The 72,089-nt window shown below is 40.9% G+C and overlaps 1 protein-coding gene across 1 annotated transcript; it reads right to left on the bottom strand.

Annotated features, from left to right (window-relative positions):
* Nucleotides 1-26,691: 26,691 nt before the first annotated feature.
* Nucleotides 26,692-42,512, bottom strand: LOC138610540 (protein NLRC3-like). The gene is made up of 6 exons (XM_069683303.1): nt 42,449-42,512; nt 41,858-42,018; nt 41,469-41,588; nt 31,951-32,186; nt 28,700-30,578; nt 26,692-26,869 (listed from the first exon to the last, which is right to left on the bottom strand). Exons 2-6 carry the CDS (start codon nt 41,986-41,988, stop codon nt 26,692-26,694), a joined length of 2,544 nt encoding a protein of 847 aa, XP_069539404.1. The 5' UTR covers nt 41,989-42,018; nt 42,449-42,512.
* Between the last annotated feature and the right edge of the window lie 29,577 nt (nt 42,513-72,089).

The raw sequence follows: 72,089 nt of genomic DNA on the forward strand, positions 1-72,089 counted from the left end.
TCCTCTTCTCTGTAATTTAACCCCCTCTGACCGGCCCCCTCCCTCTGTCCTCCATCCTGACCGCTGAGAGCAGGTGTGTGTGTGCATGTGTGTGTGTGTGTGTGTGAGCATGCTCAGTGCTCACACAGCAGCATCATCCTGGATGAAGCTCCTAAAGCTCAGTCTGAGGAAGAATCAATGAAGCCATATTAACATGTGACTTTTAGTGTTTCTGTTTTATTATTATGAATGTAAACGTCATCATGTTTCAGTCGTCTGAGCTTCTTATTCTGAGTTACTTTATTAAACCAAACTGGACTCTTCTCTCAGACAGCTCTGCTGTAGTTCTTCAGTGTGAAGTCATCGTAGCTTCTCACACACTGCACATCAATATGAAACTTCAGATTTCACTTAAATGCTCAAAACTTGTCCATCTTGTTTTGGAGACAGAAAGTTTGTGGCGTTTCAGTCCTGCAGGGTTTTATTACGAGTTTGTTGTTGATAAAGTCAAGGAGTGGATGTCACATTACATGTAAAATATGCAAATGACCAAGAAAGCCATCATGGTCCAAGTGTCCTTGGGCAAGACACTGAACCCCAAATTGTATAACTGTGATGACTGATTGACAGTTGGGCACTTTACGTAGCAGCCTCTGCCATCAGTGTGTGAATGTGTGTGTGAATGGGTGAATGTGACATGTAGTGTAAAAGCAGCTTTGAGTGGTCGCAAAGACTAGAAAAGCGCTTTATAAGTTCAGTCCATTTACCATTTACGGGGAGAACATGCCAACTTTGTCCAAACCAGGGTTTGAACCAGTGACCTTCTAGCTGTGAGGCAGCCTAACCACTGCACCACCGTGCAGCCCATATTTTATTCAAACACAAAATAAAGAAGTTAATGACGACTTCACAGACATCTCGACATGTTATCTTGGTGACCCACACGGGCAGATTCACACACAAATGTAAAAGTATATGTGAACATGGAGAGCAGTTGGCAGTAATGACACTTACATGGACACAGGCATGGCAGTAAAGTGCTCTGAGGTTCAGAGAAAGTGAACTCCAGCAGACTTGTGCTTCAAAGCTAAAATGTCTCACCTTACTCAGAGGCACGATCTGCTGGTCTGTTTGTAACTGCAGCTTTATCAACAGAGTTACTATAACAAAGCAACCAAATGTGTCAGCTGCAGGATGAGCGAGGTGTATGAACGCTTCTAAAAACTGTTTGACAAAGTTTCACAGTGTCAAATGAAAGTTTCCTAGAAGCTGCTTTAAGCAGCAAAGTCAGAGCATGAAGAAATCCTGCGTCACTGTGAGGAAAGTCTTGTTCCTCTTCAAAGTAGAGAAGCTCCTCTCAGGTAGCTGTTGTGATGGGTGTGGTGATGAGCATCTGGAGAAGACTCACAGGAAGGGAAATGAGAAATGTGCAATGAGTGAAAACAAATAACTAGCAAAAGAAAATATGATCAAAAATCTAATCTAAATAAAGCAAACGCCTAGAATAATCAAACTATACTACTTATTATTAGTAAACTAAATACACAACTAAATACTGAGAACAAATAAAGAGCTCCTACACTCCAGCCCCTGATTGTGCATAATATCACAATTATAATTATCTGCAATAAAAAAGGAGCTACTCCTGCAACATGAACTACCAATGAGGAATATTCTGTGTGTTACGCATTAACCTTAAATGAATCATCTTCTTGATGAACCTGCAACAAAACAAGTTAGACAGAGAGAAAGAGAGAGAGAAAAATAGAGGTCGAGAAAGAGAGAGTTAGTTCATGATGATAGACTGCTGCTTCCAGTAGCAGACAGAGCTTCATCACAGGCCTCTCCAGAATGCTGGTCCTCGTTTGAAGGCACACAGAGCGTACCCGTCCCTTTGCATCTGGTCTGACATCCAAAACTTTCCTCATCACCCAAGATCCTCTTGGAGCTGTGGCGTCTGCAACAAGTGTCTCCAGGAGTGAGGCTTCTTCTTGGCCTTGTCCATTTTCGTCTCTCTTGCATCATAGGCAGATACTCAGAAATCCATCTCTTCCAAAAGAGCCATGTATTGTATTTGCTTCCACCTTATCCTGACGTACAGATCCTTTTGGTCAAACAGTCCTGGTGGCATGATTGACTTGCCCTTTAACATTAAAATGTGGTTTGCTGTGAGGGCTTCAAGGTCATCCGGATCATCTCAGACTTCAGTGACGTGTCTGTCATTTAATATTGCCTCAACCTCACAGAAAATAGTCTGGAGCCCTTTGTCATCCAGAGTTTCCTGCTTAAGAACTGAGCTGAGAACACTTCTGACTGAACGAATCAGGCTCCCAGAAACCACCCTGATGGGAAGCTGCTGGTGGGTTGAAGTTCCATGTTATGCCATCCTGCAGGGGCGGGTTTAGTGATTTTAGGGCCCCATGCAAAGACCGATGTGAGGCCCTTCTCCATCCTGCTGAACTGAATCATAGCCAGTGAGCAACTATTTGGAGGCGCTCTTTTCAGTTAACAGAGCCACATAACTAAAGGACAGACCCAAATGTGAATTGTAACTGCTCTAACAGAAGAACTTCAAGTAACAGTCAGTTGGAAGAAAACAACAGAGCAAGAAAAAGATTATAAGAATATAAAATGTCACTTTTAAGACAAAAGTATAGTACATGTTTTGTGATAAAGTATTTGACATTCCATTATTTTCTAGCTGAAGTTTGTGTGTGTGTGTGTGTGAGAGAGTGCGCGCGTCTGTGTGTGTGCGCACACCACGTGCCTGTGTGCACGAGTGTGTGTTTACAATATGAACTGTTGGTGTGTATGAGAATTCACGATTGACTCATTTAAACTTTAACAAACTGAATTAGCAGCAGCTTATGGCTGTCAAAGGCCAATTTAGAAGGTGTTAGTGTAAACCAGGGTCTAAAAACTACATACAACTATTAACCTTTGGGACCTTGATCTCTCCTTTTTGGGGCCTTTGTTTACGATTTCAACCCTCTCCTTATCTGTAATTTTATCTGGCCACAAAGCGGTTTTCACTAATGATCGTACTCGCAGTCTCACTCACAGATTTGACGCTCTTGCTGCTCAGGTCGCGCTGTGTCATGGACTGTACTTGTATAGCGCTGTTCTAGTCTTTGTGACCACTCAAAGCTGCTTTTGCACTACATATCACATTCACCCATTCACCAGGAGCAATTTGAGGTTCAGTGTCTTACCCAAGGACACTTTGACATGTAGCCTGAGGGAGCTGGGGATCGAACCTCCGACCATCCGATTGAAAGACGACCTACTCTACCACTGAGCCTCAGCCGCCCTGTTGTGGCTGTTGTGTGTTGGTGGCGGTGGAATTGCGTCTGCTGAATGCTGAGCTGGAGCGGAGCTAGATGGCATTATCACTCTTGCTGGATCAGAACAACAACCTGTAGCCACTTTGCTCCGTTTGGTAACAAACTCCTGATGTGGGCTGAAAGTTTCTATAAGGGTTTTTATTGCTGTAAACCCACTTCTTCCTGTTTCGGTTGCCAACCATTTGTGTGCTTTGAAGCTAAGGTTAGCTAAGGTCAGCTAACGGTAGCATCCACAGGTAAAAACACTGTTTCGAGTCATAGTTGATCTATTTCACCCTCTGCGATAACATACACGTCAGACACCCGTTACATACACATGGCAATCAATAAAAAGACAACTGAGGGTGTTTTTAGACTCAGAGCGGTTAAAACAGGGAGGAAAACAGCGCTGAGACATTTTGTAAATTGGAGAAGTGAGAGCAGCTTCGACCCGGAAACAGTTTAATTGACTGTATCCCTTTAGCCAATTATATTCAGGAGCACTACAGTGACTGTGCCCGCCCACTCACTGCCAAAGGGAAAAACTAAAACAGTTTACAGGCAGGTGACGGACTCAGCGTCAGTTCACTCTGTGCTCTGATGAAGAGCTGCACTAATGTGATATCAGACTTTTTCTGTGGATTACTCATGGAAAACGAGAACCTGTCGAGTTCTCCTTTTGCACCGAGCAACAATAAAGCAGCGGCTTGATGTGTTCCACTTCATTTGCCTCACAATCACACGTCCTGCGATGTGACTATTGCACATGTGCACTTAAGAATTGAAATATTTTCCGTTCATTATGAAACTGTGGAAAAATTAGACTATGGCGGGCCGCCTCAGTCTAAGTGAAGAAACACTGTAGTCCTCATATTTCACTGATGAACACAGAGCTGCAGAGGAGCATCAGGCTTCATGATCACCTGCTCCCTCCCTCCCTCCCTCCCTCTGCTCGTGCACAGCAGCTCCCCCCCTCTCTGTGCTGTGAGTCTGCATCATGTTTTTTCTTATATGATGTTTTTTTAAAGTCTAATGAAGGTGAACGAAGCTCCGAGTCCATTCGCATACAGAGCGGGAAAGTGAGATCCGATCATAAGTGTTCACTGAAGACGCATTTGAGGGGCTCGTTAACTCCAGGTGTGAACAGCTGTGCTTAGAGATGACCACTTGTGATCGGATCACAGGGCCTGAGGATCAGCTGGAATAATAACAACACTGTCTTTAACATTTTGTGTTCAGCACAGAGGAAAAAAACATTTGGCTTACATGTTGATGCAGGCGGGGGCTCTGACATTGTAGAGGCTCCATGATCTTATTGGAGCCCTTCTCATTTATTTGAACGTGTGGCATTAAGAGAAAGTGATGTAAAGTTTCTCTCCATTCTAACACCTTCATTAGTGTTGTGGTGTCAGCTCACTGGTTTCTGTAAATAATGCCGTCTGTTACAGAATATAACGGTTTATTCATATGAAACAAGAATGTGAACATACAGAAGAGAAAAGGATACAGAGTCATAATGTCACTCTTATGCATGATGTGATCAGTCTGTTAGATATAGTATAATGTTCTCCACCATTCAACAGTGTGCAGGTATGACACAGAGAAAAACACAGATAACAAAAGGCTTCACACCAGATCACAGGGATTTAACCTGTGTGCACTTTAAATGAGTGATGAATGTGTCCTAAAAAGAAGTAACCTGCAGAGTCACTTTGGTTCAGAAATAAAGACTAAATAAAGTCCAGGTCCAGGTGGAGGGTGGAGGAGGTGGTGGAGTGTGGAGCAGCAGAGTGGAGGAGTCTCAGTGTGTCTGCAGAGACTGTGCAGAAGGACAGAGCAGCAGCAGAGCAGTCCACATACTGTGATGATACTCTGTCACACCCAGAGGAACACACGGGGATGATGGTGGACTCTGTGTCTGACAGTGGAGCTGATCTCAGAGCAGTTTAGACTCCAGCACCGAGAGTCACCTCCACTGGTGTGATTCCTCTGTCAGTCACTGCTGGATGAAGCTCTCCTCTCCACTCTACCTCCCAGTAACATGGCCCAGTCAGAGCCTCCTGCTGACACAAGCTGATGCTGCTGCTTCACCCTCTGGATCATCAGGACAAAGCTGATCCTCTGACAACACGACCTCCTTCCTGATCGCCCACACTCTGACAGAGATCATTACTCCAACCTGATGAGAGAAGAAGACAGATAACAGAAGTCATACATCAGTGTTTACAGAGAGTCCCTTCATCAGCTGTCAGTCAGCGATGCAGCACATCCAGTTTAAAGACCAGCAGAGACTTCAGTCTGTTCATACCACAAGTCTTTACAGGCCTTGAGTACACAGTGGAACTTAACTGCTGAGAGACCCTGAACGCATCATGACTGCAGAAACAGAGACACATTCACTGCTCGCTGTAAAGATGGATTCTCTTCTATCAGGATTCAAATCAGTTTCTCACTGACATTTTCTTTTGTAAGAGATAACGCCCGACGAGGTGTCCATTATCAGAAATCTGTGGACGCATGGAGGCCAGAACCGGTAACACCTGAGGGTTTGACTAATACCTGGAACAATCATTACAACCTAATAAGGTTCTTCTACAATAAAAACATAAATAGAACAGGGCTCAGATTTGACTGTGAAACAGGAGATATTTTTAAGTCCTCTCTGAGCGAGGAAGCTAACGGTATGCTAGCAAGATTAAAAGTCAATAACATTGATTAACAGTTGACTTTAAGTTAACTTATTTAGACATTAACAACAAGACTATGTAGCTAACCAGCCGAGTCATTGTCCTGAAATCAACATCAGGATTTGTACGAACAAATGATCTGCAGTGTTTACTGTCGGCCGCAAAATGAAGCAGAGAGTTGAATAGTGAACGGGATGTTAGATGATGCTGATGTGATCCACAGTGTCAGTAAGTTCAGAGGGGCTGTGTACTTCCTGCAGCTCGTGTTTTACAGGCGCCATCCTGTGGTGTTCAGAGGTACTGAAGGACTACACTCAGTGTTGTAAATAAAAGTTTCTCTTTTCTTTCCTCTTTCTCTTTCTTCAGCTGCATCCCAGTCAGCACAGTTCTCATATCCTCCCAATAAGGTCAAAGAGCTGTTGAAGTCCCTCACTGTTGTAGTTAGATGTTAGCTCGTCAACAAGGTGCAGAAAGTGTAAACAGAGCCTTTGACTTTGTACCTGTTGCCATGGTCAGTCATTGTACATACAGGATGAAGACGTAGCCAGCGTATACGTATCCACAACAAGTTAAAATGTGTCCATTGTCAGGAAGTGTTTGACACCCTGCAGCCAATCAGAATAGAGTATTCCCCCAGAACACGGTAGAACTACTTCAGTGTAACTGCTTAAAATGTGAAATCTCACATGAAGTGTGTAAAAATGGTGTCTGTCACAGAAACATTTGGACAAGCTGCTGTCACATGGACAGATATATAAACTATACATGATGTTAAAAGTCCTTCATGTTCATGCAAAGACTGAAGAGCAGAAACATCAGCTGTGATTTCTGGACTTCAGCAGAGGTTGTGTTCTGTACACAGACCATGGTTACTAAATGTAACTGTGGTTCTGTGTAATAACAGACAGTGATTTACAGGCTTCAGGCAGACTGATCTCAGAGCTGTGACAAAGATGAACTGATCAGTTGTTTAGTGCTGAAATGAGAGAACGAACACTTTGAGATCAGATTTGATGGTACGACAGTTTGATGAACGACGACCACTGTCTCTAAACATCTTGTGATGCTGTCAGCTGTGATCCAGCTTCATGTCCTGTACACATGAACACAACAACAACTGTTGTCTTCACATCAAATCAAACACGTGATCACAACAAGCTTTGTGCTGATCTGATTGGCTGTCTGTTCTCTCTCTGTGTTTCTGTCCAATCCTGAAGCCTGTCTCTGTTCTCCTCTCACAGCTTCACTGAGGACAGCAGCCACTGGGAGGGTTGGAGGTTTAGCAGACAATATGGATCTTTGCTGTGATAATAACTGTGTTTAGTACAATACTACTGAAACCAACATGGACTCACCTCAGAGTCTCCAGTCTGCAGTGTGGACTCTCCACAAGATCAGAGAGCAGCTTCACTCCTGAATCCTGCAGCTTGTTGTTACTCAGCTCCAGCTCTCTCAGATGGGAGGGGTTGGACTTCAGAGCTGAGGCCAGAGAAGCACAGCTCCTCTCTGACAGACTGCAGCCCCTCAATCTGAATAAAGAATAAATGATGAGACTTTAGAAGACAATGTTCCTGCATGAAATCCTTTAATGTTTAATAATGTGTTCAGAGCTGAAGAAGGTGAAGAAGGTCAAAGGTTAGAAAATAGAAACTCCAAACACCTGAACACAACAGGATGCAGGTTCAAATGTGTGAAATACACAAAGTGAAAAAGAGCTCTCATTAATATTAATGACAACATGCTGCTACTTCAATAAAGACGCAGTGACTTCACCTCTTAAACTCTGCAAGTGTGACAAGTTCAAATATAACACACTCACAGTCTGATACAAGTTAAAGTTTAGTGCTTCTTGGTCTGTTATGATGTTCAAATCTGTGATCAGGTTCAAAAGATCAAACATTTCTGAGGACTGATTCAAATAGAAAAGATATTTAAAAACTGTTACACTATTAAAATGGTTGTAAACAGGGCTATACATTAGACAGGTACCTTGACAGGTAGAATTGGGCAGTGGCGGGTGACTCACTCACTCTCACTAGCCACTCTGGCGGGTGACATTCTATTTTTCTTCAGTAAGGAGACTGCTTTAAAGTTTTTAATACGGGACAATCCTGATCTGACGAGAGGGAGAGACAGCGCGGTGAGAGAGAGATGATCCAGAGTGTGATCTATGAACAGTTTATCACAGTTTATAATCATGTGATCCAGCAGTGAGCGGTTTACAATCATGCAGCGCAGTGATGACACCGATCTGTGTGTGGTTCTCTACCCCTGACTAAATAGGGTCGAGATCTGTCCCTGTATTTCCACGAACAATCATATTTATAAGCATTTAACCACATCCACAGGCTGTGAATGAACTGAACCGGAGGTGATCCACACGTAGTTTATCATTTATCATGCGGCGCAGGGAGGAGACACACGTTAGGAGAGGAGCAGATATGACACAGATCTGTCTTTCTACCTGGCTCAATAACATCGTGATCTGTCCGTATTTCCGCGCACAGGTAGGCTACTATAAAATATAAACTCCCCACAAGCTGGCATATGTCCATATGCTGTGTACTTCATATATTTCTCTGATAAACACAGAGAGGAGCGTCAGGCTTCATGATCAAACTAAGTTTCATGTCATCACTTCAGTCCGCACTCACCCGCTCCCTCCCTCCCTCCCTCTGTGCACCTGCGCAGCAGCTCTCCCCTCTCTGTGCTGCCAGTCTGCATCACAGTTTTTTATATTATGTTTTTTCAAGTCTTATTAAGGTGAGTGAGGCTCCGTGTTCATTTGATTACAGAGCGGACATGAGCACTACCTGCACACTGTACTGCCTTGCATTTGCTCGCCAGTGACCACACATGAAGCCCCTGTGAAGAATCATAATGTGGCTGCACAGAAGTGTAACAAAGCCCGGAGTAGAGACAACAAAGAAAAGAAAACTTGGTGAAACAGAAAATGAAAAAGAGACAAAGAAAAAGAAAAGACCAAAAGGTCAGGTCGCTGAAAATGATCCAACAAAGAAAATAATGTAGCTGCACTGACTGTAGGACGTACGGCTGTGACAAGGTGAAGAAACAAAATGTGGCTAGTGAGCAAAAAAGTTAATGTCAAGCCCTGGTTGTAAAGTGAATTAGGTGATATTTTAAAACATTTGATTGATTCTTTGTTGTTGAATTTAAACTGCGATAGAGGTCTTCTGTGATGGTGAAAGTGGTCTTTTAATCCCTCACCAGGAGAAATCACAGCACTTTGCTCATTTAACTTCAGATGTCTCTGAGGAAACATCACCCGATCACTGTGTGTTTATTTCTCCTCATTTTTCAGGGCGGAACACAAGAAGCACCAGTGGCTCCATCTATACAAACTCCTGCTGTGCAGCCAAACACAACAAACAAGAAATACAATAAAAACCAGCAGAAAATAACTGAAGAGTCGACTCAGAATAATAAAGTTTCCAACATGCCAAATATGTCAGGATGAATTTTGGGGAATGTGAACAAAGACATGGACAGTATTTCTGTTAGAAATAGTGGAGCCAGAAACTCAAAGCATCTTCACTTGAAACTTTTCAGTCGTTACAAGAAACAAAGATTTCAATCAGAATGTTGGAAAAACTAAATACTGAATATATTTGTTATTTTCTGCTCGTACAAACTGAATAATTAATAAATGTATCTATGACTGATTTATTTAAAAACATGATGTGGAATAAAAGATGAAATCAGGTGTTTCAGAGGTTCACAGTGAATTATACAGTGTAGGATTTTTCTTCTTCTATGAAGGTTTTAAATGTGGAACTCAACATTGCTCTGCTACAGTCAATGGACTAAAGCAGTGAAGAAGAAAACAGACTTTAGCATTAAGATACTCAGTGTGGATCAGTATAATATCAGCCTTATGTCTGCAGTTTAGTGTCAACACAACTTTCACATCATATTAATCTCAGCACAGAAGTAAAACATGGTTTCTGACCTCAGAGTCTCCAGTCTACAGTGTGGACTCTCCAGAAAACCACACAGCAGCTTCACTCCTGAATCCTGCAGCTCATTTCTGCTCAGCTCCAGCTCTCTCAGATGGGAGGGGTTGGACTTCAGAGCTGAGGCCAGAGAAGCACAGCTCCTCTCTGACAGACTGCAGCTCCACAATCTGAATAAAGAATAAATGATGAGACTTTAGAAGACAATGTTCCTGCATGAAATCCTTTAATGTTTAATAATGTGTTCAGAGCTGAAGAAGGTGAAGAAGGTCAAAGGTTAGAAAATAGAAACTCCAAACACCTGAACACAACAGAGATGCCACGGTGGGGAAATGTTCCCACCGGTCAATAAACTCGTGACACCACCGGTGTCACTGATTACACTGGACATAAAGAACTAAACCAAAAGTCACTTGTCATTTATGACGCTCAATACCTGTAGAGCACTTGCTGTGATCTTCCCTCATCATTTGTGAATAACTTTTATGTATATATCTTTTTTTGCATCGTGACTCTCATTCTGTATTTAACTTTAGTTAACTTTAGTTTAGCATTTAACTTTATTCTGACATTTATATTTATATCACCATTGACCCACTTCTCAGCATTTAATCTTCATCTCTTTGTTGTTGTTTATCTGTTATTTTATTGTATATTATGCACATATTTGACATTTTTTCTGTCTTCTATTTTATGCCATATATTTCTCTACGCCTGAATTTCCCCCGGGCATTAATGAAGTATTTCTGATTCTGATTAATGTTTGAACAAAACAAATGCTTAGAAGGTCGGTTCATTATTATTTTTTAAATAGGCTAGAACTGTTATGAACAAAACGAACAAGGATGACGGCTTGGCGGCGGCGCATGGCGCACATACACGTACTGTGATATAAAATACGAAAACAAATTAGATCTATAAAGTTTTTAGTAATATAGGCCAACATAGTAAAAACGTGACATTGGCAAACACTCTGGAACCAAATAAATAATGGCAAACGAATTCAAACCAACAGGAGCCAAATGAAAAAACAGAAGAAAAAAGAAAACAAAGCCCAAACTGCAGGTTGTATGCGACGTAGATGAACAACAAAAATCCACAGGCTGAAAGCCTTAAAACAATAATAATAATAATAATAATAATAATGATGATGATAATATACATGATAAAAAAAAGTGAATTTAGCAAACACTATAAATAAACGGTGTCCTCGCTGTGACATCTGACACCTGCTGCTACTCTCTGTGCTGCTGCTGTGATGGAGCGGACACTGCAGTTTGTATCAAGAACATACACCAAAGTATTTAAAAAAATAATAATATTGTTTTTATTTGATGAACTACGAGCTGCGCTGATACGTGAAAATGAAATCTATGGGTTTTATTTCTATACGCCCAAAAAAGGCAAAACGATGGTGGGGGAGTTATGCAATCGGTGGGAGCCTGAACACCGAGTAACACCAGTAACAACAAGATGCCAAATATGTCAGGATGAATCTTAGGGAATGTGAACAAAGACATATTTCTGTTAGAAATAGTGGAGCCAGAAACTCAAAGTATCTTCACTTGAAACTTTTTTAAACGTATACATTCCTTTATTTACATGTTGCACTTGTGTGTCAATAAAGATAAAAGTGTATATATTTACATGTCGTAAAGCAAGACCACTGTACATTTTCATATGCACTTTCACTATCGAGCGCCACCTGCCTTTGGAAGACGAGTGGCATATCACTGAGGGGAAAGGCATGCCAGTCTAAAGATCGGCACATGCCGCTGGCCCTCTAGTGGCATGCCATCGGCAACGGCATGTGCCACTGTCTGTGCCGATAGTGCAGTGGCACGAGCCGTTGCCATCTGCCACTTTTCGATCTCGCTGTCGCTCTTAATATCTTGTCTTTGTGCTGGTTTGAATTGAATATAGGTTGAAAAGGATTTGCAAATCACTGTTTTCTGTTTTTATTCACATTTTACACAACGTGCCAACTTTTTTGGAATTGGGGTTTGTATGACTGATTTATGTAAAAACATGATGTGGAATAAAAGATGAAATCAGGTGTTTCAGAGGTTCACAGTGAATTATACAGTGTAGGATTTTTCTTCTTCTATGAAGGTTTTAAATGTGGAACTCAACATTGCTCTGCTACAGTCAATGGACTAAAGCAGTGAAGAAGAAAACAGACTTTAGCATTAAGATACTCAGTGTGGATCAGTATAATATCAGCCTTATGTCTGCAGTTTAGTGTCAACACAACTTTCACATCATATTAATCTCAGCACAGAAGTAAAACATGGTTTCTGACCTCAGAGTCTCCAGTCTACAGTGTGGACTCTCCAGAAAACCACACAGCAGCTTCACTCCTGAATCCTGCAGCTTGTTGTGGCTCAGCTCCAGCTCTCTCAGATGGGAGGGGTTGGACTTCAGAGCTGAGGCCAGAGAAGCACAGCTCCTCACTGACAGACTGCAGCTCCACAATCTGAATAAAGAATAAATGATGAGACTTTAGAAGACAATGTTCCTGCATGAAATCCTTTAATGTTTGATAATGTGTTCAGAGCTGAAGAAGGTGAAGAAGGTCAAAGTTTAGAAAATAGAAACTCCAAACACCTGAACACAACAGAGATGCCACGGTGGGGAAATGTTCCCACCGGTCAATAAACTCGTGACACCACCGGTGTCACTGATTACACTGGACATAAAAAACTAAACCAAAAGTCACTTGTCATTTATGACGCTCAATACCTGTAGAGCACTTGCTGTGATCTTCCCTCATCATTTGTGAATAACTTTTATGTATATATCTTTTTTTGCATCGTGACTCTCATTCTGTATTTAACTTTAGTTAACTTTAGTTTAGCATTTAACTTTATTCTGACATTTATATTTATATCACCATTGACCCACTTCTCAGCATTTAATCTTCATCTCTTTGTTGTTGTTTATCTGTTATTTTATTGTATATTATGCACATATTTGACATTTTTTCTGTCTTCTATTTTATGCCATATATTTCTCTACGCCTGAATTTCCCCCGGGCATTAATGAAGTATTTCTGATTCTGATTAATGTTTGAACAAAACAAATGCTTAGAAGGTCGGTTCATTATTATTTTTTAAATAGGCTAGAACTGTTATGAACAAAACGAACAAGGATGACGGCTTGGCGGCGGCGCATGGCGCACATACACGTACTGTGATATAAAATACGAAAACAAATTAGATCTATAAAGTTTTTAGTAATATAGGCCAACATAGTAAAAACGTGACATTGGCAAACACTCTGGAACCAAATAAATAATGGCAAACGAATTCAAACCAACAGGAGCCAAATGAAAAAACAGAAGAAAAAAGAAAACAAAGCCCAAACTGCAGGTTGTACGCGACGTAGATGAACAACAAAAATCCACAGGCTGAAAGCCTTAAAACAATAATAATAATAATAATAATAATAATAATAATGATGATAATATACATAGTAAAGAAAAGAGAATTTAGCAAACACTATAAATAAACGGTGTCCTCGCTGTGACATCTGACACCTGCTGCTACTCTCTGTGCTGCTGCTGTGATGGAGCGGACACTGCAGTTTGTATCAAGAACATACACCAAAGTATTTAAAAAAATAATAATATTGTTTTTATTTGATGAACTACGAGCTGCGCTGATACGTGAAAATGAAATCTATGGGTTTTATTTCTATACGCCCAAAAAAGGCAAAACGATGGTGGGGGAGTTATGCAATCGGTGGGAGCCTGAACACCGTGTAACACCAGTAACAACAAGATGCCAAATATGTCAGGATGAATCTTAGGGAATGTGAACAAAGACATATTTCTGTTAGAAATAGTGGAGCCAGAAACTCAAAGTATCTTCACTTGAAACTTTTTTAAACGTATACATTCCTTTATTTACATGTTGCACTTGTGTGTCAATAAAGATAAAAGTGTATATATTTACATGTCGTAAAGCAAGACCACTGTACATTTTCATATGCACTTTCACTATCGAGCGCCACCTGCCTTTGGAAGACGAGTGGCATATCACTGAGGGCAAAGGCATGCCAGTCTAACGATCGGCACATGCCGCTGGCCCTCTAGTGGCATGCCATCGGCAACGGCATGTGCCACTGTCTGTGCCGATAGTGCAGTGGCATGAGCCGTTGCCATGTGCCACTTTTCGATCTCGCTGTCACTCTTAATATCTTGTCTTTGTGCTGGTTTGAATTGAATATAGGTTGAAAAGGATTTGCAAATCACTGTTTTCTGTTTTTATTCACATTTTACACAACGTGCCAACTTTTTTGGAATTGGGGTTTGTATGACTGATTTATGTAAAAACATGATGTGGAATAAAAGATGAAATCAGGTGTTTCAGAGGTTCACAGTGAATTATACAGTGTAGGATTTTTCTTCTTCTATGAAGGTTTTAAATGTGGAACTCAACATTGCTCTGCTATAGTCAATGGACTAAAGCAGTGAAGAAGAAAACAGACTTTAGCATTAAGATACTCAGTGTGGATCAGTATAATATCAGCCTTATGTCTGCACTTTAGTGTCAACACAACTTTCACATCATATTAATCTCAGCACAGAAGTAAAACATGGTTTCTGACCTCAGAGTCTCCAGTCTACAGTGTGGACTCTCCAGAAAACCACACAGCAGCTTCACTCCTGAATCCTGCAGCTTGTTGTCACTCAGCTCCAGCTTTCTCAGATGGGAGGGGTTGGACTTCAGAGCTGAGGCCAGAGAAGCACAGCTCATCTCTGACAGACTGCAGCTCCACAATCTGAATAAAGAATAAATGATGAGACTTTAGAAGACAATGTTCCTGCATGAAATCCTTTAATGTTTAATAATGTGTTCAGAGCTGAAGAAGGTGAAGAAGGTCAAAGTTTAGAAAATAGAAACTCCAAACACCTGAACACAACAGAGATGCCACGGTGGGGAAATGTTCCCACCGGTCAATAAACTCGTGACACCACCGGTGTCACTGATTACACTGGACATAAAGAACTAAACCAAAAGTCACTTGTCATTTATGACGCTCAATACCTGTAGAGCACTTGCTGTGATCTTCCCTCATCATTTGTGAATAACTTTTATGTATATATCTTTTTTTGCATCGTGACTCTTATTCTGTATTTAACTTTAGTTAACTTTAGTTTAGCATTTAACTTTATTCTGACATTTATATTTATATCACCATAGACCCACTTCTCAGCATTTAATCTTCATCTCTTTGTTGTTGTTTATCTGTTATTTTGTTGTATATTATGCACATATTTGACATTTTTTCTGTCTTCTATTTTATGCCATATATTTCTCTACGCCTGAATTTCCCCCGGGCATTAATGAAGTATTTCTGATTCTGATTAATGTTTGAACAAAACAAATGCTTAGAAGGTCGGTTCATTATTATTTTTTAAATAGGCTAGAACTGTTATGAACAAAACGAACAAGGATGACGGCTTGGCGGCGGCGCATGGCGCACATACACGTACAGTGATATAAAATACGAAAACAAATTAGATCTATAAAGTTTTTAGTAATATAGGCCAACATAGTAAAAACGTGACATTGGCAAACACTCTGGAACCAAATAAATAATGGCAAACGAATTCAAACCAACAGGAGCCAAATGAAAAAACAGAAGAAAAAAGAAAACAAAGCCCAAACTGCAGGTTGTACGCGACGTAGATGAACAACAAAAATCCACAGGCTTAAAGCCTTATAACAATAATAATAATAATAATAATAATAAAAACAACAATAATAATAATGATGATTATGTACATCGTAAAAAATGAACTACGAGCTGCGCTGATACGTGAAAATGAAATCTATGGGTTTTATTTCTATACGCCCAAAAAAGGCAAAACGATGGTGGGGGAGTTATGCAATCGGTGGGAGCCTGAACACCGTGTAACACCAGTAACAACAAGATGCCAAATATGTCAGGATGAATCTTAGGGAATGTGAACAAAGACATATTTCTGTTAGAAATAGTGGAGCCAGAAACTCAAAGCATCTTCACTTGAAACTTTTCAGTCGTAACAAGAAACAAAGATTTTAATAATAATGTTGGAAAAACTAAACACTGAATATATTTGTTATTTTCTGCTCGCACAAACTGAATAATTAATAAATGTATCTACAAACCTCAATTCCAGTAAAGTTGGGACGTTGTGTAAAATGTGAATAAAAACAGAATACAGTGATCTGCAAATCCTTTTCAACCTATATTCAATTGAATCCAGCACAAAGATATTTAATGTTCAAACTGATTAACTTTATTGTTTTTTTGTAAATATACACACATTCTGAATTTGATGCCTGCAACACGTTCCAAAAAAGTTGGGACAGGAGCATGTTCACCTCTGTGTGACATCACTCTTTCTCCTAACAACACTCTGTAAGCGTCTGGAGACTGAAGACACTAATTGTTGAAGTATTTATAGGGAAATTTTTCCTATTCTTGCTTGATGTTCATCTCAAGTTGCTCAACAGTGTGAGGTTTCCATTGTTGTATTTTGCGCTTCATAATGAGCCACATATGTTCAATGGGAGACTACGGTGGCCGACAAGGGCAAACGTGCTGCAACAGCCCAAACGATTTCGATTAGAAGAAACGAGCTGCAAATTCAGAAATGATATAAATTCAAAAACACAAGCGAAAGTCCAAAACATATTCAACGACGGTAACGTGATGCAAATAAAAAAAACTGCTGCAAAAAGCCAAAACAAATACATTAACATCAAACGCGCTGCAAATACAGAAACGATGCAAAGTCAAAAACACACAAACCCAGTAAACACATGCAAAAGGCCTGTAGGGGGCGTTCGGAGTGACAGGTTTATTATTAACGGGAGAGAGAGGGAGACGAGACAGTGAATTTATTACTTCTCAGACTTTCTAATGTTAGATGCTGCTGGAGCAGAGTGTCTCTGTTGGTCATGTACTACTGACAACTTTAAAACATGAGCAAAGAATTCACAACTTTTGTTGATCAACTGATAGCTTTGCTAAAGTAACCGCTGCTAATTGTGGCTTCTGTTAGCCGTGCAGCTAGCGGTTCTTTATGATTACTCTGTCCGGTATCGGGCTCCGAGTACAGTAAAGTTTTCGTGTAAACTCAACTAGCAAAAGGCAGTTCGGGTGTTTGGGGTTATCTCGTCCGCAGTGGAAGCTTCGGCCGGGCCGCTACCATACAGTCAGAGTCCAGCACCGCTCAGTTTGAGAACAGGGAAGACAGTAGTGCGGTGGTTTTCTTGCTGGGTTTGGCACCAGTGAGATTTCCCATCCGAACCCCCGCTTAGGCCCCCTGGAGATGGGCACGAACTGATGCTAATCTCCCATCCCCACCGTGTCTTAATCAACCCCGATGTCAGAGTCCAGGTGGCTGTTTTCTGTGTCACGAAGCTGCCTTCTTTAATTATGTCCTAACGACGATATCTTCCGCGGTTAATATAGATTCGCAGCTGAGGTTATGTGGATATGGAAAGTTTTTGAGCCGTAACTTTACACATGTAAAGACACAGAATAAGCCGTGCAGTAAGTAGCTCGTACTGAATGCCTTCGCATCACCGAGTCTATGCATTCAGTTAGTGATTAATATATAAATGAGCCCCCCCAGATGTTTAAATTGATAAGTCTGTAAGTATTTATCACAGATTAAATCAAATTTATTAATTCATTTTAATTGTATTTAGCCAAATAAAGTTATTTCCTCGCATTTCATTCATGAAGTTAATGTATCTGTGGATCCTGTATACAACTAAAATCTTGTGTATCATTGTTAGTGTCACGCCATTGTTGATTGTGAACGACCGAGCCTTTCAAGAGTGCTCCTTTTATACCCAATCATGGTACTATCACCTGTTACCAATTAACCTACTTACCTGTGGAATGTTCCAGGAGTGTTTTGAGCATTCCACAACTTTCCCCGTCTTTTCTTGCTCCTGTCTCAACTTTTTTGGAACGTGTTGCAGGCATCAAATTCAGAATGTGTGTATATTTCCAAAAAAACAAAGTTTATCAGTTGAACATTAAACATCCAGCAGCACCGATATCAAAGAGTGTCAGATGGCATGCCACGACATGTGCAACTGTCTGTAATGATCAGTAATCAACCGATAAATACACATGAAAGACGAATGACAGAAACGTATACATTCCTTTATTTACATGTTGCCATCGGCAACGGCATGTGCCACTGTCTGTGCCGATAGTGCAGTGGCGTGTGCCGTTGCCATGTGCCACTTTTTGACCTTGCTGTCACTCTTAATATCTTGTCTTTGTGCTGGTTTGAATTGAATATAGGTTGAAAAGGATTTGCAAATCACTGTTTTCTGTTTTTATTCACATTTTACACAACGTGCCAACTTTTTTGGAATTGGGGTTTGTATGACAGATTTATTTAAAAACATGATGTGGAATAAAAGATGAAATCAGGTGTTTCAGAGGTTCACAGTGAATTATACAGTGTAGGATTTTTCTTGTTCTATGAAGGTTTTAAATGTGGAACTCAACATTGCTCTGCTACAGTCAATGGACTAAAGCAGTGAAGAAGAAAACAGACTTTAGCATTAAGATACTCAGTGTGGATCAGTATAATATCAGCCTTATGTCTGCAGTTTAGTGTCAACACAACTTCACATCATATTAATCTCAGCACAGAAGTAAAACATGGTTTCTGACCTCAGAGTCTCCAGTCTACAGTGTGGACTCTCCAGAAAACCACACAGCAGCTTCACTCCTGAATCCTGCAGCTTGTTGTTACTCAGCTGCAGCTCTCTCAGATGGGAGGGGTTGGACTTCAGAGCTGAGGCCAGAGAAGCACAGCTCCTCTTTGACAGACTGCAGCTCCTCAATCTGAATAAAGAATAAATGATGAGACTTTAGAAGACAATGTTCCTGCATGAAATCCTTTAATGTTTAATAATGTGTTCAGAGCTGAAGAAGGTGAAGAAGGTCAAAGGTTAGAAAAGAGAAACTCCAAACACCTGAACACAACAGGATGCAGGTTCAAATGTGTGAAATACACAAAGTGAAAAAGAGCTCTCATTAATATTAATGACAACATGCTGCTACTTCAATAAAGACGCAGTGACTTCACCTCTTAAACTCTGCAAGTGTGACAAGTTCAAATATAACACACTCACAGTCTGATACAAGTTACAGTTTAGTGCTTCTTGGTCTGTTATGATGTTCAAATCTGTGATCAGGTTCAAAAGATCAAACATTTATGAGGACTGATTCAAATAGAAAAGATATTTAAAAACTGTTACACTATTAAAATGGTTGTAAACAGGGCTATACATTAACACCTGCCAACCCGCCAACCGCAGGTAGAATTGGGCAGTGGCGGGTGACTCACTCACTCTCACTAGCCACTCTGGCGGGTGGCATTCTATTTTTCTTCAGTAAGGAGACTGCTTTAAAGTTTTTAATACGGGACAATCCTGATCTGACGAGAGGGAGAGACAGCGCGGTGAGAGAGAGATGATCCAGAGTGTGATCTATGAACAGTTTATCACAGTTTATAATCATGTGATCCAGCAGTGAGCGGTTTACAATCATGCAGCGCAGTGATGACACCGATCTGTGTGTGGTTCTCTACCCCTGACTAAATAGGGTGCTCATTTAACTTCAGATGTCTCTGAGGAAACATCACCCGATCACTGTGTGATTATTTCTCCTCATTTTTCAGGGCGGAACACAAGAAGCACCAGAGGCTCCATCTATACAAACTCCAGGGGTCCGTTTCACAAAGCAGGTTTATTGAAAACTCTGAGTCTGTTAACCCTGAAATGAGGGAAACTCTGAGTTTTCCGTTTCACAAAGGGAGGTAACTCAAACCAGAGAAAGAGGGGTAACTCTAGCCTGTTTCACAGAGAGAGGTAACTTAAGCTCTCGGTCAGTTACCGTAGTAACAGACTCTTTGAACCTAACCTGGTCGGGAGCAGGTGTTCCTCAGGAAACTCAGAGTTTCGCTCCGTCTCCTCCCTCTAGAATACAAAAAACCCTCATTCGACTTCCTCATTCATTCAGCCCGTCTCACGCGTGTTTGAGCGGTTACAAATTAAAAAAAAAGAAACGTTGCGTCTCTGTGCTGCTCTGACCGCTTTGCAAAAGTCTTTTATAATTATGATAAAAAAAATCAAAAGACAAATCTGTGTCAAAGTCATAACTTTTAGATTTTCCACCACCACTGCCGAGAGCGCTCAAATAAGACACCTTAAGTTATTGGAATTTTTTTATTTATTTAAACTAACACATTCATTTAATAAACATGAATTATAATGTATGTGAAGTCAGCATCATGTTAGGGATAAAGCTGATGCACATTAACACAGCCACTGAATGATGTTTCATTAGTTTAATATTTAAAATATGACTGAAGTGAGGTTCAGCCATGAGCCTGTTCTGCCTGAGCCGCACCTTTGAGTGATGTTCTGGTATTTTATTTTTAACTGCTTCCATGTATGTTTTTTTCTCCCGCTGGATTGCTCCTAAATTAATATACATTTTAGCTTCCGGTCGTGATTAAGTATTAAATAAATAGACCAGTTCAAACTTGCAAATTTACTCGAGCAGCAGTTTCTTCCCACGCCGCTTCTCTCTCTTTTGCAGCTGCAGCCATGTTACTTTATTTTTCTAAAAACATGCTCGTATTCGCTGAACGTCCGCATGAGGATTTCGAGCTCCACTGGTGTGACGTAGGAGGACCTCTTTTTGTGTACCGTTGCCACGGTGAATCGTGGTATCGGGGCTCCATTAAGGCTGGCTTTTTATAGTCAAAGTGCACGCACTTAACTCTGGCTGAACTTACTCAGAGTTGATTGAACTAACTCTGATCAGCTGTTGGAACCAAAAACTCAGAGTTTCCTATCTCAGAGTAGATCAACTCAGAGTTCAGGGTTAGACTCACAGTTTGTTGAACCTGCTTTGTGAAACGGACCCCTGCTGTGCAGCCAAACACAACAAACAAGAAATACAATAAAAACCAGCAGAAAATAACTGAAGAGTCGACTCAGAATAATAAAGTTTCCAACATGCCAAATATGTCAGGATGAATTTTGGGGAATGTGAACAAAGACATGGACAGTATTTCTGTTAGAAATAGTGGAGCCAGAAACTCAAAGCATCTTCACTTGAAACTTTTCAGTCGTTACAAGAAACAAAGATTTCAATCAGAATGTTGGAAAAACTAAATACTGAATATATTTGTTATTTTCTGCTCGTACAAACTGAATAATTAATAAATGTATCTATGACTGATTTATTTAAAAACATGATGTGGAATAAAAGATGAAATCAGGTGTTTCAGAGGTTCACAGTGAATTATACAGTGTAGGATTTTTCTTCTTCTATGAAGGTTTTAAATGTGGAACTCAACATTGCTCTGCTACAGTCAATGGACTAAAGCAGTGAAGAAGAAAACAGACTTTAGCATTAAGATACTCAGTGTGGATCAGTATAATATCAGCCTTATGTCTGCAGTTTAGTGTCAACACAACTTTCACATCATATTAATCTCAGCACAGAAGTAAAACATGGTTTCTGACCTCAGAGTCTCCAGTCTACAGTGTGGACTCTCCAGAAAACCACACAGCAGCTTCACTCCTGAATCCTGCAGCTTGTTGTCACTCAGCTGCAGCTCTCTCAGATGGGAGGGGTTGGACTTCAGAGCTGAGGCCAGAGAAGCACAGCTCATCTCTGACAGACTGCAGCCCCTCAATCTGAATAAAGAATAAATGATGAGACTTTAGAAGACAATGTTCCTGCATGAAATCCTTTAATGTTTAATAATGTGTTCAGAGCTGAAGAAGGTGAAGAAGGTCAAAGGTTAGAAAATAGAAACTCCAAACACCTGAACACAACAGGATGCAGGTTCAAATGTGTGAAATACACAAAGTGAAAAAGAGCTCTCATTAATATTAATGACAACATGCTGCTACTTCAATAAAGACGCAGTGACTTCACCTCTTAAACTCTGCAAGTGTGACAAGTTCAAATATAACACACTCACAGTCTGATACAAGTTACAGTTTAGTGCTTCTTGGTCTGTTATGATGTTCAAATCTGTGATCAGGTTCAAAAGATCAAACATTTATGAGGACTGATTCAAATAGAAAAGATATTTAAAAACTGTTACACTATTAAAATGGTTGTAAACAGGGCTTGACATTAGACAGGTACCTTGACAGGTAGAATTGGGCAGTGGCGGGTGACTCACTCACTCTCACTAGCCACTCTGGCGGGTGGCATTCTATTTTTCTTCAGTAAGGAGACTGCTTTAAAGTTTTTAATACGGGACAATCCTGATCTGACGAGAGGGAGAGACAGCGCGGTGAGAGAGAGATGATCCAGAGTGTGATCTATGAACAGTTTATCACAGTTTATAATCATGTGATCCAGCAGTGAGCGGTTTACAATCATGCAGCGCAGTGATGACACCGATCTGTGTGTGGTTCTCTACCCCTGACTAAATAGGGTCGAGATCTGTCCCTGTATTTCCACGAACAATCATATTTATAAAGCATTTAACCACATCCACAGGCTGTGAATGAACTGAACCGGAGGTGATCCACACGTAGTTTATCATTTATCATGCGGCGCAGGGAGGAGACACACGTTAGGAGAGGAGCAGATATGACACAGATCTGTCTTTCTACCTGGCTCAATAACATCGTGATCTGTCCGTATTTCCGCGCACAGGTAGGCTACTATAAAATATAAACTCCCCACAAGCTGGCATATGTCCATATGCTGTGTACTTCATATATTTCACTGATAAACACAGAGAGGAGCGTCAGGCTTCATGATCAAACTAAGTTTCATGTCATCACTTCAGTCCATACTCACCCGCTCCCTCCCTCCCTCCCTCTGTGCACCTGCGCAGCAGCTCTCCCCTCTCTGTGCTGCCAGTCTGCATCACAGTTTTTTGTATTATGTTTTTTCAAGTCTTATTAAGGTGAGTGAGGCTCCGTGTTCATTTGATTACAGAGCGGACATGAGCACTACCTGCACACTGTACTGCCTTGCATTTGCTCGCCAGTGACCACACATGAAGCCCCTGTGAAGAATCATAATGTGGCTGCACAGAAGTGTAACAAAGCCCGGAGTAGAGACAACAAAGAAAAGAAAACTTGGTGAAACAGAAAATGAAAAAGAGAAAAAGAAAAAGAAAAGACCAAAAGGTCAGGTCGCTGAAAATGGTCCAGCAAAGAAAATAATGTAGCTGCACTGACTGTAGGACGTACGGCTGTGACAAGGTGAAGAAACAAAATGTGGCTAGTGAGCAAAAAAGTTAATGTCAAGCCCTGGTTGTAAAGTGAATTAGGTGATATTTTAAAACATTTGATTGATTCTTTGTTGTTGAATTTAAACTGCAATAGAGGTCTTCTGTGATGGTGAAAGTGGTCTTTTAATCCCTCACCAGGAGAAATCACAGCACTTTGCTCATTTAACTTCAGATGTCTCTGAGGAAACATCACCCAATCACTGTGTGTTTATTTCTCCTCATTTTTCAGGGTGGAACACAAGAAGCACCAGTGGCTCCATCTATACAAACTCCTGCTGTGCAGCCAAACACAACAAACAAGAAATACAATAAAAACCAGCAGAAAATAACTGAAGAGTCGACTCAGAATAATAAAGTTTCCAACATGCCAAATATGTCAGGATGAATTTTGGGGAATGTGAACAAAGACATGGACAGTATTTCTGTTAGAAATAGTGGAGCCAGAAACTCAAAGCATCTTCACTTGAAACTTTTCAGTCGTTACAAGAAACAAAGATTTCAATCAGAATGTTGGAAAAACTAAATACTGAATATATTTGTTATTTTCTGCTCGTACAAACTGAATAATTAATAAATGTATCTATGACTGATTTATTTAAAAACATGATGTGGAATAAAAGATGAAATCAGGTGTTTCAGAGGTTCACAGTGAATTATACAGTGTAGGATTTTTCTTCTTCTATGAAGGTTTTAAATGTGGAACTCAACATTGCTCTGCTACAGTCAATGGACTAAAGCAGTGAAGAAGAAAACAGACTTTAGCATTAAGATACTCAGTGTGGATCAGTATAATATCAGCCTTATGTCTGCAGTTTAGTGTCAACACAACTTTCACATCATATTAATCTCAGCACAGAAGTAAAACATGGTTTCTGACCTCAGAGTCTCCAGTCTACAGTGTGGACTCTCCAGAAAACCACACAGCAGCTTCACTCCTGAATCCTGCAGCTTGTTGTCACTCAGCTGCAGCTCTCTCAGATGGGAGGGGTTGGACTTCAGAGCTGAGGCCAGAGAAGCACAGCTCATCTCTGACAGACTGCAGCTCCACAATCTGAATAAAGAATAAATGATGAGACTTTAGAAGACAATGTTCCTGCATGAAATCCTTTAATGTTGAATAATGTGTTCAGAGCTGAAGAAGGTGAAGAAGGTCAAAGTTTAGAAAATAGAAACTCCAAACACCTGAACACAACAGGATGCAGGTTCAAATGTGTGAAATACACAAAGTGAAAAAGAGCTCTCATTAATATTAATGACAACATGCTGCTACTTCAATAAAGACGCAGTGACTTCACCTCTTAAACTCTGCAAGTGTGACAAGTTCAAATATAACACACTCACAGTCTGATACAAGTTAAAGTTTAGTGCTTCTTGGTCTGTTATGATGTTAAAATCTGTGATCAGGTTCAAAGATCAAACTGAGACCACTTCTAAAACATGTTTTTCTCTGGTTCTACTATTTAACGGTTTGTGTTTGAGTAAAATGAACTTTTGTTTGATTGTAAACAACATTTCTCCGACTGTCAAATCAAATATTCTCATTGAGGTCTTTTATTTGCAGAAAGTGACGACTGGGGGGTTGGACTTCAGAGCTGAGGCCAGAGAAGCACAGCTCCTCTCTGACAACCTGCAGCCCCTCAATCTGAATAAATGATGAAGATAAAATGACAGATTTCCCTTAAAATGAGTGGAGTGACTTTTCCATTGTGTTATGTGGATCATCAAGACGTCAGCCTTCTGCAGTCAGTCATACACCTTTTCATGTCCGCACAGGTTCATAACATGCTGCTGATGTCAGTCACGTGTGTCATTAGAGAACCATTAACACATCAGACATGTTGGACTAAACACTGTTCACTAATTCATTTATTCAATGGCCTTCTTCTTACTGTATTTGGGGCTTAGTAGGTCTATGTAATAAAAGGAGATGTCCACATTTGTTGAAGTCTTAAAATAACAGCCACATGCTGTCTGCACATGAAAGACTCATTAGTGGCAGTAATGATTCCTACTGTCCCCAGTGAGTGTGAAGTGGTCCCTTCCTAGCAAAACTACACAGCAGGATAAACTCCATAAGTTCATGTGAAACTAATATGAAGCTTCAGCAGTCTGAGTCAGCCAAATCAAGTCTGTGTCCACCAACGTTTCAAACTAAGAACCAAATTCACTCTTTGAGTCACTATTCCTCCACTGCAGCTCAACAAGCAGACAGCCAAACACTAAACACTTGATATGTGTCGCTCAGTCTGCTGAAGCCTCTATTAGTTTAAGCTCAACTGTAAAAGTCATTTTGTAAAGTGACAGACTGAATGTTTGTCCTCCATCTCGTAACACTGGAGTCAGGTTATGAGAGGATTTCTTCACAGACAGTATGGACAGAAGGAAAGATGACAGGCATTAAATAACTCTATAAATAGATGTGCATGTGGGAATGTGAGTGTTGTAATGAGACTGACTTGAATCAATATGAACCTCTGCATTAAGACAAACATGTTTCTGGTGCAGACTATTGATTTGTTTTAGCTGAAATCTAAAGTTGTTTCTTCAGATAAGTCCTCAATGCTGACATGAAAACAAAGCAACACTTTGATCTGTTAGAAAGAAGAACAGGAAATAATATAGAAGCTTAGATAACTCAAACTTAATGCTGTCACTCAGAATCATCTCTTCATGTGGCTTTAAGCAGGTGTAACACTTGTTCTTTTGAAGGATGCTGCACCTTTTGACCTGTTCAAATGACTTTGATGTGTCATTTAATCTTTATCCAGCTTCTAAAGTTTGACTGAACTTTGGTCAATAAAATCTGCATAAATGTACAGTCTGTTCATGTTGTAAATCACAAACACTATGACTGATATTCTTGTACTAATTACATCAGTCTTTTTTTAAACCTTCAAACAGACCTTGAATCCTGCTCTGTTGTGTTGTTGTGGCTGCTGTTAGGCTGCTGTTTATTACTCTTAGCTCTGCTTTGATGCACACCACAGCACAGCAGCTGTGTGGGCTGTCAGCTTCTGATACCATGAAGATCATCACAGTTCCTTCCTTCACCTTTACTGAGCTCTGCATTCATGTCTCTCTTTCCTGTATCGACCCTGTCTCTCTGTCTGTGACACAGAAGCTCAAACTCTCTGCAGCCTGTTTTCATCTGCTATCATCAGATCTACGACATCGTTCACATCCCTCACACACACTACAGCCTCGTCACTGCTGACATCATCTTCACGGTCTGATCGACACCAATGTGAGTCGTGTGGAAACTTTCAAACAGTTAATTTCTCCTTTTTCTTTTCTTGACTTGTTTGGAAAGACAGAACATTTTTAAATCACTCCTTCAGATCTGTGATCAGGTCCATCCTGAAGATTAATGACCCAAAACTTTAAAACCTCATAAGAAACACTACATGCTACAGTCAGTAAACTTACTGAAGAGTCTCCAGTCTACAGTTTGGACTCTCCACTCCAGCAGACAGCAGCTTCACTCCTGAATCCTGCAGATCGTTGTAGCTCAGGTCCAGCTCTGTCAGATGGGAGGGGTTGGACTTCAGAGCTGAGGCCACAACTTCCCAGTGAGTCTCTGACAGTCCACAGCCAACAAGTCTGTTATGACACATTAATTACATGATATGTTATAATGAAAGAGACACTTTGTGTTTACTTCATGAGTCTGATCACAGTTTGACACATCAGGTTAAATAAAACTCTAAGTTTGCTGTTCACCTCAGGGTTCAGCTCATCTTATCTTTCTGTGTTTGACATGAAACAATAATTCTCCTCACTCCCTCTCGTACCTGCACACTTTGAATCTTTGATTTGCTTTAATATGCAGATAAAGGAGGAGAAAACGTCTGTCTCCAAAAAGTTAGCATGAGGTCGTCTTGATTAAAAGACATTTTTACAACTTAGTTTAAAAGACGATCTGTCTTTGCTGGCTACCTGCTGCTTTCAGGTTCACGAGCATGAGTGGGAAAATTCAGTGACTGCTGTCAAGAGCGACCGAAACCAAAGGGAACTACTGACAGTATTAGACGTGGACATATTTAAATAATATAATAATCAAACATTTTGATGTGTCTGACAGCTGAGTGCATGAAGTTCTGTCGTCTACATTCTGTTGTGAGCATCTGAAGAACTTATTCAGCAAACAAACACAGTTAACAAACCGGTAAGGTTTAATTATCGTTACCATGATGTCATCAGAAAGATGTTCTCAGTGTATCAGTATTAAGAGAAATAACACTGGTGTGTATACGATCTCTTTAAAAGTCTGAATTTGACCAGAATGTTCTGAGATATTCATCAGACCTTAAATATTGGTGGAAGCTGTGCATTTCCTGCTCCTACTCTTCTCTACAGCAACAAGAGAGAGAAACACCTGTCAGCTTCTTTCTGTGAGCAACAGAATATCAGGAAACACTTCAAACACAGCCATGTAACACAACCTCCCTCTGTAAACTGTGGAACTCATGAGCAGCTAAATGCACCACTGCTCAGTTCAACACACTCAGGGGTGTTACTGTGACAGTCTGTGTCGTATGAGCAGCAGTTTACAGAAGCTAATGTTAGCTAATGTTAGCAAACTGTACATAGATATTGTTGTGTAACTGACATCACTGAACCAGTTTGCAGGTTTGATGACGATTCTCTGCTTGTGCTACCAAATCACTGTGTTACAGCTCTCAACATGATCCCATAGTTTCACCTGTGGCCACAGCGGCTGCAGCAAACATTAGATACTCAATCTGAATCATACTAATAACACTTATCCTTTATCTATAGCACTTTGTAGAAACACGTTTACAAAGTGCTTTGACAACAGAAACACTGGATATATACAGAGCATCACAAAGTAAAATAAAGTGCTTTGTAGAAATAGAAAATATAAAGCAGAGTGTGTTGCGTCCCCGACCATCCTCTGTCCTGACCAGAAACATGGCAGAAATAATCACATGAAAGCAATTCTCTCTGTCTTCAGAAATCTGCTTTAGAAAATGAAACAGATCTTTTTTTAAACTTTGAAGAATAGTGGTCATAGTTATTGGTTATATAGCACACCTTGCAGAATCTACTCATGTAGTAATCATTTTACTGATAGCTGGAAAATACTGTTATATATATATGTCGTTAAATGCTGCTGTGATAAAACATCAGCAGAAAAAAGGTCAAAGGTGACACATATTAGAAATAACTAGAAAAGCTTTTCCTTCATGAACTTGACAGCAGGAAACAAAACTGACTGAAACAACAGTTTTGCATTTCAAACATTTGAAACAGCTCAAGAGAATCTGTGACAGAATAAACTGACAGATCATTTGTGCAATAAAAGAGTGGAACAGTATTTAAGAGTAATGATAATTCTATAGTGATGATGTTTGAAGAACTGAACTACTTATTAACCTGATTTGTAATTTTAATCACATCTGGACTCACCGAGCCTTTCTGCAGTTCCTCACAGCTGGAATCAGTCTCAGTCGTCCCTGCTTTGATGTTTTGTACTTCTGCAGGTCCAACTCATCCAGAACCTCCTCTGACATCTGCAGCATGTAGGCCAGAGCAGAGCAGTGGATCTCAGAGAGTTTTTTCTCTGATCTGTTCTCTGACTTCAGGAACTCTTGGATCTCCTGGTGTACTGAGTGGTCGTTCATCTCCATCAGACAGTGGAAGATGTTGATGCTTCTGTCAGGAGAGATATCTTTACTGTTCATCTCCTTCAGGTTGTTGATGACTCTCTGGATGATTTCTGGACTGTTGTCTGTCCGGCCCAGCAGGCCTCCTAAGAGTCCCTGGTTGGACTTCAGAGAGAGGTCATGAAGGAAGCGAACAAACAGGTCCAGGTGACCACTTTTGTTTGCTTCCTTCATGGCCTCTCTCTGGTTGGACTTCAGAGAGAGGCCATGCAGGAAGCGAACAAACAGGTCCAGGTGACCATTCTTACTTTGAAGGGATCTCTCCATGACTCTCCTCAAAAAGTCATCAAGGGAGGGGTTCGTCCTATCATTCTCTTCTAGGAAAGCCTCCAGTACTTGTGTGTTCTTGTTTGTGTAACAGTGGAACATGTAGACTGCAGCCAGGAACTCTTGAACGCTCAGATGAACAAAGCAGTAGACTGTTTTCTTGAAGATCACACACTCTCTTTTAAAGATCTCAGTACAAACTCCTGAGTACACCGAGGCCTCTGTGACATCCAGATCACACTGCTCCAGGTCTTCTTGGTAGAACATGATGTTTCCTGTCTCCAGATGTTCAAACGCCAGCCTCCCCAGCTTCAGAAGAACTTCCCTGTCAGCCTCCATCAGTTCCTGAGGACTCACCTGATGTCCCTCATCATACTTCTGCTTCTTCCTCTTTGTCTGAACCAGCAGGAAGTGTGAGTACATGTCAGTCAGGGTCTTGGGCAGCTCTCCCCTCTGGTCTGTGGTCATCATGTGCTCCAGAACTGTAGCAGTGATCCAGCAGAAGACTGGGATTAGACACATGATGTGGAGGCTCCTGGATGTCTTCATGTGTGAGATGATTCTGCTGGACAGCTCTTCATCACTGAACCTCCTCCTGAAGTACTCCTCCTTCTGGGCGTCAGTGAAGCCTCGGACTTCTGTTAGCCTGTCAATGTATGTAGGAGGGATCTGATTGGCTGCTGCAGGTCGGGAAGTTATCCAGACGAGAGCCGAGGGAAGCAGATTCCCCTTGATGAGATTCATAAACAGGACAGTGACTGATGACTTCTGTGAGACGTCAGACACAACCTGAGTGTTGGTGAAATCTAATGAAAGCCTGCTTTCATCCAGGCCGTCAAAGATGAACAACAGTTTACAGACAGCGAGCGTCTCTGCTGTGAGCTTCTGTAATGTTGGATGGAAATCATGAAGCAGCTTGAGAAGACTGTACTGCTCGTCTTTGATCAGGTTCAGCTCCCTGAAGGAAAGCAGAATCAGCAGACTGACATCTTGGTTCTCCGAGCCCTCTGCCCAGTCCAGAGTGAACTTCTGCACTGAGAAGGTTTTTCCAACACCAGCGACGCCGTTCGTCAGGACCACTCTGATGGGTGTCTGTTGGTCAGCTAAGGCTTTAAAGATTTCGTGGCACTTGATTGGAGTGTCACGGAGGGTCTCCATCTTGGAAGCTGTCTCAAGCTGCCTGACCTCATGTTGGGTGTTGACCTCTTCACTCTGTCCCTCAGTGATGTAGAGCTCAGTGTAGATTCTGTTGAGGAGGGTTCCACTTCCTGTTTCATCAGTTCCTTCAGTCACACGTTCACATCTCGTCCTCAGACTGATCTTATGTTGATCTAAAACCTCCTGCTGACCTTTTACTAAAAAGAGAAAATAGTGTGACACGAAACCAAGAACATTTGACAGTCTGGTGATTATCTTATTGCCAAAAAGAAGATCAATATAAGAAAATATAAAGTGTTAAAGTGTGACAGTGCCACATTAAAAAAGTAAGTGTCAAATCAATTGTAAAAGGGAGTGCATGAGAAGGTTTTAAATCAAAGAGATAGCCTAAGTTTTTGAATGCCTGTTTTGCCTTTAATGCTGGTAAACTTAAATATTCCACAGTAAAGTAAAAGGATGTGTGCATGTGGCAGTTATGGCTGGTAATTATGACTATGCTGAAGTTGTATTAGCAGGATGTGGCGTAGACGCTGGGGGAGGATCAGTGTGCGCACTGATTGAATTATGTAGCGCCAGGCGAAAGCACTGCAGCTACCCTTTTAATAATCCATAGACTGTTCAAGTGTGAAAGTAAAATATGAGGATAACAAGAACTTTGAATGAGCTGTGGCGAAACTGAAAGAAGCTAAAAGGATTATTGCGACTCTCCGTGCGGGCATCTCCCGCGGCTGGACACGCAGGAGGGGAAACAACAACAAAGACAGGATCTATCATGTGGATTATTCTCCCTCCTGAACCTGGGTGAGACCGATGCCTTTTTGTATTTGTTTACTGGTATACCAGTTGTGATCGATCGCCTTTTTGTTGAGGCAAACGGACGGCGGATTTATTGTTTGTTTTCTGGGTGTAAAAGCACTAAAAAGAAATCAGGTGAACTTTCGTTTATTCATATTTCGTTAGCTTTGGACTCTTAGTTGGTTTTGAATGCACAATGGAATGACTTAAAGGGTTGGTTTTGTTGTATTTAAATTTTCATTTGTCGGACTGAGCTGAGTGAACTTAAGTTACTTGTGTGACGCACACTGGTTGATCCCTTAAATAGCCTGTCAGTACAAAGTGGCTCTAAAAAGGGGTGAAACTTATCTTAAGAGGAAATTAACTGTTTCTCAGTTGGAACTTTCTGTTTATAAGTGTTACAGGTTTCTTTTCTTCTAAAAGAACCCCTTGAGCGTTTTAACCCCGACAAAATAAAAAGGTTGAGTGTTACAAAAGGTTATAAAGTCCAAATCAGCCTCTGACTGTGTGTCAGGGTACGTGTTTGATTGACAGCAGAGAGAACAGATTGATCCTCAGTGATGTGCCCCCCCCCTCATCTATCTTCAAAGGAGAACACGGGACACGTGACACAGAGCAGATCTGTCTGCTGGAGCAGAACACATCAGTTCACATGTGATGGTATTTATAAAGCTCTTAATGTTGGTGCTGAATGACACAACAAATGTCTCTGTATGAAAACAACAAGCCGTGTTTCAGACGTGATGACATCAGCAGACTGATGGACGGTCTTACTTTGTAAAGTGCTGGTCTGACTGGCTGTCTGCAGTCCAGGTGTTGTTCTGGATCTTTCTCCACACTGGGGACAGGAGGAGTCTCCTGATGAACCACACTGGTCCCAGTATGAGGGGAGGCACTGTCTGCAGAACCAGTGTCCACAGCTGGTAGAGACTGGATCCTTCAGGACGTCCTGACACACAGCACAGCAGGACGGCTGCTCCTCCACAGGAACATGACTCCTCTTCTTCTCTCTGTGAAGACATTTCTTTATGACTGAAATGATTTGTTGAGTTTGGTAGAAAAATGTCACCATGTGATCAACACTGTGTAGAAGCTGTGATAGCTCACAGAGAGCACTGAAAGTGTTGGTCTGTCACAGACTCTGCTGGAGCCTCCTGCTCCTCTTAGACCCCACCCTCCTGCTGCTTCTCCTGCACACACCCCTCTGCTCATTATCCAGTCAGCACCTGCCAGCTTTTTCCATGCCACTGACTCTTCCCCTCATTTCAGCCAATCACTTGCCAGCCTGCTCCTCCTGCCACACACCTGTGGCCTGTTAGCTCATTCACCCCTCAGTATTTAAACAAGCCATCTTGCCTTTGTCATTTGCCGGATCGTAGTTTGAGCTTCTTCCTGCTTCGCATCCCGCCGTTCTGTATGTATTGCCTTTTGGATTTTGACCTGTGCTTGCTACATGTTTTTGAACTTTTGCCTGTCGCCTCTGTACCTCTGCCTGATTCTGTGGATTTGTGGTTTTGACCTCTGGAAAGGACTGTACATTGCTCAAACTAAGTAAAATAACTGTTGCTGCCTTACTCCTGCCTCTGCCCTGTGATTCTGCGTATGGGTTCTCTCTGATCTGTGACACTGTCCTTTCATTAACTGCTTTCCTATCTGACAGTCTTATTAAACATTCAGGGATCTGCCTGTAGTCTGTTAGTAATACAAACACTTCCTGCAGCTGCTTCACAGTAAAAGCCTCCATTAAAGACAGCTGATTGTGTCCTTCACCGTTTTACTCTCACTGTGGGCGGCTCAGCGTGAGTAGGTCATGTTTGAACTGAGGTCAGAAGTGGCCTAAATTAAACTGAAGTAGAGCAGCAGGCTCATTATTATTTTATGATTATTATGCCTCTGTTACGTTCCGTCCTCCGATGCCTCTGAGCCGGCATCAGAGGACGGAATGTAACGAAACGGCGGACGCAACGCTGGAACGCTATTTAAAAAGACTCTGGGGCGGCGGCGTTGTGTGGTCCAATGTAGAATGACAAGGTGGCATGAGGACGGAGCTTCGTTACGGCGCTGAGGAGGAACCGCAGTGTAAAAAAGGCTTCAGACACACAGCATGTAACAGAGGTGTCACAGGTTCAAGTCCAGACAGGTGCCTTTGTTTTCAGGCCCTTTATGTCTTCAGTCACTTTCCACTGTTCAGGGACGGACTGGGACATAAAAGCAGCTCTGGAGTTTGACACAAACAGCACGTGAACACAACGTGGTCCCTGACAGGGTTCTCACATAGCCTCATTTTATCTAACAGTGCTATACAAGCCAGTGTATCGATGTAGAACCATCACTAATGTAATACTACCACAAACACAATGATGTCAGTGTGCTGCAGTGTTTATATATCTGTGTCTCTCTCTAGTTGAACAACAATACTCACTGAGTGTCAGAGCCTGCTGTGCTCCTCATCCTGAATAAACACATTTAAACACATCAAGTCTTTTCTTTACGTTTTATAACCACATTGTGACTGCAGCAAGTTTCTGAATCTTCCTCCTGTTCCTGCTTTATTTACGTATATCCCAGCATGCAATGAAAGTAACTCTTCATAATGCAGAAAACTAAATAATAATCACTCAATTATTCAAGTCAATAGTTTAACAACATACGTTTCACCTGTTTGCTGTTTTTCACATTTAATGATCCAAATATAAAAAGATTGTAATAACTGGCAGTGACAGCGTTTAAAAGGGAACATAAGGTCTGAGCATTTAACTGTAATGAAGCTGTTTGATGGGACTTGAGATACTACTGTCACATGTATTGTCTCTGTTGTACTTGATTTCAAAGTACTACAACCAAATACTTCTAGTGTTATAAAATGTTTAGATATTATCGGTCGACTAGGAGTTAGAGTACGGCCCTCACATCTTTCCTCCAGAGGACAACTGACAGCAGCCGTTTAATGTCCTGATAACACCTGAATCCACTGGAGAATTACCAAGTGCAACTTTGAGCTTCATTTTTTCACCATGTTTTACACAAGTAGTGAGTTAAAGAGAAGATGAATCTATAGTCCACAAATGTCCCCTGGGTAATAAAGCTACACACAGCTGCAAACAACTTTAAACAACATGTAACCAACAAGGTCCGGGTAGGTCCGGGTATCATCGGATAATCTGTTCTGTGATCAGAAGTACGGAGCAGTTTTCTCGGTTTGTCACTCAGAATCAAAAATTGAAAAAACGACAAAAACAATTTAAACTAAACGGTCCAATCAGGTTTATTGTCCATTTATTATTTTGGATTTTATCACAGTGAATAAAGATATAAATGTGGCCGTCACGTGACACGGAAGTAACAGTTGTCAAAATAAAAGCCCCTAAACAGCGCTAGCTGGTAGGCAGGTAGGTAGGTGGGTAGGTAATTGTTTGATTATGTGGCACAAGAGCTGCCCCAAGAGGCCTCCAACACGCAGAAAGGAAAACAATATTTGCAAAGCAAGCCAGTGACATCTCTCACACCCCACTGCATATTTAGATCCTCTGGTAAATTGTAAAGAGAAATATGTTCTGTAGATTTATAATGTGCATTTGTCCACTGAAACAAGGAAGATGACACTTTAAGTGTTATTTTCTCATTTCTATATGGTTGTGTGGTAACAAAGTATATTTGATTGCTGGAAATGATCATGTCTATAAATTTAGATCTAGTTATTTTTGGGCATAGACAAACCACAATCATTCTTTGGCAGCTGAAAATTACATGTTACTGTTTGTTGCCTATTTTTATACACATTTGGAATATATACCTGTTCGTAAAATGAGTCACTCAGGCCAAATGAAATGATAGAGCAATGTACCTTTAAGTTCAATTGTAATATGTTGTATAATTGTTATCATTATTTTGCTGTTGTCATGATTATCCTAAACCATGTCACTGTTTGTAACCTTCAGGGTGGAGGATGGGGACCTCTGCTGGTGACTTTGAAGATGCTCTATTTGGCTGGAAGATGTTAACTAAACAACATAAAATTATTTCACTTAATTAAAAAAAATCACAAAAAATCTTCAGTTGTGAAAAGAAAATTGAAAAAAATAAGTTAATAACCAAAACAAAATCTGTGATGATTTGAAATTTGGCTCAAATTTGTCTGAAAGAAATTAGATATTTTTTTTAATGACCTCATCTTCATATAAATGTTAATTTGGGGTTAAGATTTATTATTTATTGGGTTCAACAAAATATGAAACAAAATATTTTGCAGACTTGCAAAAAAAATAATCTGGTGATATGATATAAAAAAAATCAAATGATATAAGAATGTAGATTTAAGTTAAATTGCAATTTCAAAACTATTATCTATCTATCTATCTATCTATCTATCTATCTCTCTCTCTCTCTCTCTCTCTCTCTCTCTCTCTCTTTCTATCTATCTATCTATCTTCTAGCCAGCTGTACTGTTTAGGGGCTTTTATTTTGACATTTTAAGTGTTACTTCCGTGTCACATGACGTCCCCAATTTATTCCTTTATTCATTATGATAAAAATTAAAATGATAAATTGACAATAAAACAGATTTGACCGTTTTGTTTAAATTGTTTTTGCCATTTTTTCGATTTTTGTTTCTGAGTGACAAAACGAGAAAACTGCTCTGTTCTTCTGTTTTTTCGTTTTTTGTCTAAAACAGATGATGTGTCTGAAACCGCATACGAACATACTGCCTACTACATACTCAAACAGTATGTACTGCATACTGCCTACTAACCTGACTATTAGGATGCCGGTGGCATCATACTCAGAGCCGTCTTCTCCGTATCACGTTACTTAATCGTTTGCGTATGTCCGGTCTGATCTCTGGTCCATCTCCGCCATAGTAGAAGCTGAATAGCCGGAATGTTCTTAACGGAAACCTGGCTCCGTGAAGGTGAATTTGCTCCTTTTTCGGAGCTCCTTCCCCCTGGATGTAGTTTCTTCAGCTCTCCTCGCGTCACCGGCAAAGGTGGAGGACTGGCATCCATATTCAAGTCTACCTTTCACTGCCAGCAGTCTCCAGCTGTCAGCTGCTCCAGCTTCGAGCTCTAACTCTTTGAGGTAAACTTCCCTGCGACTGTTCTCTGTGCGGTGGTCTATCGGCCACCCAAATTTAACAAAGCCTTTATACAGGACTTTGCAGACTTTGTATCGGGTGTCACTCTTAAATATGATCACTTTTCAATTGTTGGCGACTTCAACGTGCATGTCTGCTGTGAGACCAGACCGCTGGTCAGAGACTTTCTCAATCTCATCGACTCTTTTAATCTCACGCAATCTGTTTCGGAGCCGATGCATGACAAAGGCCACATTTTGGATCTTGTGCTGTCATATGGATTGAATTTGCAGATATCCGAAATCTGTCACACACCCCTATCCGACCATCTACCTGTTTTATTTTCCCTCTCACTGCCTGCATCTTTAACTACGAACTCCGCCCCCGTTCGCTGTCTCCGTGTTTTTAATTCTTCAACTCCTTCGCAGTTTTCCGCTGCTTTTAAAGACTCTTTCTTGTATTCTGTGGATGATTTTGGCGACCTCAGTGTGGATGTCTGTTTGACTATGTTTGATTCCCTCTGCACTGAGATTTTGGACCTTGACTGTAAGGCGTGTAAAGCCTCAGACTGAGCCCTGGCTGAATGAGTCCACTCGCGCGCTCAGACGCGCATGCAGACAGGCGGAAAGAAAGTGGAAAAAGGACAAACTCCATATTTCTTGGGATCTCCTACGTGACTGTTTCCTTACGTATCAGCAGGCTGTAAAAGCTGCTAAAACTGAATATCTCTGCCAATGCTCACAAACCGCAGGTTCTATTTAATGTGTTTGATTCTCTTGTGAATGCTTGTGATGCTGCCTGTATTGCCTTCTCCTTCTCTGTGTGAGGATTTTCTGCAGTTCTTCATCAATAAGATTTCTGCTCTTAGGTCCCTGCTCCCTCAGTCTGCTCAGGACCCCTCAGTTCCTTCAGCAAGCTCAGCTGTTTTTCAGCAGTTTGAGCCTGTTTCTCCACATACACTCATTGAAATAGTGGAACACTTGTGTCCTGCGAACTGTCCATCCGACAGCATTCCATCCCGCTTGTTTAAGGAGGTTTTTAGCTCAGTTCAGTCTTTTATTTTGTTTCTTATAAATCGGTGTCTCAGCGCTGGATGTGTTCCATCCTCTTTCAAACATGCCACAGTGCAGCCTCTCTTGAAAAAGAAAAATTTGGATCCCGTGGTTTTATCTAACTTTAGGCCAAAGTTTCAGAGAAAGCTGTTTTTAACCAACTCCAAGAATTTTTACAAAGGGCCAATGTTTGTGAATTGTTTCAGTCTGGTTTTAAGTCTCTTCACAGCACTGAAACTGCTCTTTTAAAAGTTTTTAATGATCTCTTGTTGAACCTTGATTCTGGTCACTGTGCCTTTTTAATTCTTCTTGACCTGACAGCGGCGTTTGACACAGTGGATCATACAATCCTTCTCTCACACCTTGAACACTGTGTAGGCATCAAAGGCACTGCTTTGGGCTGGTTCAAATCGTACCTCTCTGAAAGAACACTCTCTGTGCACATGGGCCAGTTTTCCTCCACAGTGGCCCCTCTGACATGCGGGGTCCCCCAGGGGTCAGTTCTGGGCCCCCTACTGTTCTCCCTTTATATGCTACCCCTGGGGTTGATTTTTAGAAAGCATGTTGTTCCTTTTCACTGCTTTGCTGATGATGTGCAGGTGTATTTACCATTAAAGGTCCCTACCAAAGACTCTCTTCAGGCCGTGCTTAACTGCATGAGTGATGTTAGAACATGGATGGATCTTACTTTTTACCTGTGAACGTTAACCTCAGACCAACACAGAGAAGCTGCTCTGCTGTTAAATATGCTGGTGTGCGGGATCCTTGCTGTTTTTTCAGTAAGTTAAATGTGTGTTTTAGTTAGCGGAAGTGGCTACGGCTGCTTCACCCGCTGATCTCTACTGCGCAGTCCCTGGCTCCGTATGACGTCACCATCACAAGATGGCAGCGCCTATTGCAGGGGCTATTTCAACATCACTTTCGTACGATGGGAGCAGATGGAGACGCGTTGTCCATCTATATATACAGTCATTGGTCGAAAACGATAAAACGAGTCGTTTTCAGCAGTTTCGTTTTGGGTTCTCTGATCACAGAACGGATTATTTGATGATACCCGGACCTCAATGCAAAGACATTATCAAAGTAAGAGTTTAAATCATAAATCCATGAAAGCATTGTTCTGAAAACTAAATCCAAAGAGCAAACCGTCAACACCGAGAATCAACGTGAGCAAAGCTGTTTGTATCAGAGTGGTAGTCTGCCACCTGCTGGTTTATATATGCACATGCAGCTGTGATGTCACCAGGCTTGGGGAGCAACAGAATACAAGTAACGGCGTTACGTAATTAGGATACAAAAACAGGCAACTGTATTCTCTTACAGTCACAGTTAAAAAAAGGTGGTAATTACATTACAGATACATTTATTAAAAATGGGGATTACTAGCAGGATTACAATTTTAAAATACATTTGAAGATGAAGACGATTTAATACCAAAGATGCTCTATAACAGTGGTTCTCAACTGGCCTAGCCTCAGGACCCATCACCACCTTTAATGATTAATCACGACCCAAATTTCTGACGTGTTTTAACCACTAAAATCTATTTCATGAAAAATGACCTGAGACAGAACAAAACATCACAGAATGTCAACATCACAAAACACACCAGTGTAATAGTCACCCAAAATGACCAGCAGGTGACAGTGTGAGGAAAATATTCTCTCCACCATTTATTCATGTAACGGCCGTTTTTCCGACAGAAATAAAAAAAAGTGCATAATAAATGCAACTACTGTGGGGCTCATCAAGTTTCAAGAACGTAAATGTAGCTGGGATTATCCACTCAGTGGATTAATGGAGTGTGAACTAACTACACTACTACTGCACGCATGGGACCCACTTTTGGGTCCTGACCCACCAGTTGAGAACCATGGCTCTATAACATCTGGCGTCTCATTTCTAACCCGTCCGTCTGACCGTCTGATAATAACATGCACCTGCGCGCACACGTTATGACACTTCACTGCGCTTCACGATGCTTCACGACACACACATCTCACAACCATAGACTGTATAAATAATGGACGTAGTCTCAGTGACGTCACCCATTGGTTTCTGAAGAAGCATTTTGAAGCCCGAATTGCGCCGCTGCTGGGGGTCGCCATATTGGAAACGCCAGAGCCGGCTAATCCAGAGGCAGGCAAAGAGGCGGAGCGCGACAGAGCTAAAGGCTATGGCTGAGCTCTATAGGCGGGCCACAATAATCAGCTAGCTACGGCTATGAAGCTAGGCTATATGCTCCTCAGCGTAGCTAGCGGTTATTAGGCCATAGACTGTATAAATCATGAATGAGCTAGTTTGGCTTTGCCAGGAGGAGATTCTGTTGGTGACTGAATGCAGGTGTTTAGTTATCAGACTAAAGAAGTAGCGGACTCGCTGCTCGCTCGCCTGGTGAGAGAGCGGCGAGCCGACACGTAACTTAAAGTAACCGGTCTTCTCATCACTGCAGTCCGCTGTAATCTCTCCGGGGAAAAGCCAACAACTCCTGACTCCTATTTACTGGCCGACGATTAAATAAATGTTTGATAAACACTGTACAGGCTAACAAGCAGCTAAAGCGAGCACAGTATACCTGCTACTTAGTGCGAAAAATATTTCAATACAATAACACTAACATTTAACTCACCGTAAAGCTGGAGCTCAGACTTCTTGCACAGCCATAAAGTTCCATAAATCCCACAGAGAGATTATTTGTCCAAACTTTGAATGGAAAAAATCCCCAAAAGTCTCCAACAACACAAACAGGTGAAGTTAAGCTCAGTGTCTGTGTCTGTGTTGATGTCTAGCAGACAGCCTGCAGGATCCGCCTGTCAATCAAGTGATCCGACCCCTATAATTTAAGGCTTAATATAATTAAAACGGGTGTGTTATAAAAAAACATGCACCACCCGTACAGTTATCTTGAACAATAAAATCAGCTATTTATAACAAACCTGTTCTTTTTAACCAGGCTGTAAAATGTTTATTTCTGCTGTAAAAATGGGCATTTTCCCACCTGCTGTAATGTTATTTCTTGTTTTCTGGAGCCTCAAGTGGCAACTCGAGGAACTGCAGTTTTTTGCACTTCCGCATTGGCTTCATTTTTCAACACCGGAGGTTGCCGCTTGCTCACAACACCGCTCCTCAAAGTTGCCTGAAGCAACATCACAGTCCAGTGCAAGTTCTGCCTTCCGGCTGTGAAAATGCTGTCATTATTCAAGGACTCGACATCTAATTTAAAGAAACATTTACAGGTAAGACCAACCGCTAACGTTAGCTGCACAGATCAGTTCAGTTAAACATGTTCAAAGCTAACCTGTCGTCGTCTTCTTCTGCTACTGAAAAATAGTTTGTGACTGTGGTGAGGCCGCGGCCGGAATGGTGTGCGTAAAAACACAAGCCCCGGAGTGGAATAACTTTATGGCAGTTTACTTGAAGTTTGACTGTTAAGTAGTGTGAATAGCAGACTTAACAAAGTACATTTGAATGTGCATAATTACCGCTCTTCATTTAAACGGGCATTAACACATGACATAAGTACTGACATCTCTTTTCTCTCGTCTTAATTTGCAGATTTAATATTGAAGTCATTCTAAAGTAACTAAAAGTAATCAGTTACGTTACTTTAACATTGTGATACTTGGATTACGTTACTGATCACATTTTTAACAGGTAATGAGTAACTGTATCAGAACACAACCCTCCCAACCCTGGATGTCACTGTATGGTTGGCCAACATATAACCTCTGCCTACACACGCTGTAACCTGCTGTGAGGTGTTATTACCTGAGGTTTCCAAGTAAAGACGTGTGTTCACCTCTCTCATCTGATTACTGAAGCCAACACAGACACTACAATGTTATTATATGAACTGATTCAAGATGGCAGCTGGTAGATCAGAACGGTGATATGAAAAATATTTAAACATTTGAAGCAGATTTTGAAACGTAATGAATCCTATATTTTCTGAAGTGTAAATTCTGAAATGGAGGTTTCAAGTGTTTCCTGCAGAAGAAACATCAGAAGTTTGTGGATATAAAACTCAGACTATATCCACCTTAGTGTGAAACTGTTCCTGCAGTAATCATTCTGCATCAGGAATATAAATCTATTAGCAAAACATTTAGTATTCATCCTCAATGCATCGTCGTCTGTCAGGTCAGTTTACAGTAAAAACAGTCTCTTACTTTGTGTCTGAGGGTCCAGGTTCATTACTGAACTCTGGAGGATGCTCTTTGGACCGGTCACTCTTCAGAGACAGACAGCTGGATACTGCAGACTCTGCTCTCCATCTGTTGGGCTGAACTCTGCAACACACAACATGTTTTTATTCTTATCATGTGAATCCTTGATAAATCCTCAGACTACAAACATTTAAGAAGATCTAAAAGCTCAAACTGCTGCTGCTGTTGATCATAGAGTTGTTTTTAACTCTTAAACTTTTTATCGGCTTTTAACAAAAACAGGTTGAAATGTTTGAAATAACAGTGGAAATATTTACTATAAAAACAAAATCACAAGGAAGTGTTAGATGAAACTAAAATGAATCATACTTGAGTTAGAATCAGTCTCTTACTTTGTGTCTGAGGGTCCAGGTTCATTACTGAAGGCTGGAGGACGATCTTTGGACCGGTCACTCTTCAGAGACAGACAGTTGGATACTGCAGACTCTGCTCCGTCCTCCTCTTCATCCACACAAACACTCATCTTCTGATAGAACGTTCAAGAAAAACAAGTCTGTCAAGGAGTCACACACACACATGAACACACACACACACACACACACGCACGCACGTACTCACACGCACACACATGCACACACACGCACACGCACATGCACACACGCACACACGCACGCACACGCGCACACACACACACACACACACACACACACACACACACACACACACACACACACACACGCACACAGTATACAGTGAAATTAAAGCAGTCAGCGCTCCACCTGCTCAGTGTTCTTTATATCTCTGCCTGTTTTCTTGAGTTACTGAAGGTTTCATGTAAATTATTCAGCCAATCAGACTTTGTGTCCACAGATGAAACAAACTGTGGAGTTTATTCGAACTTTTCTTTCCTCTACAGTCCACAGGTAGAAAAGTGACTCAGAGACTTTAACAGTCAAATGATACAAATGTTTGTTAACACTCACCCTGCCTCAGCCTTCAGCTTTGTCTCCTTCTGCTCCGTCGACTCAAAATGGAGTCTGAGGTGCCTGACACTTTCACTTTCAGGTTCCCTCCCTGTTCTCATGGATCACCTGGTCAGGTGTCTCCTCCCCTCTCCATTTACAGGAAATGAGCTGAGTGTAACTAAAAAGAGCACAGTGAGCGGGAGCAGGTTGTCTAAGGAGTCACATTGTGCCACCACAACAACCTGCTGCTCAACACATCCAAAACCCAACAGGAACAACAGTCACATCACTTTTTTCACACACCTCAGCGTCACCTTTATATGGAGCTAAATTTACATCATCAAAACTCCTGAAGAGACTTTTCTGTGCAGAAAGGTGAAGAAGGACTGATCCTACATGTTTGTACAACGTTAAAGTATCCTGATCTTGTTGACAACAGTCTGGTATGGCAGCTTGCACAGTAGACTCTGTGTTCCTCACCTCATTGTGTTTTCAGGGGGACATTTCTGAGGATGTATGTGATGTATAAAGAGAGAGAGAGAGAGAGAGAGAGAGAGAGAGAGAGAGAGAGAGAGAGACTGCATGCACACAGACAGAAACTGGTCCTTTAAGCATGAGGCTTATTATTCAGCTGTATAATTCTCAGGTTAGTGAAGTGCTTTTTTGCAATCTTTCTTTATATTAAATAGTGTTTATTTAATCACAGATTTCCATGACAATTATTTGTGCTGTAACTGTAACTGACACTTGACCCGTCTGTGCTTGCTTCTGAAGCTGCAGCTTCTGTTGACAAAGAGCTACATTGTGTTTGCTTCTCCTCAAACATTTTAAGGGGCAGACATTCACATAACAAGAATCTACATCCTCATTGCAAAGACAACACAGATAATAAAGCCACAGATGAAAGGAACCTGCCAACAAAAGCTTTTCAACACAAAGCATATGAAGCAGCTGGAGTACTGATGACACTGTGCTGACATCATGTAGCAGTGTCTGCTCTACTCCAAATAAAAGTGACCTATTTCCCAAGCCGCATCATCACCACTAGCCTATACTGATCCTAACCACACTGACACAGGCTGATTAAGGAGGTAAATGTGGCACCTGGCAAAATCTCCCACTCAAATGTTAATGTCATGTTGGAATAAGTAAATTGTTTCTGTTTCAGTTATCAGCCGTGTGTTGTCTCCCCTCTGTCCAAACCTTGAGGTGACAAATTCATCAGAGTGTCAGACACGGTGTTACATGTGTGTTTGTGTTATTTTATAAAGGAGACGAAACACTGAACAGAAGTGAATCAAAGGAAGTTCTGAAAATAAATGAAACATGTTTTAAATTTGCTGAAAGAAAAGCTGCAGACTGAAAAAGGTTGAAAATGAATCAGAAACATTCAAACCTCCATGAAGACAGAGTTTAATGCAGAGCTGCTGTTTCACTGTTTTAGTCTCAGCCTGGTTTAACTGATCAACCTGGAATATTCCGATATTCTGTGCTGTCAGTGGTTAATGGCACCTTTCAGCCACTGGGTGGCAGCGTTGTCACAGGATCACCAAAGAGGAGAGCCTCGTTTGTAAAGCTTGGAGGGAAAATGCTTCAATGATAATCTGAAAACAGCGTCCATTAGCAGAATGTGATTAAACAGGATTTTATTCACTCTCTGAGGAAAACAAAAATAACTGATAGAAGTGAATTAAGAATAAAAAACATTATAATCTGTGCCCATATAAGGCTGGATTAACCTGACTGATACTCTGGGCTTTGTCACACACTGTCAGTCCATATTGGCTGGTTCACATTTGAGACCTTAATTAGCACAAACCTGTTGAAACTGTAGTGATCAGGATACTCTGAATACGTGTTCTGTTTTCAAAGCTTTATTTTAACAGGAAGTCCCTAAAGACTGAAGTCCGCTCTCTGAGGGAGACCTGGCAGAGACAGCAGCTACAGTTTAAACTCAAACACAGCAGACAGAGAACACAGACACCAAGAGCTCTCGTGAAAAGACTCAATCCTTTTCAAACATGCTTTTCTCACTTACATGGACTTTTAACAGGGCCTAAAGTTTGTCACCTGATACTTTACATGTTCTGCAGATTATTCCAAATCCAAGAAGAAAAGTGGGAAAAGAAGTTATTTTTCCCTGGTCAGTGCAAACCCTTGGAACCTGGTGAGGACGCCCCCTGGTGGAACAAAGACTGCTGGACGTCTGGATCTGAAGGTTACATGAGTACGAGAGCTGCTTGGTCTTTGGACGTGATAATCTACAAATAAAGCTGACTATGAAGATTTTAACAAATCAAAGCCTCAGGGGAAGTCAGACAACACATTGTGGTTTCTTGTGTAACAGGGTTCATCTGATGAAGTGAAAAAGAATATACAGGCCGAGACTTCTTCTGACGCGCCATTAATAAAACGTTTGAACCATTATTAAACTTTTATTTCAGTCTAGCTCATAAAGCAGCACTGTGTTGTTTTTGTACAGGGCATTGACAATATTAGTTAATACCTGTATAGCTGCTGTAAACCTGCCCGTAAACCTTTTTCTTCTTTCAGTTGACAGCTGACTTTAGCTTCCAGATTATGAGTAAGAAAAGAGAGCCTGAAAAAGTCATTTTTGGTAATCAATGAAAAAACAAAAAATAACTAAATATAAATAAATTTTTATATTTTAATTTTATATTTTTTTTATATTTTTAAATATTTCGCAAGAGAAGCAATACGGCTGCAGCTGCAAGAGAGAGAGAAGCGGCGTGGGAAGAAATCGCTGCTCGAGTGAACGCCTAAGTTTGAATTGGTGTATTAATTAAATATATAATCAAGGAATAGAAGCTACAATTTATATTAATTTAGGTGCAATCCAGCGGGACCTAAACGCACATGGAAGCAGCTAAAAATGAAGTACAAGAACATCATTCAAACAGGTAAAATGGGCTCATGTCTGAACCTCACTTCAATCATATTTAGAATATTAAAGTAAATATCATTCAGTGGTAGTTTTTGTGCCGCTTTATCCCTAACATGATGCTGATTTCACATACATTTCATTAATTAGGCCTCAATACATTTAAATTCTGCTCAGCCAACAGAAAGAAGGCAGAGGCTGGTGGAGGTCCAGCACCACCACCTCTGACTGCGGCAGAGGAGCTGGCCCTGAGCCAGAACACGGGGAGGCCAGTGGCAGAGGGAATCCCTGGTGGGAGCTCATCTGAGCCTGTCACTCCCCAGGACACCAGTGCCTTCATAAGATGTAAGAAATAAAGAGTACTGTCTAAACCTGCGCTGCATGTTAAGTGTTATGACATTATTTTCATTGTGATTTGTCACTATAGAAATAAAAATTAATTGATTGATGTAAAAGCCATGGCCATTTGTCCTAACAGATTGTGATGGGGTTCTCTGCCTTGTCGAGCCCCATCCAACGACAGAACACCTTGCAGCTGTAAGTAGGCTACTCAATACTCCAGAGATGACCAAATAATAGTGTAAAGTGTTTTAAAACCTAATGCTCATCTAAACAGGAAGAACCTCAGGAAGATGAAGACACCCTCTCTGCTGCCACAGAGAGGCCTACAGAGGTAACATGTTAAAATGATATGTTACTGATATCTGGCGTTATCTTCCCATTCACTGCTCTTTAAGTTCTTGTGTGGAACATTGTGGCATGTAGCCTACACTGAAGTATGAACAGACATTCTTATCCTTTTTAACAGAGCATGGCTGGGCAGCAGGAGGAGGGTCCATCAGACTCAACAGCACAGGTGAACACAGTGAGTCACTAAATGCCAGAGGTTAATTCTGCATGAACTGTATGATTTAATGTCATCCTTATGTATTCCCAGTTACCTGTAAAGGAACTGTACAGGAGGCATCGTTTAAAAAAATAGAAAAAACAAATAAAGAATTGGTGACAGCCAAAGACAGCGCTGGAGATCAAAATATTGCAACACAAGTTAGAGGTGGGTGCATATTCACAGGTGAATTGTGTTATTTTATTTTTTAAATATTGTTCCAGTAATTAACGTCTGCTTTTGTATTTGTAGGAAATAAAGAGGACCAAATAAAATGTGACTCATTTGTCTTATTTGACTGCTCTCGGCAGTGGTGGTTGAAAATCTACAAAACATGACTTTGACACAGATTTATCTTTTGATTATTTTATTATAACTATAAAAGACTTTTGAAAAGGGTCAGAGCATAACAGAGAGGCAACCAAAGAGAGCCTAATAAGAATGATAAAGAAATGAGTGAATACACAGGCATTTTATAGAGATAGGAGTACTCGGTGTCCTTGGGCTTCAGAAAGTAGAAAACTACCCAGGCCTCATCTGACAAGCACTGTGTAAATGGGTCAAAGGTCAAACATATGAACAATGGCTAAGCGGTTGGAAGTTAAGAAGTATAACTAAGACTTCAAAGTCTGATCTAAATAAGGTAAGACATGTTAAAGAACTAAAAGAAAAAAAAATAAACGTGTCTTAGACAGCGAAATGATTGTGGCAGATGACGCCTCTGACTGACCTTCCATCCTGCATGTCAGCTGCAGGGAGGGGGTCTTTTTCAGCCTCTATTTGTAGGGCAGGGTGTTGCTCTCCTCTAATTGTGGCAATATTATGGAGAACAACACATGCCACAATAATGTCGCAGGCCCTCTCAGGGGTTACCCTGAGGTGACGTAGGCACTGGAAACGGGCTTTCAACAGGCCTATGGTCATCTCCACCCGAGCTCTCGTCCTGCAGTGGGCCACATTGAAGCGCTGCTGGGGGCCTGGCTCAGGGTCAGGGTAAGGGGTCAGCAACGTTGGCCGGCATGGGTACCCCCTGTCACCCAGCAGGTAGCCGTCAAAGTGTCCTGTAATGTATAGTGGATACTTTGAGTGTGTCAAAGGAGAGAGACAAGTGAATTATATTGAACAAAGGTCGAGGCTACTTACCACGTTCCATTCTGTGGCTTACAGTAGACTCACAGTAAATCCGTGAGTCATGCACAGACCCGGGCCACTTGGCCTCCACATTGGTGATTAGATGTGCAGCATCACATATGATCTTGACAGTGCAGAGAATGACAGATGTTAGTTGCAGGATTGTGATGCAGTCTTTCACATTTTGACACAGTGGTCATATCTACATGCACATTAAGAAAAATGAAGTAAATGCAATTATTAAAACTACAAATAATAACAAATTGTGAGCTGCCATGTGATAATACATCACAGGGCTCGTTTGTGTTTGTGTCTGTATCTACATAGACACTGCAGTCTGCCTGGTTTTTCTTATTTGGCTGTGCTTGGGACTCTTCTGGGAGTGGTGTAGCCCCCAGCCAATAACAGCACGCTGGGTGTGAGGTGCGAGACTCGAAAAAAAACAGTGACCAGTTACCAGATGGTAAGCACGTGGGACCACCAGAAATGCGTGCCCTTTGAGCCAGGGAGGAGGGACCAACTTTAATGTTTACAAAAAGCAAATCCTACCCATTATACCTTTAACATTTCAAATTCTCTGGCACAACTATTAAAGCCACTGGCCCTGAAATGATTTCAGTGGGCACACCGAGCCAAAGTTCGGTTCGTGCCTTGGCTTTTGGTTTTATTCACGAGGTATTGGCATAGGTTGATGGAGGTAGAAAAAGAATTTCCACCTAAAAAAAAAAAAAGAATTTCACCTAACTTAAATCAAGTACCTCGGGTTCACCCTTGACTATGAACTCTTTGCTCAACACACTACTGTCATCCCAGTCAAACCTCACCTTCTGCTTCTACTGTACAGGAGCATCATCAAACCATTCCTCTACTGTTCCACATGCTACTTCACCATGATCACTGTCACTAACAGTAACAAACCACACACACTGACTTAAAAAATCATTGGTCTCCTTACTCCCAACCCTGTGCCAAGCCCTGGATCACAACTTTTACTCTTGAGTACTGGCCCAGTTTACAGAGGAAAGATTTGCTGAGCATGTATGCTGCTTTTCAGCAGAGCCCTGCTAATCATTCACAAAGTCAAATACATTCAAACATGTGAGGTGCCCGGTACAATCAGTCTTCGTCTGTTGCTCGCTGAGTACCTTTACAGGAGCAGTTGGGGGCTGAATACCTTGCTCAAGAGCACTTCAATGGTAGTTGTTGAGGAGTTGTTGAGGATGGATCTTACTACTACTACTACTAGCAAATTTGTATACACTATGCAAAGCTGGATATGATAAACTAACCATGTGAGCTTGATGAAGAGGACTTGATGGTTTGGGCAATAATGTTGCCGTCTTCATCTCGTTATCTCCATTTACACGACTGTGATGGTTTAGATTTCTTTCTCTTTTTCACCTAAAAAGAACAACATAATCCAAGTAATGCAAAACCACCAACCTGCACAAATAACTTCTTTCAAATCACAACAATACCAAGTGACCACTGTAAAGCGCTGTCAACTTTAGTGAAACATATTAAATGAACAGGGACATATGGACTACACTGTTTTCATTCAGCAGCACACAGGGCAAACCTGTTGCTAACATTACACTATTTAGCTGCCATAACATCACTGACTGAATGAGTAGAGTTTTACCTAGTTTTATCAAGAGTTTTAGAGTTATATATTCTAGATTCCATCTGTTAGGTTGTATCAGGCAAAGAGCTGACGCAGATCTGAAAGAGACAACCCCATAGGCTAGGTTAGCCTCTTCACTGTAGCTATGTTAGCCTAGCTGCTTTTTCAGTAACGTTGGTCTCTTTCATATCTGTGTCGGCAATTTGCCTTTGATACAATCTAGCTATCAGGAAATTTTGATGATCAATGTCCCTACCCATTGAAATTTGGCAGATATAGTAAACAGAATGTTGGTATGAATCATAATGTCTGATCCCCATGTACGGAACAAGATATTGAAATTGATACATTACCACTGTGTTGAGGTCTTTTTGGAGCATCTCATGAAGCTGAGTCTCTGTATCATCTTCTGATGCCAAAGTACCAAAACAAACAAAAATAAAACATTTTAAACCATCAATCTTTGATCTGTGGGGAAACAGCCCCAGCTTTCCTTTGTTACCATTTACACAGAGGGCTAGAGGGGCTACCTGAGTGTTTTTTCACGACAGTGAAACAATATGCTAGCAAGATGAATATAGCAAAAGGTGACTAGAGCTAACTATCTGCGATAATAGCAACAAAAACAATGTGTACAACAACAAAGTATATTGAAAATGAACAGTTATAGATTAGCCAGTACCTCTCTTGGCAGACAGGTGTTGTGACAGTTGTTTTGGCATTCTGGAAGTGGTGTTGTTTTTTGTTCTGAACTCAAGCAATCTGAGATTGAGGTTTTAACTATATGCCTGCGTGTGTGCCTGACTAATCTCAGACTAAATAGAGAGCGCAATACAGTTTTGGGGAACAAGGCAGCCCTTGTTTAATACCTCACCTATAAACATACCAGTAAGTGTACATTTTGAAAGACTATGCTTTACTTTTAGTGTGTTTACAGTGATCTGGGACACTGGAAAGCAGATTGTGAAATGAATAAGAGGGGTAACTGCCCTTGAATTTTGAATTCGAACACATATTTCATAATGTTCAAACTGTAATTCCTGATAATTCCATTTACGAACAATAAGTGACAGCCCTATTTTCTATTAAATCCTACCCATGTCTTAAAACATGCACGTCTCCTTTCACTTGAAAGGTCTAGGGGGTAGGAAGCTCAGATTGTAAGCACCATCATAGTCCAGATTAAAGCCCACTGAAGCCTAGGCTTTTGTGTGGATACATTATAATCACCATGCCCACCTTAAGCCCAACACAAGAGGCTATTGTTTAGCTAACACGTACTAAGGTTAACATTACAGATGCCACAATGAATACTCGTTATATCAATGTACGCATGAAAACTTAAAATGTAGATATAATACATGTAAGACATTCCTTTCACAGCAATCTTTTTTCCCCAATCCTGATATAGGCCCTATATCATGACATTTATTCATGGATACAAAATCACAAGATAAATGATCCAATTGCTGTTCATTTCACTGAAATGCATTAAAATGTTAAGTGTGATATCAAACCAAACGCTGTTGTTTTAAACTAAAATCCCCTCAAATATTTAAGATCTTATTTTGAGAGACATTTTAGCTATGCCTCGTGCACACTACTACTTACCAGAGAATTGCTGTGCATGGAACTCCATAGCAAGGTGGATGGATGCAAAGCCAGCAAGCTAGCAAGGACAGACAGGCAACACACAGAAAACCACACAGATAGAGAGAGAGAGATGGTGGGAGGGAGGGATGGGTGGATGGAAGCACAGACAGATAGACAGATAGATGGGTAGATAGGCTCTTAACCCTCCTATTATCCTCAAATAAACTAACACATTTTAGTGTAATCTGACCCCAGGGATATTTGACTCCAGAAAATGATTTACATAAAATTGTTGACCAAGTCTTTGTGTCAGGCACTTTGTTTATTTGTTGAATACATAAATAACCCCTTGATAATGAAACATATCGGTGAGTTGACCTGTTCTCTAGCGCCACCATCAGGCCAAACTTTTAAATTAGAATGAATGTATCTTGAAAAGTTTTCATACAAATCTTCTCAAATTGACTGACAACATTAATGAACACTAGAGTATGAACCCTGTTGGTTTTGGTGATGATATGACCTTTCCTGTAGCGCCACCATCAGGTCAAACTTTCAGTTTTAGAGTTAGTGTGTCTTGAAAATCTTTCATCCAAATCTTTTCTAATTTGGGGTGCACATTCATGACTCTCACAGAATGAACCGTATTGATTGATGTTGGTGACCTCCCTTATTTTGCATGAACTACCAATGTCCTTGCGGGAATACCCTGCCCTCCACACACACACCTTCATGCCCATGGTGCGGGAAAGTTCTCATGAGAATATTGTTTCCCCCTCCCCCATGTCACGTTAGCACCAAAAATGGAAAATTATGGTCCCTCTACTCACTTCAACAACAAGGTAGACGTGCTGCTAAGAGTGTGTCCCACCAGACACACAGTCAGCCATGTTGAAGACATAAAGTCATTATGAGCTCTTCATATAACCATCGATTGAAAATATTGTACTTGAGATGATAATTTGAGAGGGGAGGCATGTGTAGTTGGAAAGACTTGGATGTGATCAACTTGCAAGCCTACATTGGCTTCCTCATTTTGGCAGGAGTTCACAAGTCAAGTTGTTTCCCACATGCCCACACCACGAGAAGAATCAAAGTTCTGGTGGGAATAGTTGTCCCCCCCCCTGTTATGTATCAACTCAAAAGTATTAACTCTGCACCTGCAGGTGTGGGGATGTTAGGTCACACACACACAGACAAGTTTTACACAGCTAAAACAGCTTGGGGTCAAACTGACCCCAGAGGAACACCAATGCGTGCTTCATGTGTTCAGCACATTGAAAAAATATCATCATGATAATTTTATGCATAATCAGTTGTCCCCATCAAATTAGGAAAAGTCATGAAATATGAAGCAAAAAAAAAATAGTCAACTACTATTTTTTGAATGATAAACATTGAATGGGGTCAAATTGACCCCAAGGATAACAGGAGGGCTAAAAGAGGCGTTTGTTTGTTTTACAAGGTCCTGAGACTGAGGGGTGGGGGAAACTGGTTATCTGTAAAACAGTAATAAAAGTATGGTGAGCACATATGTTAAGTCAACCTTCTCCAGTAACAGACACAGATAGCTGCTAATTAGTGCTAACATATAAATATTATTTGTTCAATAATTAATAGTGATAACTTTCACTCTCCAAAAACACTGAAGCACAGACTTCTTGGTTCGTGTAATAAAGCGTACAGCAAGACAGATGATTGGTTCAATTCTGTATGAAAAAATCTCCAAAGGGCTCCAATGACTCATTTTAACATGGGGCTCTATGGGGACTGACTCACTGCTGGAGACAGCCTCAAGTGGACTCCAGAGGAACTGCATCTGCTTTAATGTGCAAGGAACCAAACAGTCTCTGCTTTCAGGGTCAGTGTTGTCCTCCAGCTTCACTGTGAGCACCTGTTATTAAATGAACTAGTGTTTAGTGCATTAGCCTCTTTTTAAGTGTAACGCTATGTTGAATACTCGATTCTGATTGGTTAATTTCTGCACTGTAATATCTGTTCAGAATAACAGAACACATTTAATCCTGATCACAGACCGAAGGACGACGTCCGATCACGTCAATGTGCAGGATTTCTGTTAAACTTCACGTCTGGCTGAAAGAGAAAATAAATAAAGATGAAAACTGCAGAAAAAAAGACACAGAGCGTGATGACACAGAAATCTGCTGCATAAAAAGAGGCACGTGAAGTAAACACTACAGTGAGCACGGTGTGGACTAAAGACAGACTTTGACAGTGACAGAAAGCCTCAGTGACTCATGTGGTCCCTGTTACCTGTCTCACTCCTCCATCAGTGTAAATGTTCAGTTTAATGTGGATTACAAAAGCTCATTTTAAGAAGGCTGCAGGGTCAGGCAGCTCCAACTCTAAAATCTTACAGACGAGTTAATTTGTTAGACGCAGCATTAAAACACTTTGAAATCAAAATAAATGATTTCTTTAGAAGTGACGAGCTTCATGGTGAGGCAGCACTCCGACATTATCCCTCACTTTGTGTGTTCTCCAACAGAAGCTGAAAACTAAGAGGAAAAGGGATGCTGATCTGTCTCTGCAGATATCGTGGTGACATCACTGACGACATGGTGATATCATCACTATTGGGATTTCATCAGTGTAAAGAAGATGAGAAGAAAGTGTTGAACAAGGTGGCCCAGAAGGAGGACGATGTGTTAATGTTAGAGCAGACTGTAAAGCATTAACACATCACAGGAAGCTGCAACATTCAGGGAAAACACCAGCTCAAAGAACAAATGGAGGGAATCATGTTTTTAGCGACTCAAACTGGTGTGTTTGGGGAGAAGTCGTGATCAGAAGGGAAACCTTCACGCCTGTCTTCAGATGTTTGGGCTCTTTGGGAGAAAACTACAAGTCTGAGGAGCTTTAGTGCAGAGAGAGAACACGATACAGAAGCTCCAGTGGTGTCAGTGGGATAACAGCATCACAGGGACTCATCGCAGCGTCCAAGCTAAAGAGTTAAAGTGGAGCGGCCGACGATACACACTCACCTCTGGTTCCAGAGTCAGTCTGACTGATTCAACATGTTCTCCTCCCTCTGATCTCCATTCAGGTCCACAGTCATTGTCCTCCACCCTCGTCTCTGTAAGCATCAGCTGTAAGATCAAACCAACAATCCAACAGGACTTTTTACTGAAATGTAACTGAAAATGTTTCTTCTGACAGAAGTGAAGGTGTTCTTTGTTCCAGGAGACGCTGGATGTCAGAAACACCATCATATGTATTAATGATAAATGACACACGACACAGATCTGATTTATGACATCAATACAAACACTGCTACATTTGATATTTGAAATCAGGATAAATGTGCAACAGTCGGGGTAACGATGTGATGCTTGTTCATGATGAAGTTTGACTTTTGATCTTTGACCCTTTTTTAAATGAATGACGCAGGAACAAGAAGAAGAATTAAGGAGGACAAAAAGAAGCAACAGAAGGTCACTGAGAGGTCAGCTGTCTAACTCTCTTTGACTGCCCCACAAATGGAGTTTACAAAGGGACTCGGCGCCCCCTAGCTGTGAAGAACAGAAGTGCAGTTTAATGTCTGTTTCTGTTTCTGTAGCAAAGAAGCTGTTAAAGGGAAAATATGTTGTACATTTTGATCCCAAGCTGTCAAACTAAGTTTATAACACATTTAGATTTTTATTTCTTATTCTGAAAGTTTTGTTTTCACTTGTTTATAACACTTGAATGATGAATTAACCCTTTATTTCTCTGTTTCAGCTCCGCTTATTTTATCTGTTGAATTTTTATAAAGATGCTGATTATATTATTAATAATTAATCATTAATTATAAATAACCCTTCATCAAATGTATGTCCTTGTAATCATGGTTACATTTAGCTTTAGATCATGAGGAAAGAGTGTTAAAGTCCTGGGATGCACTTCACCGCTGCCTCGCTGCAGCAAACACAGTACGTGGAGGGGCAGGTGTTACTGTGACACCAGGGCCCTATGGTTTCTTCCTTCAGGAGCTCCAGCACTTTAACTCAGCTGCTACATTTGGCACTGGGACGCCAGCAGCCCTCACTGACTTCCTGCAGCAACCACAGCAGTGTTCTCTACCGGGGGCATCGGGGTGCCAGCGCCAGCTGCTGCCTCACATCCAGCAACAGGACCGTATTTCTTTACACAAGCGTTTGGTGCCGAAAGGATGGGCACAGCAACTCCAACAGATATGAGTCCTCCAAAGATTGAATGCAGCTTTATGTGTGTATTTAAACAGGGTACGCTTTTAGAGCGTCATCAGCAGTGTTCGGGAGGAATGGACCTTTTTTCTGTTGGTAACTCTACAAACAGGTTGGAACCAAAAAAGGAAAGGGAGGATTTTTTCCTCTTCTCTGTAATTTAACCCCCTCTGACCGGCCCCCTCCCTCTGTCCTCCATCCTGACCGCTGAGAGCAGGTGTGTGTGTGCATGTGTGTGTGTGTGTGTGTGAGCATGCTCAGTGCTCACACAGCAGCATCATCCTGGATGAAGCTCCTAAAGCTCAGTCTGAGGAAGAATCAATGAAGCCATATTAACATGTGACTTTTAGTGTTTCTGTTTTATTATTATGAATGTAAACGTCATCATGTTTCAGTCGTCTGAGCTTCTTATTCCGAGTTACTTTATTAAACCAAACTGGACTCTTCTCTCAGACAGCTCTGCTGTAGTTCTTCAGTGTGAAGTCATCGTAGCTTCTCACACACTGCACATCAATATGAAACTTCAGATTTCACTTAAATGCTCAAAACTTGTCCATCTTGTTTTGGAGACAGAAAGTTTGTGGCGTTTCAGTCCTGCAGGGTTTTATTACGAGTTTGTTGTTGATAAAGTCAAGGAGTGGATGTCACATTACATGTAAAATATGCAAATGACCAAGAAAGCCATCATGGTCCAAGTGTCCTTGGGCAAGACACTGAACCCCAAATTGTATAACTGTGATGACTGATTGACAGTTGGGCACTTTACGTAGCAGCTTCTGCCATCAGTGTGTGAATGTGTGTGTGAATGGGTGAATGTGACATGTAGTGTAAAAGCAGCTTTGAGTGGTCGCAAAGACTAGAAAAGCGCTTTATAAGTTCAGTCCATTTACCATTTACGGGGAGAACATGCCAACTTTGTCCAAACCAGGGTTTGAACCAGTGACCTTCTAGCTGTGAGGCAGCCTAACCACTGCACCACCGTGCAGCCCATATTTTATTCAAACACAAAATAAAGAAGTTAATGATGACTTCACAGACATCTCGACATGTTATGTTGGTGACCCACACGGGCAGATTCACACACAAATGTAAAAGTATATGTGAACATGGAGAGCAGTTGGCAGTAATGACACTTACATGGACACAGGCATGGCAGTAAAGTGCTCTGAGGTTCAGAGAAAGTGAACTCCAGCAGACTTGTGCTTCAAAGCTAAAATGTCTCACCTTACTCAGAGGCACGATCTGCTGGTCTGTTTGTGACTGCAGCTTTATCAACAGAGTTACTATAACAAAGCAACCAAATGTGTCAGCTGTAGGATGAGCGAGGTGTATGAACGCTTCTAAAAACTGTTTGACAAAGTTTCACAGTGTCAAATGAAAGTTTCCTAGAAGCTGCTTTAAGCAGCAAAGTCAGAGCATGAAGAAATCCTGCGTCACTGTGAGGAAAGTCTTGTTCCTCTTCAAAGTAGAGAAGCTCCTCTGAGATAGCTGTTGTGATGGGTGTGGTGATGAGCATCTGGAGAAGACTCACAGGAAGGGAAATGAGAAATGTGCAATGAGTGAAAACAAATAACTAGCAAAAGAAAATATGATCAAAAATCTAATCTAAATAAAGCAAACGCCTAGAATAATCAAACTATACTACTTATTATTAGTAAACTAAAGACACAACTAAATACTGAGAACAAATAAAGAGCTCCTACACTCCGGCCCCTGATTGTGCATAATATCACAATTATAATTATCTTCAATAAAAAAGGAGCTACTCCTGCAACATGAACTACCAATGAGGAATATTCTGTGTGTTACGCATTAACCTTAAATGAATCATCTTCTTGATGAACCTGCAACAAAACAAGTTAGACAGAGAGAAAGAGAGAGAGAAAAATAGAGGTCGAGAAAGAGAGAGTTAGTTCATGATGATAGACTGCTGCTTCCAGTAGCAGACAGAGCTTCATCACAGGCCTCTCCAGAATGCTGGTCCTCGTTTGAAGGCACACAGAGCGTACCCGTCCCTTTGCATCTGGTCTGACATCCAAAACTTTCCTCATCACCCAAGATCCTCTTGGAGCTGTGGCGTCTGCAACAAGTGTCTCCAGGAGTGAGGCTTCTTCTTGGCCTTGTCCATTTTCGTCTCTCTTGCATCATAGGCAGATACTCAGAAATCCATCTCTTCCAAAAGAGCCATGTATTGTATTTGCTTCCACCTTATCCTGACGTACAGATCCTTTTGGTCAAACAGTCCTGGTGGCATGATTGACTTGCCCTTTAACATTAAAATGTGGTTTGCTGTGAGGGCTTCAAGGTCATCCGGGTCATCTCAGACTTCAGTGACGTGTCTGTCATTTAATATTGCCTCAACCTCACAGAAAATAGTCTGGAGCCCTTTGTCATCCAGAGTTTCCTGCTTAAGAACTGAGCTGAGAACACTTCTGACTGAACGAATCAGGCTCCCAGAAACCACCCTGATGGGAAGTTGCTGGTGGGTTGAAGTTCCATGTTATGCCATCCTGCAGGGGCGGGTTTAGTGATTTTAGGGCCCCATGCAAAGACCGATGTGAGGCCCTTCTCCATCCAGCTGAACTGAATCATAGCCAGTGAGCAACTATTTGGAGGCGCTCTTTTCAGTTAACAGAGCCACATAACTAAAGGACAGACCCAAATGTGAATTGTAACTGCTCTAACAGAAGAACTTCAAGTAACAGTCAGTTGGAAGAAAACAACAGAGCAAGAAAAAGGTTATAAGAATATAAAATGTCACTTTTAAGACAAAAGTTTAATACATGTTTTGTGATGAAGTATTTGACATTCCATTATTTTCTAGCTGAAGTTTGTGTGTGTGTGTGTGTGTGTGTGTGAGAGAGTGCGCGCGTCTGTGTGTGTGCGCACACCACGTGCCTGTGTGCCTGAGTGTGTGTTTACAATATGAACTGTTGGTGTGTATGAGAATTCACGATTGACTCATTTAAACTTTAACAAACTGAATTAGCAGCAGCTTATGGCTGTCAAAGGCCAATTTAGAAGGTGTTAGTGTAAACCAGGGTCTAAAAACTACATACAACTATTAACCTTTGGGACCTTGATCTCTCCTTTTTGGGGCCTTTGTTTACGATTTCAACCCTCTCCTTATCTGTAATTTTATCTGGCCACAAAGCGGTTTTCACTAATGATCGTACTCGCAGTCTCACTCACAGATTTGACGCTCTTGCTGCTCAGGTCGCGCTGTGTCATGGACTGTACTTGTATAGCGCTGTTCTAGTCTTTGCGACCACTCAAAGCTGCTTTTGCACTACATATCACATTCACCCATTCACCAGGAGCAATTTGAGGTTCAGTGTCTTACCCAAGGAGGACTTTGACATGTAGCCTGAGGGAGCTGGGGATCGAACGTCCGACCATCCGATTGAAAGACGACCTACTCTACCACTGAGCCTCAGCCGCCCTGTTGTGGCTGTTGTGTGTTGGTGGCGGTGGAATTGCGTCTGCTGAATGCTGAGCTGGAGCGGAGCTAGATGGCATTATCGCTCTTGCTGGATCAGAACAACAACCTGTAGCCACTTTGCTCCGTTTGGTAACAAACTCCTGATGTGGGCTGAAAGTTTCTATAAGGGTTTTTATTGCTGTAAACCCACTTCTTCCTGTTTCAGTTGCCAACCATTTGTGTGCTTTGAAGCTAAGGTTAGCTAAGGTCAGCTAACGGTAGCATCCACAGGTAAAAACACTGTTTCGCGTCATAGTTGATCTATTTCACCCTCTGCGATAACATACACGTCAGACACCCGTTACATACACATGGCGATCAATAAAAAGACAACTGAGGGTGTTTTTAGACTCAGAGCGGTTAAAACAGGGAGGAAAACAGCGCTGAGACATTTTGTAAATTGGAGAAGTGAGAGCAGCTTCGACCCGGAAACAGTTTAATTGACTGTATCCCTTTAGCCAATTATATTCAGGGGCACTACAGTGACTGTGCCCGCCCACTCACTGCCAAAGAAGAAAAACTAAAACAGTTTACAGGCAGGTGACAGACTCAGCGTCAGTTCACTCTGTGCTCTGATGAAGAGCTGCACTAATGTGATATCAGACTTTTTCTGTGGATCACTCATGGAAAACGAGAAACTGTCGAGTTCTCCTTTTGCACCGAGCAACAATAAAGCAGCGGCTTGATGTGTTCCACTTCATTTGCCTCACAATCACACGTCCTGCGATGTGACTATTGCACATGTGCACTTAAGAATTGAAATATTTTCCGTTCATTATGAAACTGTGGTGGGAAAAATTAGACTATGGCGGGCCGCCTCAGTCTAAGTGAAGAAACACTGTAGTCCTCATATTTCACTGATGAACACAGAGCTGCAGAGGAGCATCGGGCTTCATGATCACCTGCTCCCTCCCTCCCTCCCTCTGCTCAGGCACAGCAGCTCCCCCCCTCTCTGTGCTGTGAGTCTGCATCATGTTTTTTCTTATATGATATTTTTTAAAAGTCTAATGAAGGTGAACGAAGCTCCGAGTTCATTCGCATACAGAGCGGGAAAGTGAGATCCGACCATAAGTGGTCACTGAAGACTCATTTGAGGGGCTCGTTAACTCCAGGTGTGAACAGCTGTGCTTAGAGATGACCACTTGTGATCGGATCACAGGGCCTGAGGATCAGCTGGAATAATAACAACACTGTCTTTAACATTTTGTGTTCAGCACAGAGGAAAAAAACATTTGGCTCACATGTTGATGCAGGCGGGGGCTCTGACATTGTAGAGGCTCCATGATCTTATTGGAGCCCTTCTCATTTATTTGAACGTGTGGCATTAAGAGAAAGTGATGTGAAGTTTCTCTCCATTCTAACACCTTCATTAGTGTTGTGGTGTCAGCTCACTGGTTTCTGTACATAATGCCGTCTGTTACAGAATATAACGGTTTATTCATATGAAACAAGAATGTGAACATACAGAAGAGAAAAGGATACAGAGTCATAATGTCACTCTTATGCATAATGTGATCCGTCTGTTAGATATAGTATAATGTTCTCCACCATTCAACAGTGTGCAGGTATGACACACAGAAAAACACAGATAACAAAAGGCTTCACACCAGAGCACAGGGATTTAACCTGTGTGCACTTTAAATGAGTGATGAATGTGTCCTAAAAAGAAGTAACCTGCAGAGTCACTTTGGTTCAGAAATAAAGACTAAATAAAGTCCAGGTCCAGGTGGAGGGTGGAGGAGGTGGTGGAGTGTGGAGCAGCAGAGTGGAGGAGTCTCAGTGTGTCTGCAGAGACTGTGCAGAAGGACAGAGCAGCAGCAGAGCAGTCCACATACTGTGATGATACTCTGTCACACCCAGAGGAACACACAGGGATGATGGTGGACTTTGTGTCTGACAGTGGAGCTGATCTCAGAGCAGTTTAGACTCCAGCACCGAGAGTCACCTCCACTGGTGTGATTCCTCTGTCAGTCACTGCTGGATGAAGCTCTCCTCTCCACTCTACCTCCCAGTAACATGGCCCAGTCAGAGCCTCCACACACACAAGCTGCTGCTGCTGCTTCACCCTCTGGATCATCAGCACACAGCTGATCCTCTGACAACACGACCACCTTCCTGACCGCTCACACTCTGACAGAGATCAATACTTCCTGATAAGAGAAGAAGACAGACAACAGAAGTCATACATCAGTGTTTACAGAGAGTCCCTTCATCAGCTGTCAGTCAGCGATGCAGCACATCCAGTTTAAAGACCAGCAGAGACTTCAGTCTGTTCATACCACAAGTCTTTACAGGCCTTGAGTACACAGTGCAACCTAACTGCTGAGAGACCCTGAACACATCATGACTGCAGAAACAGAGACACATTCACTGCTCGCTGTAAAGATGGATTCTCTTCTATCAGGATTCAAATCAGTTTCTCACTGACATTTTCTTTTGTAAGAGATAACGCCCGACGAGGTGTCCATTATCAGAAATCTGTGGACGCATGGAGGCCAGAACCGGTAACACCTGAGGGTTTGACTAATACCTGGAACAATCATTACAACCTAATAAGGTTCTTCTGCAATAAAAACATAAATAGAACAGGGCTCAGATTTGACTGTGAAACAGGAGATATTTTTAAGTCCTCTCTGAGCGAGGAAGCTAACGGTATGCTAGCAAGATTAAAAGTCAATAACATTGATTATCAGTTGACTTTAAGTTAACTTATTTAGACATTAACAACAAGACTATGTAGCTAACCAGCCGAGTCATTGTCCTGAAATCAACATCAGGATTTGTACGAACAAATGATCTGCAGTGTTTACTGTCGGCCGCAGAATGAAGCAGAGAGTTGAATAGTGAACGGGATGTTAGATGATGCTGATGTGATCCACAGTGTCAGTAAGTTCAGAGGGGCTGTGTACTTCCTGCAGCTCGTGTTTTACAGGCGCCATCCTGTGGTGTTCAGAGGTACTGAAGGACTACACTCAGTGTTGTAAATAAAAGTTTCTCTTTTCTTTCCTCTTTCTCTTTCTTCAGCTGCATCCCAGTCAGCACAGTTCTCATATCCTCCCAATAAGGCCAAAGAGCTGTTGAAGTCCCTCACTGTTGTAGTTAGATGTTAGCTCGTCAACAAGGTGCAGAAAGTGTAAACAGAGCCTTTGACTTTGTACCTGTTGCCATGGTCAGTCATTGTACATACAGGATGAAGACGTAGCCAGCGTATACGTATCCACAACTAGTTAAAATGTGTCCATTGTCAGGAAGTGTTTGACACCCTGCAGCCAATCAGAATAGAGTATTCCCCCAGAACACGGTAGAACTACTTCAGTGTAACTGCTTAAAATGTGAAATCTCACATGAAGTGTGTAAAAATGGTGTCTGTCACAGAAACATTTGGACAAGCTGCTGTCACATGGACAGATATATAAACTATACATGACGTTAAGAGTCCTTCATGTTCATGCAAAGACTGAAGAGCAGAAACATCAGCTGTGATTTCTGGACTTCAGCAGAGGTTGTGTTCTGTACACAGACCATGGTTACTAAATGTAACTGTGGTTCTGTGTAATAACAGACAGTGATTTACAGGCTTCAGGCAGACTGATCTCAGAGCTGTGACAAAGATGAACTGATCAGTTGTTTAGTGCTGAAATGAGAGAACGAACACTTTGAGATCAGATTTGATGGTACGACAGTTTGATGAACGACGACCACTGTCTCTAAACATCTTGTGATGCTGTCAGCTGTGATCCAGCTTCATGTCCTGTACACATGAACACAACAACAACAGTTGTCTTCACATCAAATCAAACACGTGATCACAACAAGCTTTGTGCTGATCTGATTGGCTGTCTGTTCTCTCTCTGTGTTTCTGTCCAATCCTGAAGCCTGTCTCTGTTCTCCTCTCACAGCTTCACTGAGGACAGCAGCCACTGGGAGGGTTGGAGGTTTAGCAGACAATATGGATCTTTGCTGTGATAATAACTGTGTTTAGTACAATACTACTGAAACCAACATGGACTCACCTCAGAGTCTCCAGTCTGCAGTGTGGACTCTCCACAAGATCAGAGAGCAGCTTCACTCCTGAATCCTGCAGCTTGTTTCCGCTCAGCTGCAGCTCTCTCAGATGGGAGGGGTTGGACTTCAGAGCTGAGGCCAGAGAAGCACAGCTCCTCTCTGACAGACTGCAGCCCCTCAATCTGAATAAAGAATAAATGATGAGACTTTAGAAGACAATGTTCCTGCATGAAATCCTTTCATGTTTAATAATGTGTTCAGAGCTGAAGAAGGTGAAGAAGGTCAAAGGTTAGAAAATAGAAACTCCAAACACCTGAACACAACAGAGATGCAGGTTCAAATGTGTGAAATACACAAAGTGAAAAAGAGCTCTCATTAATATTAATGACAACATGCTGCTACTTCAATAAAGACGCAGTGACTTCACCTCTTAAACTCTGCAAGTGTGACAAGTTCAAATATAACACACTCACAGTCTGATACAAGTTAAAGTTTAGTGCTTCTTGGTCTGTTATGATGTTCAAATCTGTGATCAGGTTCAAAAGATCAAACATTTATGAGGACTGATTCAAATAGAAAAGATATTTAAAAACTGTTACACTATTAAAATGGTTGTAAAGCTAATTAGGTGATATTTTAAAACATTTGATTGATTCTTTGTTGTTGAATTTAAACTGCAATAGAGGTCTTCTGTGATGGTGAAAGTGGTCTTTTAATCCCTCACCAGGAGAAATCACAGCACTTTGCTCATTTAACTTCAGATGTCTCTGAGGAAACATCACCCGATCACTGTGTGATTATTTCTCCTCATTTTTCAGGGCGGAACACAAGAAGCACCAGTGGCTCCATCTATACAAACTCCAGGGGTCCGTTTCACAAAGCAGGTTTATTGAAAACTCTGAGTCTGTTAACCCTGAAATGAGGGAAACTCTGAGTTTTCCGTTTCACAAAGGGAGGTAACTCAAACCAGAGAAAGAGGGGTAACTCTAGCCTGTTTCAGAGAGAGGTAACTTAAGCTCTCGGTCAGTTACCGTAGTAACAGACTCTATGAACCAAACCTGGTCAGGAGCAGGTGTTCCTCAGGAAACTCAGAGTTTCGTTCCGTCTCCTCCCTCTAGAATACAAAAAACCCTCATTCGACTTCCTCATTCATTCAGCCCGTCTCACGCGTGTTTGAGTGGTTACAAATTTAAAAAAAAGAAATGTTGCGTCTCTGTGCTGCTCTGACCGCTTTGCAAAAGTCTTTTATAATTATGATAAAAAAAATCAAAAGACAAATCTGTGTCAAAGTCATAACTTTTAGATTTTTCCACCACCACTGCCGAGAGCACTCAAATAAGACGTTTAAGAAGTAATTGGATTTTTTTTTTTAACTAACACAATTCAGTTTAATCAACATAAATTATAATGTATGTGAAGTCAGCATCATGTTAGGGATAAAGCTAATGCACATTAAAACAGCCACTGAATGATGTTTCATTAGTTTAATATTTAAAATATGACTGAAGTGAGGTTCAGCCATGAGCCTGTTCTGCCTGAGCCTTACTTTGAATGATGTTCTGGTATTTTATTTTTAACTGCTTCCATGTACGTTTTTCTCCCGCTGGATTGCTCCTAAATTAATATACATTTTAGCTTCCGGTCGTGATTAAGTATTAAATAAATAGACCAGTTCAAACTTGAACATTTACTCGAGCAGCAGTTTCTTCCCACGCTGCTTCTCTCTCTTTTGCAGCTGCAGCCGTGTTACTTTATTTTTCTAAAAACATGCTCGTATTCGCTGAACGTCCACATGAGGATTTCGAGCTCCACTGGTGTGACGTAGGAGGACCTCTTTTTGTGTACCGTTGCCATGGTGAATCGTGGTATCGGGGCTCCATTAAGGCTGGCTTTTTATAGTCAAAGTGCACGCACTTAACTCTGGCTGAACTTACTCAGAATTGATTGAACTAACTCTGATCAGCTGTTGGAACCAAAAACTCAGAGTTTCCTATCTCAGAGTAGATCAACTCAGAGTTCAGGGATAGACTCAGAGTTTGTTGAACCTTCTTTGTGAAACGGACTCCTGCTGTGCAGTCAAACACAACAAACAAGAAATACAATAAAAACCAGCAGAAAATAACTGAAGAGTCGACTCAGAATAATAAAGTTTCCAACATGCCAAATATGTCAGGATGAATTTTGGGGAATGTGAACAAAGACATGGACAGTATTTCTGTCAGAAATAGTGGAGCCAGAAACTCAAAGCATCTTCACTTGAAACTTTTCAGTCGTTACAAGAAACAAAGATTTCAATCAGAATGTTGGAAAAACTAAATACTGAATATATTTGTTATTTTCTGCTCGTACAAACTGAATAATTAATAAATGTATCTATGACTGATTTATTTAAAAACATGATGTGGAATAAAAGATGAAATCAGGTGTTTCAGAGGTTCACAGTGAATTATACAGTGTAGGATTTTTCTTGTTCTATGAAGGTTTTAAATGTGGAACTCAACATTGCTCTGCTACAGTCAATGGACTAAAGCAGTGAAGAAGAAAACAGACTTTAGCATTAAGATACTCAGTGTGGATCAGTATAATATCAGCCTTATGTCTGCAGTTTAGTGTCAACACAACTTTCACATCATATTAATCTCAGCACAGAAGTAAAACATGGTTTCTGACCTCAGAGTCTCCAGTCTACAGTGTGGACTCTCCAGAAAACCACACAGCAGCTTCACTCCTGAATCCTGCAGCTTGTTGTCACTCAGCTGCAGCTCTCTCAGATGGGAGGGGTTGGACTTCAGAGCTGAGGCCAGAGAAGCACAGCTCCTCTTTGACAGACTGCAGCTCCACAATCTGAATAAAGAATAAATGATGAGACTTTAGAAGACAATGTTCCTGCATGAAATCCTTTAATGTTTAATAATGTGTTCAGAGCTGAAGAAGGTGAAGAAGGTCAAAGTTTAGAAAATAGAAACTCCAAACACCTGAACACAACAGAGATGCCACGGTGGGGAAATGTTCCCACCGGTCAATAAACTCGTGACACCACCGGTGTCACTGATTACACTGGACATAAAGAACTAAACCAAAAGTCACTTGTCATTTATGACGCTCAATACCTGTAGAGCACTTGCTGTGATCTTCCCTCATCATTTGTGAATAACTTTTATGTAAATATCTTTTTTTGCATCGTGACTCTTATTCTGTATTTAACTTTAGTTAACTTTAGTTTAGCATTTAACTTTATTCTGACATTTATATTTATATCACCATAGACCCACTTCTCAGCATTTAATCTTCATCTCTTTGTTGTTGTTTATCTGTTATTTTATTGTATATTATGCACATATTTGACATTTTTTCTGTCTTCTATTTTATGCCATATATTTCTCTACGCCTGAATTTCCCCCGGGCATTAATGAAGTATTTCTGATTCTGATTAATGTTTGAACAAAACAAATGCTTAGAAGGTCGGTTCCTTATTATTTTTTAAATAGGCTAGAACTGTTATGAACAAAACGAACAAGGATGACGGCTTGGCGGCGGCGCATGGCGCACATACACGTACAGTGATATAAAAACACGAAAACAAATTAGATCTATAAAGTTTTTAGTAATATAGGCCAACATAGTAAAAACGTGACATTGGCAAACACTCTGGAACCAAATAAATAATGGCAAACGAATTCAAACCAACAGGAGCCAAATGAAAAAACAGAAGAAAAAAGAAAACAAAGCCCAAACTGCAGGTTGTATGCGACGTAGATGAACAACAAAAATCCACAGGCTTAAAGCCTTATAACAATAATAATAATAATAATAATAATGATGATAATAATGATGATAATATACATAGTAAAAAAAAGAGAATTTAGCAAACACTATAAATAAACGGTGTCCTCGCTGTGACATCTGACACCTGCTGCTACTCTCTGTGCTGCTGCTGTGATGGAGCGGACACTGCAGTTTGTATCAAGAACATACACCAAAGTATTTAACAAAATAATAATATTGTTTTTATTTGATGAACTACGAGCTGCGCTGATACGTGAAAATGAAATCTATGGGTTTTATTTCTATACGCCCAAAAAAGGCAAAACGATGGTGGGGGAGTTATGCAATCGGTGGGAGCCTGAACACCGAGTAACACCAGTAACAACAAGATGCCAAATATGTCAGGATGAATCTTAGGGAATGTGAACAAAGACATATTTCTGTTAGAAATAGTGGAGCCAGAAACTCAAAGCATCTTCACTTGAAACTTTTTTAAACGTATACATTCCTTTATTTACATGTTGCACTTGTGTGTCAATAAAGATAAAAGTGTATATATTTACATGTCGTAAAGCAAGACCACTGTACATTTTCATATGCACTTTCACTATCGAGCGCCACCTGCCTTTGGAAGACGAGTGGCATATCACTGAGGGGAAAGGCATGCCAGTCTAACGATCGGCACATGCCGCTGGCCCTCTAGTGGCATGCCATCGGCAACGGCATGTGCCACTGTCTGTGCCGATAGTGCAGTGGCACGAGCCGTTGCCATCTGCCACTTTTCGATCTCGCTGTCACTCTTAATATCTTGTCTTTGTGCTGGTTTGAATTGAATATAGGTTGAAAAGGATTTGCAAATCACTGTTTTCTGTTTTTATTCACATTTTACACAACGTGCCAACTTTTTTGGAATTGGGGTTTGTATGACTGATTTATTTAAAAACATGATGTGGAATAAAAGATGAAATCAGGTGTTTCAGAGGTTCACAGTGAATTATACAGTGTAGGATTTTTCTTGTTCTATGAAGGTTTTAAATGTGGAACTCAACATTGCTCTGCTACAGTCAATGGACTAAAGCAGTGAAGAAGAAAACAGACTTTAGCATTAAGATACTCAGTGTGGATCAGTATAATATCAGCCTCATGTCTGCAGTTTAGTGTCAACACAACTTTCACATCATATTAATCTCAGCACAGAAGTAAAACATGGTTTCTGACCTCAGAGTCTCCAGTCTACAGTGTGGACTCTCCAGAAAACCACACAGCAGCTTCACTCCTGAATCCTGCAGCTTGTTGTAGCTCAGCTGCAGCTCTCTCAGATGGGAGGGGTTGGACTTCAGAGCTGAGGCCAGAGAAGCACAGCTCATCTCTGACAGACTGCAGCCACTCAATCTGAATAAAGAATAAATGATGAGACTTTAGAAAACAATGTTCCTGCATGAAATCCTTGAATGTTTAATAATGTGTTCAGAGCTGAAGAAGGTGAAGAAGGTCAAAGGTTAGAAAATAGAAACTCCAAACACCTGAACACAACAGGATGCAGGTTCAAATGTGTGAAATACACAAAGTGAAAAAGAGCTCTCATTAATATTAATGACAACATGCTGCTACTTCAATAAAGACGCAGTGACTTCACCTCTTAAACTCTGCAAGTGTGACAAGTTCAAATATAACACACTCACAGTCTGATACAAGTTAAAGTTTAGTGCTTCTTGGTCTGTTATGATGTTCAAATCTGTGATCAGGTTCAAAAGATCAAACATTTATGAGGACTGATTCAAATAGAAAAGATATTTAAAAACTGTTACACTATTAAAATGGTTGTAAAGCTAATTAGGTGATATTTTAAAACATTTGATTGATTCTTTGTTGTAGAATTTAAACTGCAATAGAGGTCTTCTGTGATGGTGAAAGTGGTCTTTTAATCCCTCACCAGGAGAAATCACAGCACTTTGCTCATTTAACTTCAGATGTCTCTGAGGAAACATCACCCAATCACTGTGTGATTATTTCTCCTCATTTTTCAGGGCGGAACACAAGAAGCACCAGTGGCTCCATCTATACAAACTCCTGCTGTGCAGCCAAACACAACAAACAAGAAATACAATAAAAACCAGCAGAAAATAACTGAAGAGTCGACTCAGAATAATAAAGTTTCCAACATGCCAAATATGTCAGGATGAATTTTGGGGAATGTGAACAAAGACATGGACAGTATTTCTGTTAGAAATAGTGGAGCCAGAAACTCAAAGCATCTTCACTTGAAACTTTTCAGTCGTTACAAGAAACAAAGATTTCAATCAGAATGTTGGAAAAACTAAATACTGAATATATTTGTTATTTTCTGCTCGTACAAACTGAATAATTAATAAATGTATCTATGACTGATTTATTTAAAAACATGATGTGGAATAAAAGATGAAATCAGGTGTTTCAGAGGTTCACAGTGAATTATACAGTGTAGGATTTTTCTTCTTCTATGAAGGTTTTAAATGTGGAACTCAACATTGCTCTGCTACAGTCAATGGACTAAAGCAGTGAAGAAGAAAACAGACTTTAGCATTAAGATACTCAGTGTGGATCAGTATAATATCAGCCTTATGTCTGCAGTTTAGTGTCAACACAACTTTCACATCATATTAATCTCAGCACAGAAGTAAAACATGGTTTCTGACCTCAGAGTCTCCAGTCTACAGTGTGGACTCTCCAGAAAACCACACAGCAGCTTCACTCCTGAATCCTGCAGCTCGTTTCCGCTCAGCTCCAGCTCTCTCAGATGGGAGGGGTTGGACTTCAGAGCTGAGGCCAGAGAAGCACAGCTCATCTCTGACAGACTGCAGCTCCACAATCTGAATAAAGAATAAATGATGAGACTTTAGAAGACAATGTTCCTGCATGAAATCCTTTAATGTTTAATAATGTGTTCAGAGCTGAAGAAGGTGAAGAAGGTCAAAGTTTAGAAAATAGAAACTCCAAACACCTGAACACAACAGAGATGCCACGGTGGGGAAATGTTCCCACCGGTCAATAAACTCATGACACCACCGGTGTCACTGATTACACTGGACATAAAAAACTAAACCAAAAGTCACTTGTCATTTATGACGCTCAATACCTGTAGAGCACTTGCTGTGATCTTCCCTCATCATTTGTGAATAACTTTTATGTAAATATCTTTTTTTGCATCGTGACTCTTATTCTGTATTTAACTTTAGTTAACTTTAGTTTAGCATTTAACTTTATTCTGACAATTATCTTTATATCACCATAGACCCACTTCTCAGCATTTAATCTTCATCTCTTTGTTGTTGTTTATCTGTTATTTTATTGTATATTATGCACATATTTGACATTTTTTCTGTCTTCTATTTTATGCCATATATTTCTCTACGCCTGAATTTCCCCCGGGCATTAATGAAGTATTTCTGATTCTGATTAATGTTTGAACAAAACAAATGCTTAGAAGGTCGGTTCATTATTATTTTTTAAATAGGCTAGAACTGTTATGAACAAAACGAACAAGGATGACGGCTTGGCGGCGGCGCATGGCGCACATACACGTACTGTGATATAAAATACGAAAACAAATTAGATCTATAAAGGTTTTAGTAATATAGGCCAACATAGTAAAAACGTGACATTGGCAAACACTCTGGAACCAAATAAATAATGGCAAACGAATTCAAACCAACAGGAGCCAAATGAAAAAACAGAAGAAAAAAGAAAACAAAGCCCAAACTGCAGGTTGTACGCGACGTAGATGAACAACAAAAATCCACAGGCTTAAAGCCTTATAACAATAATAATAATAATAATAATAATAATAATAATGATGATAATATACATGATAAAAAAAAGTGAATTTAGCAAACACTATAAATAAACGGTGTCCTCGCTGTGACATCTGACACCTGCTGCTACTCTCTGTGCTGCTGCTGTGATGGAGCGGACACTGCAGTTTGTATCAAGAACATACACCAAAGTATTTAAAAAAATAATAATATTGTTTTTATTTGATGAACTACGAGCTGCGCTGATACGTGAAAATGAAATCTATGGGTTTTATTTCTATACGCCCAAAAAAGGCAAAACGATGGTGGGGGAGTTATGCAATCGGTGGGAGCCTGAACACCGTGTAACACCAGTAACAACAAGATGCCAAATATGTCAGGATGAATCTTAGGGAATGTGAACAAAGACATATTTCTGTTAGAAATAGTGGAGCCAGAAACTCAAAGTATCTTCACTTGAAACTTTTTTAAACGTATACATTCCTTTATTTACATGTTGCACTTGTGTGTCAATAAAGATAAAAGTGTATATATTTACATGTCGTAAAGCAAGACCCCTGTACATTTTCATATGCACTTTCACTATCGAGCGCCACCTGCCTTTGGAAGACGAGTGGCATATCACTGAGGGGAAAGGCATGCCAGTCTAACGATCGGCACATGCCGCTGGCCCTCTAGTGGCATGCCATCGACAACGGCATGTGCCACTGTCTGTGCCGATAGTGCAGTGGCACGAGCCGTTGCCATGTGCCACTTTTCGATCTCGCTGTCACTCTTAATATCTTGTCTTTGTGCTGGTTTGAATTGAATATAGGTTGAAAAGGATTTGCAAATCACTGTTTTCTGTTTTTATTCACATTTTACACAACGTGCCAACTTTTTTGGAATTGGGGTTTGTATGACTGATTTATGTAAAAACATGATGTGGAATAAAAGATGAAATCAGGTGTTTCAGAGGTTCACAGTGAATTATACAGTGTAGGATTTTTCTTGTTCTATGAAGGTTTTAAATGTGGAACTCAACATTGCTCTGCTACAGTCAATGGACTAAAGCAGTGAAGAAGAAAACAGACTTTAGCATTAAGATACTCAGTGTGGATCAGTATAATATCAGCCCCATGTCTGCAGTTTAGTGTCAACACAACTTTCACATCATATTAATCTCAGCACAGAAGTAAAACATGGTTTCTGACCTCAGAGTCTCCAGTCTACAGTGTGGACTCTCCAGAAAACCACACAGCAGCTTCACTCCTGAATCCTGCAGCTTGTTGTCACTCAGCTGCAGCTCTCTCAGATGGGAGGGGTTGGACTTCAGAGCTGAGGCCAGAGAAGCACAGCTCCTCTCTGACAGACTGCACCGACTCAATCTGAATAAAGAATAAATGATGAGACTTTAGAAAACAATGTTCCTGCATGAAATCCTTTAATGTTTAATAATGTGTTCAGAGCTGAAGAAGGTGAAGAAGGTAAAAGGTTAGAAAATAGAAACTCCAAACACCTGAACACAACAGGATGCAGGTTCAAATGTGTGAAATACACAAAGTGAAAAAGAGCTCTCATTAATATTAATGACAACATGCTGCTACTTCAATAAAGACGCAGTGACTTCACCTCTTAAACTCTGCAAGTGTGACAAGTTCAAATATAACACACTCACAGTCTGATACAAGTTAAAGTTTAGTGCTTCTTGGTCTGTTATGATGTTAAAATCTGTGATCAGGTTCAAAAGATCAAACTGAGACCACTTCTAAAACATGTTTTTCTCTGGTTCTACTATTTAACGGTTTGTGTTTGAGTAAAATGAACTTTTGTTTTATTGTAAACAACATTTCTCCGACTGTCAAATCAAATATTCTCATTGAGGTCTTTTATTTGCAGAAAGTGACAACTGATTAAGAAAACCGAAAGATGTTTTTCAGAGCTGGAATAATGCAAAGAAAACAAGTTCATGTTCATGTTTAAACAACAGAATGATAATGTTTGAACTCAGGAAGAGGTCACAGATCTATATCTGGTGGAATAACCTGGTTTATAATCACAGCTCTCATGCATCTCTGCATGCTCTCCACCAGTCTGTCACAGTGCTGTTGGGTGACGTGAGGCCGCTCTGTGCAAATATTCAAGCAGCTCAGCTTTGTTCGAGGCAGATCTGGATCGGGCTGGCCGTGACATGTAGAGAGATGCTGATTAAAGGAACATCTGGAGTGGTTTCTTTTTTCAGAGCTGTGTTTGTTATTTTCTGCTGCTACAAATTGAAATCATAAATAAATGTATCT

The sequence above is a fragment of the Semicossyphus pulcher genome, unplaced genomic scaffold (genome assembly GCF_022749685.1).
Source record: "Semicossyphus pulcher isolate SPU_LCO1_2020_fin unplaced genomic scaffold, fSemPul1.0.p SCAF_6, whole genome shotgun sequence".
Lineage (NCBI taxonomy): Eukaryota > Metazoa > Chordata > Actinopteri > Labriformes > Labridae > Semicossyphus > Semicossyphus pulcher.

Coding starts and splice junctions, on each gene's coding strand:
- LOC138610540 (XM_069683303.1), bottom strand. CDS start 41,988: ATGAGTGTTTGTGTGGATGAAGAGGAGGACGGAGCAGAGTCTGCAGTA. Junction 41,589..41,857: donor CCTGGACCCTCAGACACAAA/GTAAGAGACTGA, acceptor TGTGTGTTGCAG/AGTTCAGCCCAACAGATGGA. Junction 32,187..41,468: donor CCTGGACCCTCAGACACAAA/GTAAGAGACTGT, acceptor ATGTCTTCACAG/AGAGAAGAAGAGGAGTCATG.